At 35.9% G+C, this 72089-nt stretch overlaps 3 protein-coding genes across 3 annotated transcripts; 1 reads left to right on the forward strand and 2 right to left on the reverse strand.

Annotated features, from left to right (window-relative positions):
- Positions 1–22529: 22529 nt before the first annotated feature.
- Positions 22530–30535, forward strand: LOC110621392 (cysteine proteinase inhibitor A). The gene is made up of 3 exons (XM_021765672.2): positions 22530–22885; positions 23380–23599; positions 30237–30535. The coding sequence occupies exons 1-3, from the start codon at positions 22682–22684 to the stop codon at positions 30242–30244; spliced, it is 432 nt and encodes a 143-aa protein (XP_021621364.1). The 5' UTR covers positions 22530–22681; the 3' UTR covers positions 30245–30535.
- A 1637-nt stretch (positions 30536–32172) lies between these two features.
- Positions 32173–35240, reverse strand: LOC110621178 (cytochrome P450 98A2). Its single transcript, XM_021765324.2, has 3 exons — positions 34650–35240; positions 33137–33534; positions 32173–33050 (listed from the first exon to the last, which is right to left on the reverse strand). The coding sequence occupies exons 1-3, from the start codon at positions 35131–35133 to the stop codon at positions 32406–32408; spliced, it is 1527 nt and encodes a 508-aa protein (XP_021621016.1). The 5' UTR covers positions 35134–35240; the 3' UTR covers positions 32173–32405.
- A 12336-nt stretch (positions 35241–47576) lies between these two features.
- Positions 47577–53789, reverse strand: LOC110620570 (70 kDa peptidyl-prolyl isomerase). Its single transcript, XM_021764358.2, has 12 exons — positions 53564–53789; positions 53238–53324; positions 52757–53017; positions 52338–52415; positions 52122–52202; positions 51609–51803; positions 51167–51253; positions 49759–49922; positions 49137–49259; positions 48622–48768; positions 47887–48014; positions 47577–47783 (listed from the first exon to the last, which is right to left on the reverse strand). The coding sequence occupies exons 1-12, from the start codon at positions 53718–53720 to the stop codon at positions 47684–47686; spliced, it is 1608 nt and encodes a 535-aa protein (XP_021620050.1). The 5' UTR covers positions 53721–53789; the 3' UTR covers positions 47577–47683.
- Positions 53790–72089: the final 18300 nt, after the last annotated feature.

Consider the following 72089-nt stretch of genomic DNA (forward strand, 5'->3'; position numbering starts at 1 on the left):
AATTTTAGCTACAATGATTAAATATAAAGCTTTACCTTTTATGTCGAATAAATCTAAATTTAATTATTAAAGTTTTAAAATTAAATTTATTTATTTAATAAGAATTTAAATGACTATTTTAGTTTCTTTTTTAATTGTGTAGATTTCAATATTTTAATTCACTATCATAAATTTATAGGGCTGATCACTCGGTGGGTTTGGTTCAAAATTAAATCGAACCGAATAAATTGAAAATTAAAATTTTAATATTTATGAAAATTGAACCGAATCGATTTTAGTCAGAAATCGAACTGAACCGAATCGGTCTGATTCGGTTCGATTCGATTGAGTTTGATCGGTTTTGATTTTTAATAATTTTTTATTTTTTACACTTTATTTTTAGTTTTTTAAAATTTAATTAAAATATTTTAATTTTAATATAATTTAATTTCTCTATATTATTATAAATAATATATTATTATCACTAATCGGTTCGATTCGGTTTTTTCAATTTTTTCTGATCAAAACCGAACCGAACTGAAATAACTGAAATTTCTGAAATTAAAAATCGAACCGAATTGAATTGAATAAAAAATCAAGCTGAATTCTAAAATTAATTCAACTCGATCGATTTTTTCAATTTGAATCGAATAATGCTCACCTGCAAATTTAGTTGTACTATAATTTTGAATTTAAGTGGTTATTTCGAAGCATAGCATAATAACCTTACCACTGGCCACGGGCTAGTTCAAGTTCGAATTCTCGTTTTATCGAGTTTCACAATTTGGGCTGATTCAATTTAAAAATGTTACAATTTAAAATCTCTGATTTTTAAAATGTTTTTGGTTCCGATTTTAAAATTTTTTAAAACTATAATAATATTAATGTTTTATACACTATATATTATAATTTTTTTTATATTAAAAAATTAAAAAGAACCAAATCAAGATCATATAAATATTTTTAAAAAAGATAAAATATATTTTTTTAATCAAATCAGTTTTTATTTGAAAGGAAAAATTACTTTTTAATGCCTGAGGTTTAACGTAATTAACACTTCTGTCCCTCTATTTTGGCGACCCAACACTTAAGTCCCTCACTTTCTCTTCCATCCAAATTCGTAGTCCTTCCGTCCAAATTCGTAGTCCTTCCGTCCATTTAAACCGTTTGGTCAAAGAGTCAAAGGTGAAATGTGATAATTTTTTTCAAAAATACCCTTTTTTCAATGTGAAATTTCAAAAGAAGAAGAAAAAAAAGAAGAAGAAGTAGTAGTTGCAGAGTAGGAAGAAGAAGAAGAAGAAGAGGAGGATTAATTTTGTCAATTCACTTGTCCCAAACGGCTATTTTGGACGGAAAGACTATGAATTTGGACAGAAAAAAAAGTGAGAGACTTAAGTGTTGAATCGCCAAAATAAAAGGACAAAAGTGTTAATTACGTTAAATCTCAGGAATTATAAAATAATTTTCTCTATTTGAAATAGACAGCTCAAACCTATAGATTATGGGCTGATTTCATCTTGGTTTAATGGTGGAACGCCCATATAATAATAATAATAATAACAATAATAATGGCTGTGGCAATGGAGTCTGACAATTATCCATTCATTCATGGGATGAATAAGACATGCACCAATTCCAAGTGTTTTCCACTTGCACACTGTTTTGATGATTTGAGGAAGACAAGAGAAGAGAAGAGAAATGATTGATATATGCATATTGTACTTGCAGTTTTACTGGTGAGAGCAGTGTTGACTTTTCATCTTCTCAGGTAGTGATGGTAGTGTTAGTACAAAAGTTAAAAATCATGAGATTAGATGGATACTGTTGTTTGAGTTTTGGAGTTTTGTAGGTATTTACTCGATTTAAACTGAATTAAATAAATTAAAAATTAAATTTTTAGTGTTTATAAAAATTAAATTGAATTAATTTTAATTAAAAATAAATCATATCAAAATAATTTGATTCGATTCGATTTAATTAATTTTAATTTTTAATAAATTTTTTATTTTTATATTCTAATTTTAATATTTTAAAATTTAATTAAAATATTTTGACCTTAATATAATCTAATCTCTTTATATTATTAAAAATAATATATTATTATCACTAATCGATTCGATTTAATTTTTTTATTTTTTTTATCAAAATTAAACTGAACCGAAATAATCGAAATTTTTAAAATTAAAAAATAAATTGTATCAAACCAAAATAAATAAAAAATTAAATTAAAATTTTAAATTATTTCAATTCAATTAAATTATTTTTTTCAATTTCAACAGAATATTTATGGCATTTCTGTCCGCAAGGCATGAAATCCTGTTGTGTTTTCAAGGTTTTTTTTGATATTTTTTGATATTTTAAGGGCTTAATGGGCTTAAAATACTAAAAGAGTTGTTAAAGTGCAAAGCAAATAAGCCCTCTTAGCTAGGCCCATTTGCCCATGGAAAAGCACATGGGTTATTTTTATAATTTTCAAAAGATGAGGTTGGTAGATTTGAATCTTACAAATATTAAAAGAGGGAAAGATCTCTCAGTAAAGGAAAGATGGCAGCCAATAGGAAAAGAGGGAGAGATTAAGCTTTTCCTTTTTTTAACTAGGTAAAATCTTCCTCCCACATATATATTCTTCCTTTTTTTCAGCAGCCACACAACTTGAACACACCCAAGAGAACCTCTTTTCTTTCTAGTAGCCTCTTTCATTCTAAGGCTATAATTCCTTTTAACTTTGCTCACGTTGATTTAAGGTTCTTACAATGTTAATCAATTTACAAGCAAATAGATGAGAGCAACCCCTTGCATACAACCCATATTCCTTCTTATTTGGAAATCAACCAACTTTGCTCTCTCTTCTATCTTACTCTCCTTGCTTCTTTTTTTCCATGGATGCTTATCTAAAGCCATTCCCACTTACCATATATCTATTTGGGTAATCACTGTATATTTCAAGTGATCAATGCCCTATGTTCTTATTCACCAAAATTAAAGTGCGTGCACAGATATGTTCAGTAAAAGGCAAAAAGAATAAAATTTTAGTGGGATGTTCAGTAAAACTTGTACTTTTATTTGATAACACTTGTTAAATGATATAAAATATACTTGATCCTAGTAAATTCAGTGGGAGTAGAGATAAATACAAGGGTATGACAAGGTATATATAAAAATTCGCTCTACTGCTATCATTTATTTAGCATAGATTTAGGGGTATAGCGAGATATCCTTCTGGTTTGAATTTTGAGCGTTATCATCATTTACATAATCAGCTTATAAGCTTTCTATTCTGCACTCTTTGCCTACTGCTGAAACTATCTTGTCTACCAAATTGATTCTATTATGTGTTTATAAGGGCTAAGTTTTAAATGAAGAATTATAGAAATTCTATGAATTTGCATATATACTCACATAGATACCATTTAAGTATTTGAATATTGGAATGTGACACTGATCTTGAAATATAGGCTCTGCAATATGATAAGGATCTTGATCCAAGGGCCATAATCAACTCTTACTCAAACTCATTAAAATTATACACATTTAACCATAACTCTTTTTAATCTTTAAAAATTTATTCTATTATCCTTTTATTTTCACAAATCTCCATCTTACATCTTTTATTAATTTTGATCAAATTCAACTTTACCGTTGCTTAAGACATTACTTATCTCTTACAAAAATATCAATTAAGTCCATAGTTTGGTTTTATCTTAGTTTTTTAGTTGATATATTAACTCATTTTGACCCTAAATTTAGTATTCAAATATTTATTGAATAATACTATTCACGGATAGGTAAAGCATTGATTATCTCTCAAGTAGTACTATTCAATGTCCATGAATGGTACAACTTATGACCGAGGATTTTGGAGCATTACAGGGAAATTACCTAAGTGGCTAATTCTTTTGTACTCTACACATAAGACCATCAAGGGGTAAGTAGTGACAGATTTCTTATTAGAAAATCCAATCGAAATGCTCGAAGAAGTTGAAGTAGGGTTCTGGATAAGAATTTAGGTTTGATATATTTGTTCAAGGTTGAAAAATGAGCTTCAATTGCATAGTTAATAAGGAGTAGATCAGGAATCAAAGTAGTATTAGTCGTATCCAGTGGAACTATTTGTTAATGTCTAAGAGATTATCTTTACTACAACAAATAATGTTATAGGGTATAAGACTTGTATTTATGGGTTAGACGGACTCATAATAGTAGGGGCTAATAAGGCAAAGATTGATCTTTAGAGACTCTATATTTCAAGGTGATTAGTCAACAAGAAAAAGTTGAGGCCTTATTTTGAGTCAACTAAGAAATTGCGGTAAAATTTTGAGAATGTCAACTTAAGGCATACACCTCGATTGTAAAATCAAGCTAACTGATGATTTAGCAACTCTTTCATTTTTATGGAGAAGCATTAAGAAGAAGACTATACAGCTAGTAGTTCTTATGAAGAATAGGATCCTGTATACGAAGGATCTATGATAGCTCACTTAGAGCTGAAAGATGATAGATGATTTGAAAATTTCATAAGGTACTTCAAGTCTAAGGAATACTTAGTAGGAAATGAAAAAAAGTATAAAGCAACCATCAGATTATGGGCAAGATAGTCTATGTTACCCAGAGGGCGATTTTGTAATAAATTCTATGAGGGTTTATTATTGATATGTGTAAATTGAGAAATAAACTTAGCAAATTATGGAAGAAGTGCATATAAGAATCCATCATTCGTGCATGAACGGTAGGGTTCTAGCAGGGAATTTTTTAAGGTTAGGGTATTTTTGATCCACCATAGAGGCAGATTATGCCAAGCTTTTTAGGAAGTACCATGAGTGCCAAGTTCATGGGAACTTGAATCAATTACGGCCAAGTGAGTTGCATAACATGATTTCTCCTTAGCCTTTCACTGTATGAGTGTTGACATCATTGGGAAATTCTCTCCAACTAAATCTAGTGGGCACAAGTTTATAGTTATTTCCATAGATTATTTTGCTATGTGGGTGGAGGCAAAGTCCTTGTTAGTAGCTTGCTATGGAGCTAAAGATTGACCTAAACCCTCTTCCGCTGACCTCTCTATTTGTTACTTTGCTCATCATCTCCAATTTTCTCAATACTCAGAGTTGAACTCATTAAAGTGAGAACTCTTTAATAGGTCAAGCTATAAGGTGAATTCAGATCTTATTATGGAGATCTTGCTCAAACTTGTTACATCTAGCATCCTTATTAGGGATCATCTATCATGCATATCTACTGAGTCAGATAAAATCTCTTTCATACTTCATGCGGCTAGAAATCAGAGCTGTACTGTGATTGGCTAGACCTACAAGAGAGAGAACGTGAGGTGATGGATACCCACGGTAGCCACTTCAACGCTCAATTCAGTAATTTGAAGAATACAGTGAATATAGAACTTGAAAGTAATTGTGTACCTTTGCCTTTGTGATCGTTCTCCTTTCATATTGTAAAAAGATGGGGATAAATATAGCATTTTCTAACAATCCGGCAATGATTTAGCCGACTGTTTGATAAGAGATCCTGCTGAATAAACTGATCGTGATCCCGTGATTACAGGTGTAATGGAAGCCCGCTAGATTTTGCATGCTAATGGTAACTTTATGCTGAGACTCGACCTATCCAGGAGAGGGCGAGTCTTGATGATGAGCCCAATGTTAAGGTGTCCTGGTCTTCCTTTCCTCAGGTGGGACCACGTTAACCACTTATCAAATCCTTGCCATGTGGACCTGTTATGTGGTGACAACTCATGACTTACTTTGGGTGATTGTTGCGTAACATCAGAGGTCCCCCACTGGTTTTCGATTCTTCACATTCGAAGGTGACAGTTGTTGTAACAACCCGGAAACCGGACCGCTACCGGCGCTAGGATTCAGGTCGACTTAAGGTCGCCGGAACCCGTACCAAGCCTACTATGCACTCTGTGTACCTGTTAAATCCCATATATGATCATACATTTTCATAAAAATTGTGAACTTTTGTATTTACCAAGCTTGACCTGTGCGTGCACTAACTCTGTGAACATAAAACCACATACTAGAGTTCTCATCATATGCTCTAGATGGGTCATCATCAAATAACAAGCTTGGTTCTCATCATAAAATATCATAAGACATAAGGAAATGATCATGCACACAAGGGATAACATACTCTAGGAACAAGCACAATACTATCTCCATATACATTACATCAACTCTATACATTACATTATTTCTGCATACAATACATCTTGTCCACTACTCTATACTATTACAAACACCTTTACCCTTGCTGCTATTCTGTCTTCTCTCAGGCCCTGAAAACATGGGGGTAGAGAGAGGGGTGAGCTACTAGAGCCCAATGAGCAGAACAATAAAAACATTTAACAAAACATGCTATCATGAAATGCGTCATAGCACAAGTAAAGCACATCATAGATGGACTGACCCAAAAATCCCTCTGCTTTGTGCCCGGCCCTCAAAGGAGCTCCTCAGGACTTCTGTTACATACAATATACACTATGTCCGGCTCTCAAAGAGCTCCTCAGGACTTCTATTGCATACAATCACTATGCCCAGCTCTCAAGGAGCTCCGCAGGACTTCTACTCAGAGGGCTAAAGGGTCTCCATATTGTCCATCCCCATCAACAATAAATAATGCAATGCGTCACCTTCGTGAACACTAATGCAATACACCCTAATACAACATGGCATTTATGATGCATGAATCATGCTCAAAACTTTGCATTTATGTAAAAATACCGTTCAGTTCCACTCACCTCTAGTCACTGTGGGACAATCTCTGTATCTCTAACTCTATGGCCACTTGGGTTCCTCGGGTCCGTACCTACACAGGTGGACTCAAATGAGGGACCGAACATACTCTAACATAGCTATAAACATCTCCCCCAAAATCCCCTAAAACATCATATACATGCATGGAAAAATGGGTAAAGGAAGGCTGGATAGGGGACTTTCGGCAGCACCTTCGGCGGCTGAAAGTCCCTTCCAGATCCGAAAGTCTAAACATTCGGGGGCAAGGTTCGGGGGCTGAAGGAATTTTCAGAGCCGAAAGTCACCCACCTTCGGCGGCATGTTCGGTGGCCGAAACTCCCCTCTAGAGCCGAAAGTCCAAACTTTCGGGGGCGAGTTTAGGCGGCCAAAACAGCCTCCTCAAGGGTTCGGCGGCCAAACCTTTCTTCGGCGGCCGAACCTGAGTTTGCCAAGAAGGCAGAACTCGGGTCAAACATGCATACTCAGCCTCCAAAACCAAACCAACCACTCTCAACAAGCAACCAACCTCTCATAACCATACATATACCCTTATCCATGCATATAGGAGCTTAAAAACTAGTTTAAACTCTACAAACATCATCAAAGCATCAAATATGGCATATGAGCAATATACCCTTTAAACCTCTAGATCCACTTAAACCATACCATAAAACTCCCTTAAACTCTTAAAACATGCTTAAAACATAAGGGGAGGTGAGGATCCATGCTTACTTCTTGAAGATCGAGAGGATCGATGGTCCTAACTCGGAGATGTGGAGAAAAACGATCCAAAATCTCCAAAACTCTCAACTTTGTCTTCTTTTGCTCAAAACTTCAAAAACACAAGTTAAAAACTCATTAAAGCTTGCATGATTTGAAGAACATGGTGAAAACAGCCAAAGGAGATCACAAACTCACCTTTGCACGAAAAGAGGGTGAAAACACACCCCATTTCTGGTCAAAGGAGCTTTTATAGGTGGCCAGCTGACTCCCCTTCGGCGGCCAAAGCTGCATGCGAAACCATGCAACGTTCGGCAGCCGAACTTATCTTTCGGCGGCCGAACTTGCAATTTGCCTCCTTGGTCTTTTTCTTTTCAAAACTCAATTTTCTTTATTAAAAACATAAAAACCTATAAAAACATTTTGAAAAACCTCTGTTTTACCCCTCTGGAAGGCTCCGACTTCCGGAGATTCCGCCGGACGTAGGAATTCCGGTGCCGGTGTCTAGCCAGGTATTACAGTTGTTCTCACGATCTGAGGCATGTGGCCCCTTGAAATTAGTCTTTCCCTGCTCACACCGTTTTGCCTACCTAGCCCTTCAATGATGCCTGCCCCGTTTCTTAAGCAGCATTTAAAGCCTGCTGTCAAAACTATCTTATAAGAGTTCCTTCTTCTTCTCTAAGTATCACTTTTGCTCATAACTGTAACTTTTGCTTCTAAAAAGACTCGATCGCTCATTCTCTCTCGCTTATACTCCCTCATTTTCATAGTAATTTTTATTTTCCATTTCCTTTTAAGATGAATAGGAATACTTCTTTTTCTTCTCTCGGCGGAAGCCCTACTTCAAGCTCTTTCTCCGACAGCCCCATTCATGCTGTAACAGCCCGGGACCGATACCCCTCTGTAACGGCCCGAACCGCCACCGGCGCTAGGATCCAGATCGGCTTAAGGCCGCCGGGACCCGTAGCAAGCCAAACATACCTCCTATCACCTGGTCAAATCCCATACATGATCAAAACTTTAACATAAAAACTGGAACATCTGATGTAATTACCGAGCTCGACTTGTATGCAACATAACTGAAAACATAAAAGGATCCCCTACTAGAGCCCTCATCAAAACTCTAGCTGGGTCAACATAACATACATCAAGCTGGGATTACATTCAAGGAACTAGAACCTAACCTGTGCATGCATCAAACCACAAACATAAGACCTCCTGCAGGGCCCTCATCAATCTCTAAAGTGGTAAACAACACATGCCACAAGTTCAGTTCAACACAACTCAACATCTAGCATAACATACATCATGTATTAAACAGGGACTAACCAAGTCTCAGGGCCAAGCACGGTTCTAAACCATAAACATAACTCTACTATACCTTACATTACATTCTCTTACAAATTTATAATACATGTCCACACTAAAAGTACTAAACTAATACTATTACAAAAGCAAAACCTCTGCTCTTGAGACTTCCCGATCAACCTCAAACCTGCAACACTGGGGTTAGGGGGAAGGGGTGAGCTAAAAAGCCCAGTGAGTAGAAACAAGGAAAACAGTTCATTAATTACATGCTTTCATGAAATGCGTCATAACACAAGTAAATCAATAATCTTGTCTGTCTCGGGGCTTATGCAATATTTATTCCCCACGGACCCTGGTTTCTGAGAGTCTGTCTTTTTGCATGCATCTTTCCTCTCAGAGGATGGACATGACATCAAAAATCCCTCTGTCGGTGCCCGGCTCCCCCATAGGAGCTCACAAAGGCCTGTAACATACATGACATGGTGTCTGGTCCACAGAGAGCTCACATGGACTTTCCTACATGTACTTGTCCGGCTCTCAAAGGACTAAGACAAGACTCGTGACAGATATGGGCTATTGAAGTCGCCTCGGTCCACCCTTCCTCCATCAACATCAAATAATGCAATGCGTCACATTCGTGAAACTAGTGCAATCATCCTATTACATATAATCATGATGAATGAGCATGCTTTAGGCATTAGATTTTGTGCATAAAAGATTAAGTTTAGTTCTACTCACCTCCTAGCAGACGCTGACTGACTCTGCAACTGCTAACACCGATGGCCTCCTCGGTCTCTCAGGTCCGATCCTACACAGGTGGACTCGAATGAGGTGCCAAACACATTCTAACAACTCATAAGCATACCCCCTAAAACCCCTCTAAACATCACTTAAACATGCATGGAAAACATCCAAGAAACGGCTGGACAGGGCACTTTCGGCGGCACCTTCGGCGGCCGAAAGTCTCTTCCAGAGACGAAACTCGGGTAGGTTCGGCGGCAGGTTCGGCGGCCGAAACCCTAGGACAGAAACGAAAGTCCCTCCTTCGGGGGCACATTCGGCAGCCTAAAGACTGCCTCCCATGCAGGTTCGGCGGCCGAAACTCCTTTCGGCGGCCGAACCTGGTCCCCTCTGGACGACAGGTCCGATTCTGCCAAGCCAAAAACCAAACTCAAATATACCCAAATCCTCACATACTCTCTCCCAATCATGCATACTCACTCCCACAAGCATAAAGGAGCATAAACTAACATAAACTCCTCAACACAAACGTCACATAACATACATTGGGTATAAAACCCACATAAACCTTAAACATGCATTTCTACCCAAACTCAACCATCAAACTCTATAAAACTTACTTAAAACTTTATTAAACATAAGGAAAAGCAAGGATCTACACTAACCTCTTGGAGATCGAGGGTTGGTGTAACCCGAACCTTGGAGATGTGGAGGAAACTAGCTCTGGGGTCTCCAAGCTCCAAATCTTAGATCCAAGCTTAAAACTCTTCAAAACCAAGAATGAAACTCATAAAAACCATAGAAGATTGAAGGAAAACGTGAAATCGACCAAGGGAGGACATGAACTCACCTGGGCACGAGAATGGGGAGAAAACTCGCCCATTTTCGGTCTGAGGCCTTTTATAGGCGACCGGCTGAGCCACATTCGGCGGCCAAACCAGCACCCTAAAGTCCCCCATGTTCGGCGGCCGAACTTGAGGTTCGGCAGCCGAACCTGGTTTCTGCCCAACTCAACTTTCGGAAGCCAAAAGTCCATCCGAAACCTTCTCATGTTCGGCGGCCGAACATCACCTTCGGCGGCCGAACCTGGGTTCTTCCTCCTTGGCCTTCTTCTCTTCAAAACTCAATTCATTTTCATTTAAAATCATGAAATCATGTGAAAACATTTTAGAAAACACATTTTACCCCTTCTAGAGAGATCCAACACCCTAGATTCCGCCGGAAGGCAGGAATCCCGATGCCGGATTCTAGCCGGGTATTACATTCTACCCCCCTTACAAAAACATTCGTCCCCGAATGTTAAAACAACAAACACAAGCATGCAAGCAAGCAAGCGAATCCTAAAGCTTCTCTCCAAAGAGAGACACCAAACGCTGGAGTAAGAACTCCCAGGTTCCTAAACTCCACAAGCTTCTGCTGCGCTACTCTGATCCTTCTCTATCTTCCTCCTTCTCTGCTCTTACTCTTCTCTTCTCATCTTTACTAACTGGCTTCTTCTCACTACTAACCCAAAACTAACTCTAACTCTCACAGGTAGTACCCGAATTTCAGATCTATCTTGGAAAAACAAACAGCTCCTACTAGCTGTCCCAATAGATCATCCATCCTACATGGGAATACCTGCCCTTGGTAGTGACCTTGTTTAACCGCTTACAGTCGTTACAAAGTCTCAAGGATTCATCCTTCGTTTCCCACAACCATACTGGAGCAATCCAGAGTGAGGTACTAGGTCGGACAAAACCCCTTGTCTACCAAGTCTCGCCTCTACTCTACTGCTACCTCTCTCTATGCAGGCGCCATCCTATAGGCAAGGGTAGAAATGGTTCTGCGTCCAGACACCACTCCTATACCAAACTCTAACTCCCTGACAGATGGTAAACCTGACAACTCGCCTGGGAAGACATCTAAGAACTCTCTAACAACTGGCACTGAGGCTGGTTCCCCGACCTGACTGCTGAACTCTCAAACAAGAGCTAGAACCCTCTGACAACCCCTCCTATGCACCCTACGAACCTTACAGGCTGACATCAAACCTCTAGGCATCCCTACTGTGTCCCCTCCGAAGAAAATCTTTGACCCATCCTGTCCTCTGAACCAGACTACCTTGTCTTTGCAGGCCAAGATAGCACCACGAGTAGAAAAACCAGTCCAACCCTAAACTGACGTCCAGACAGTCGAGTCTAGGACCTCAATGTCGGGTGGAAGGCATCTACTCTCAACTGCCATAGAACTGGACCGGCAGACTGACTCTGCCACAGATGAATCACACGAGAGTCTACTGACCAAAGAGAACACTCTAGCCCAGAAGCTATCAACTCAACCTCTCGACGGCTCCTAGAGCAACTAAAGAAAGAGAAAAACACTAGGGTTCACAAAACATACACATCAGAACATTTAAAAGTGAGCATACCTGACACCACCATGTTCGATGTGTCTGCCTCTTGCTGAGCTTGGGTGAAGATCCGAGCTGAAGTTGACGGACCTTCTCCACGGAAACCTGAGGAATGAGGGGCTGACCCTCTTCCTCTGCCTCGACCACCAACCTGAGACATGGTTGGAGCTACTGGCTGAGCTGTTCTACCTGAAGCTGCTTGCTGGGACGGAGCCAACCTGGGCGCAGTGGGACACTCACGTGCTATGTGCCCCTCCTGTCCGCACCTAAAACAAGCTGTTGTCCCATAACGGCAGACTCCTCTATGCGGCCTTCCGCACCTCAAGCACTTTGAACTACCTGAGCCAGAGCTTGAGCCACCAAAACCCAAACTAGCCTTCAAATTCTGCCAAAACTTCTTCTTCTTACCCCTAAGGGTTCTGCCCCACTTCACTCTTCTAGTGGTGGCTGTACTCAGAATGGAGGGATCAATCCCTCCTGAACCTGAGATTCTGGAATCCTGAGTCTGAGCATCCTCCTGAGAATCTCCCATACCTTCTTCTGGCACTCTGATTCTCAAACTAACATCTCTTCTCTGAACATCCATCTCTACTTCCCTCATACTAGCTGACATCCTTCTTGGAGCCATTGCTTCTCTGCTTACATCAAAAGACCTTCCAGGGTCCCTTGATGTTCCCCATCTGCTGACTCCCCACGACTGCGCTCTTGGCAGAGCAGGGGGAAAGGTGTCCAAACCTTCCCTCTCAGATGGAACTCCAGTCGATTCCACAGATCGACGAGCACCTCGCATTCTGGCTCCTCTGAAGAACAACACACAAGCATACAATCAATCATTAGCATCATATGGTTCATATGAAAACACATGAACCTGCAACATACATAGCATACATAACATATCATACATAACATTAATGCACATGCATAAACTCATGGCATTCCACATCATTATCATACAAGACAGGACTCTACATCCTATCCTAGTGGACATGATTTCTCCTATTGTGCTTGCCCTTCTATGACCTCTAAGCTAACCTCTTTCCGATGTGGGATCTCTCTAATCCTTGAGTATCTTTGCTCAACACACCGTACTAACGAGGCCCAAAGCTCTGATACCATTCTGTAACAGCCCGGGACCGATACCCCTCTGTAACGGCCCGAACCGCCACCGGCGCTAGGATCCAGATCGGCTTAAGGCCGCCGGGACCCGTAGCAAGCCAAACATACCTCCTATCACCTGGTCAAATCCCATACATGATCAAAACTTTAACATAAAAACTGGAACATCTAATGTAATTACCGAGCTCGACCTGTATGCAACATAACTGAAAACATAAAAGGATCCCCTACTAGAGCCCTCATCAAAACTCTAGCTGGGTCAACATAACATACATCAAGCTGGGATTACATTCAAGGAACTAGAACCTAACCTGTGCATGCATCAAACCACAAACATAAGACCTCCTGCAGGGCCCTCATCAATCTCTAAAGTGGTAAACAACACATGCCACAAGTTCAGTTCAACACAACTCAACATCTAGCATAACATACATCATGTATTAAACAGGGACTAACCAAGTCTCAGGGCCAAGCATGGTTCTAAACCATAAACATAACTCTACTATACCTTACATTACATTCTCTTACAAATTTATAATACATGTCCACACTAAAAGTACTAAACTAATACTATTACAAAAGCAAAACCTCTGCTCTTGAGACTTCCCGATCAACCTCAAACCTGCAACACTGGGGTTAGGGGGAAGGGGTGAGCTAAAAAGCCCAGTGAGTAGAAACAAGGAAAACAGTTCATTAATTACATGCTTTCATGAAATGCGTCATAACACAAGTAAATCACATAATCTTGTCCGTCTCGGGGCTTATGCAATATTTATTCCCCACGGACCCTGGTTTCTGAGAGTCTGTCTTTTTGCATGCATCTTTCCTCTCAGAGGATGGACATGACATCAAAAATCCCTCTGTCGGTGCCCGGCTCCCCCATAGGAGCTCAAAAAGGCCTGTAACATACATGACATGGTGTCTGGTCCACAGAGAGCTCACATGGACTTTCCTACATGTACTTGTCCGGCTCTCAAAGGACTAAGACAAGACTCGTGACAGATATGGGCTATTGAAGTCGCCTCGGTCCACCCTTCCTCCATCAACATCAAATAATGCAATGCGTCACATTCGTGAAACTAGTGCAATCATCCTATTACATATAATCATGATGCATGAGCATGCTTTAGGCATTAGATTTTGTGCATAAAAGATTAAGTTTAGTTCTACTCACCTCCTAGCAGACGCTGACTGACTCTGCAACTGCTAACACCGATGGCCTCCTCGGTCTCTCGGGTCCGATCCTACACAGGTGGACTCGAATGAGGTGCCAAACACATTCTAACAACTCATAAGCATACCCCCTAAAACCCCTCTAAACATCACTTAAACATGCATGGAAAACATCCAAGAAACGGCTGGACAGGGCACTTTCGGCGGCACCTTCGGCGGCCGAAAGTCTCTTCCAGAGACGAAACTCGGGTAGGTTCGGCGGCAGGTTCGGCGGCCGAAACCCTAGGACAGAAACGAAAGTCCCTCCTTCGGGGGCACATTCGGCAGCCTAAAGACTGCCTCCCATGCAGGTTCGGCGGCCGAAACTCCTTTCGGCGGCCGAACCTGGTCCCCTCTGGACGACAGGTCCGATTCTGCCAAGCCAAAAACCAAACTCAAATATACCCAAATCCTCACATACTCTCTCCCAATCATGCATACTCACTCCCACAAGCATAAAGGAGCATAAACTAACATAAACTCCTCAACACAAACGTCACATAACATACATTGGGTATAAAACCCACATAAACCTTAAACATGCATTTCTACCCAAACTCAACCATCAAACTCTATAAAACTTACTTAAAACTTTATTAAACATAAGGAAAAGCAAGGATCTACACTAACCTCTTGGAGATCGAGGGTTGGTGTAACCCGAACCTTGGAGATGTGGAGGAAACTAGCTCTGGGGTCTCCAAGCTCCAAATCTTAGATCCAAGCTTAAAACTCTTCAAAACCAAGAATGAAACTCATAAAAACCATAGAAGATTGAAGGAAAACGTGAAATCGACCAAGGGAGGACATGAACTCACCTGGGCACGAGAATGGGGAGAAAACTCGCCCATTTTCGGTCTGAGGCCTTTTATAGGCGACCGGCTGAGCCACATTCGGCGGCCAAACCAGCACCCTAAAGTCCCCCATGTTCGGCGGCCGAACTTGAGGTTCGGCAGCCGAACCTGGTTTCTGCCCAACTCAACTTTCGGAAGCCAAAAGTCCATCCGAAACCTTCTCATGTTCGGCGGCCGAACATCACCTTCGGCGGCCGAACCTGGGTTCTTCCTCCTTGGCCTTCTTCTCTTCAAAACTCAATTCATTTTCATTTAAAATCATGAAATCATGTGAAAACATTTTAGAAAACACATTTTACCCCTTCTAGAGAGATCCAACACCCTAGATTCCGCCGGAAGGCAGGAATCCCGATGCCGGATTCTAGCCGGGTATTACACATGCCCTAGCCCTGATCGTTCCATTGGGGGCGGCTCACGAAGACGAAGGCAGCCTGGTTAGCTATCAGAGCAAGATGTAGATTGTCTTCACGACCAGTACCAAATTTCTCGAGAGACTTTTTGTGTTTTTTCTCCTTCTTTGAGCGTTCGCGTGATTGACCAGATCCTTATAAAGGACACCCTTATTGTCTATGAAGCATAACTAAATATGGGTCTTCTATTCTCCATGGACCCATTTTTTGTTTAAGTGCTTCGATTTCACAGACTTGCAGTCACCTAGCTGCATCCCAAGGTATGACAAAGGTTTAGCTCAGCCTACCACCCCCCAGTCTAATGGTATGACAAAGGTCACAAACAGGACCATATTACAAGGGTTGAAGAAAAGACTTGACCAAGCCAAAGGCAATTGGCCCGAGGAGTTACCTCACATACTATGGGCATATAGGACCACTCCTAAAACAGCTACTGGGAAAACACCCTTTTCCCTTGTATATGTGGCCAAAGCAGTCATCCCACAGAAATACAAGTGAGTAGGTTCAGGACACAATAACCTAAAATTTCTGGACATCCCGAAGAGATGCAATTCAATTTGGACTAGGCCGAATTCTTATAAGAAAAGGCCATAATCAGAATAGAGATTTACAGGAATAAAATGTCTAGAATATTCAACAAGAAAGTCAGGCCGCAAACCTTCAAATTAGAAGACTTAGTTCTCAAAAGAACAGATATGACAAGTGGAAATGCCGAACCCGGTAAGCTGAGCGAGAATTGGAAAGAGCCGTTTAAGGTCTCAAAGGTTATTCGCCAGGGTCCTATAAGCTAGCCAAACTAAATAGTCAAGTTATTTCCCATGCATGAAATATTTGTAATTTGAGAAAACTTTATCAATAATATTAACAAAGTTAGTTTCATATATTGTGTACTCCAGTAACAAGGAACGATGCATTGCCATCCCCCAAAGAAAGAGAGACTAAAGAAACAAGAATAGGCTACAAGGCAGTTTTCGCCAGGCCAGATCACATGGTGGTTCCTGCGAGACCATTTGAGCATTGATACCAATAATCAAGGCCACAACACAGTTTCTGTTAGGCCAGGTCACAAGACAGTTCCCACCAGACCATTCGGACATTAGTCCCACTAATCAAGGCTACAATGCAGTTTTCGCTAAGCCAAGTCACAAGGTGGTTCCCGCCAGACCATTCAGATGTTGGTCCCACTAATAAAGACCATAAGTCAGTTTTAGCCAGGTTAGGTCACAAAGCGATCCCCGTCAGACCATTTGGGCATTTGTTCCATTAAGTCAAGGCCATAAGGCAATTTTTGCTAGGCCATAAGGCAATTTTTGCTAGGCCATGTCACAAAGCGGTTGCTGCCAGACCATTCGACGTTAGTCCCGCTAATCAAGGCCACAAGGCAATTTTTACCAAGCCATAATATAGTTCCCGCCAGACCATTCGGATGATTGATCCCTGTAAACAGGCCACCCACACTAAGAGAACTGAGAAGGGGGTATACTAATCCCCAATGGATAAAGGAGAAGCCAACTAAAGATCAAAGGATAGTTTAAAGAATAAGCCGGACCTTATAGCTAAGAGCCAAGATGAATAAAGACCACTTATTATGAAAACACACATGGCATCATATGGGGTCCACATTTTTAGGTATTCATTCTATTCTACTAAAGTTTTATAAAAAATATTCGCTAAACCAGAAGTTAAAATCCACAAATAGATGTCTCTATTGCCAAATGAGATAGGCAAAATAAATATTTTTTCATTACAAAAGATTACAAGGAGATAAAAGGGACTCGAGTAAAGTCCCTATTACATCAGGACCTTCAAAAATCTATTAATAGAAACTTTATCTCATCCTATGGGAAGACACCGTTTGAAAGGCCACGCGAAGAACTGTCTCTCCAACAATCTTTTTAGCCTTACCCTTAGAATCAACCTTGTATAATCCAACCCCTCACCTTAGAGTTGCAATACAGAAAAGGCGTTATAGTCGGGCTGATTGCAGCCCTCAACGCTAAATAGTAAGACTACACCTTCATGAAGGCTCAAGGATCACGACACTGAAGAGGCATTATAGTCAGACCAAATGCAACCTTCAGCAGTATGCCCGCACCTTCACAAAAACTCACCTTCAGCTGTTCTTCATAAATCATGATGATATCCTCTACACAAATCTGGCTTAAAAATAAGAAAGAAAGTGCCCCATTCCATGAATCCCAGAGATGATAGTTGCAAACATAAAAGAGAAAGAGGGCGCAAAGTCTTTAATATGGACCAAAGAAAAAGGCCGCCATTATGACCAAGGGAAGGCAAAACGATACAAACAAACAAATCGTGCCATGTGATCGAGAAGGCAAAATATCACATTCAGATTTGAAGAATCAAAGACCAGCGAAGGGCCTTTGATGATACACAACAATCGCCCAAAGTAAGCCATGAGCTATCATCACGAGATAGGTCCACATGGAAAGGATCAGGTAAGTGAGAAGTGAAGTTTATCACAAGGAAAGGAAGATCCGGACACCATAACACCCAGTACATCATCAAGACTCGCCCTTTCCTCGAACGGGCGAGTCTCGGCATGAAGTTACCAATAACATATATGGTTCAACCTATATCCATTATACTTATAATCGCGGGATTGCCAACTTGTTAGATGACAATATCCCTTTATCAAGCAGCCAACCACATTATTATTGGATTATCGAAAAATTCTATATTCATCACTGCCTTCTTACAATATAAAAAGAGAAAGATCACAGAGGTAAAGGTACGTTATTCTCTGATACAAACACTCTAAGCAATTTATTATATTCATTCTCTTCTCCAGTATTCTAACTTGAGCGTCCATCTCATATTCTCTTCTTTGTAGGTTCTAACTAATCACATTACAGCTCTATTCCAGCCACGTTATCAATCTAATTGCTGCAACATCAAGAATATAAATTATTAAAATCAATTATATATATATATATGTATATGTACTTATCATTATTATATATATATATATATAATTGTTAACTAGATTATATATTAATAAAATATAATTTGATAAAATTAAAAATAAATTAAATTAAAATAAATATAATTATTTTTAAAAAATCTATTAAGCTAAACTATATAATTTTAGATATTACGTAATTTATATAAAATAATGTAATTTTGCTATAACAAAATAAAAAAAAAACTAAATACATTTGTAATATATCAAAGGAATGATAAAAACTCATTTAGTTAGAGTTTATTACAGTAACATTTTTAAAAGTTTTATTGGAAATTTTTGTCATTTTTTTCTTCTTCTACTTTTAAGAGTTTGAAAATTATAATAGGAAGACTATATAAATGTGAGACCTATTAGTTTGATATAAATAATATTGGTATTTGATGTTACAAAACAATCGCCCAAAATAAGTCATGAGCTGCACCAAAAGATAGAGTTACATGGTAAGGGTCTGATAAACTGATACGTGGTCCCACCCAAGAAAAGGAAGACCTGATCCCAGCCAAGAAAGTACCCCATTCCATGAATCCCAAAGATGGTAGTCATAAATACAAAAGAGAAAGAGAGTTCTTATATAGCGGCGTAGCCGGCAAAGTCTTTAATATGGATCAAAGAATAAGGCCACCATTATGACCAAGGGAAGACAAAATGATAGAAACAGACAAATCGTGCCACGTGATCAAAAAGGCAAAACATCACCTTCAAATTTGAAGAATCAAAGGTTAGCTGGGGGCTGCTGATGATACATAACAACCGCCCAAAATAAGTTATGAGCTATCATCACAAGATAGGTCCACGTGGCAAGGATTAGGTAAGTAAAAAGTGCAGTATCCCGAGGGAGGAAATATTCAGATGATATAACACCCGATGCATCATCAAGACTCGCCCTTTTCTCGAATGGGTAAGTCTCGGCATGAAGTTACCAATAATAAACATAGAACAACATATATCTATTACACTTATAATCGTGGGATTGCTAACTTATTAACTGTTAATATCCCTTATTAAACAGCCAACCATATCATCGCTAGATTATCGAAAAATTCTAGATCATACAGGCAAAGATACGTTATTCTCTCACACAAACACTCTAAGCAATTCATTATATTCATTCTCTTCTCCAGTATTCTGACTTGAGTGTCCACCTCTTATTCTCTTCTTTGCAGGTTCTAACCAATTATAGCGCAGTTATATTCTGGCCACATCATCAATCTAATTGCTGCAAAATCAAGAATATAAATTATTAAAATCAATTACACATATATGTGTCTATGTACTTTCATATATATATATATATATATATATATATATATATATATAATTGTTAACTAGATTATATATTAATAAAATATAATTTGATAAAATTAAAAATAAAATAAAATAAATTAATTGTAAATATTTTTAAAAAATACTATTAAGTTAAACTACATCATCTTAAACTACGTCATCTTAGATACTACATAATTTATATAAAATTACGTAATTTTGCTATAACAAAATAAAAAAAAACTAAATACATTTGTAATATATAAAAAAAATGATAAAAACCCGTTTAGTCGGAGTTTATTACAATAAAATTTTTAGAAGTTTTATTGAAAATTTATCTTTTTTTTCTTCAACTTCTTTTAAGAGTTTGAAAATTGTAATAGAAAAGCTATATTATATTTAGTTATTTAGTGTCTTGATATATTTTAGATGAAAATATTATATAATATTATGGATATTTGATATTATTTTGATTTTGAAATGTGAGACTTGTTAGTTTAATATAAATAATATTAGTATTTGATATTACAAAACAATCGTTCAAAATAAGCCATAAGCTGTCACCAAAAGATAAAGTTACATGGCAAAAGTATGATAAACCAATACGCGGTCCCACTCGAGAAAAGGAAGACCCGGTCCCACCCAAGAAAGTGCTCTATTCCATGAATCCTAAAGATTATAGTCGCAAACACAAAAGAGAAAGAGGGTTTTTATACAGTGGCGTAGTCGACAAAGTCTTTAATATGAACTAAAAAATAAGGTCACCATTATGTTCAAGGGAAGGCAAAACGATACAAACAAATAAATCGTACCACGTAATCAAGAAAACAAAACGCCACCTTCGAATTTGAAGAATCAAAGACCAGCGAGGTCTCTGATGATATATAACAATCACCTAAAGTAAGTCATGACCTATTATCACGAGATAGGTCTATGTGGTAAGGATCAGGTAAACAGGAAGTGCAGTCTATCCCGAAGGAAGGAAAATCCAAACTTCATAACACCCGATGCATCATCAAGACTCGCCCTTTCCTCGAATGGGCGAGTCTCGGCATAAAGTTGCCAATAATATGCATGGTTTAGCCTATATCCATTACACCTATAATTGCGGGATTGCCAACTTGTTAGCTGACAATATCTCTTATCAAACAGCCGACCACATAATTGCTGGATTATTGAAAAATTTTATATTCATCACCACATTCTTACAATATACAAAGAGAAGGATTACCGAGGCAAATGTATGTTATTCTCTCACACAAACACTCTAAACAATTCATTATATTCATTCTCTTCTCTAATATTTTGATTTGAGCGTCCACCTCATATTCTCTTATTTGTAGATTCTAACCAATCACAACGTAGTTCTATTATGACCACTTCATTAATCTAATCGTTGCAACATCAAGAATATAAATTATTAAAATCAATTATATATATGTGTATATGTATTTGTAATTATTATATATATATATTTGTTACCTAGATTATATATTACTAAAATATAATTTGATAAAATTAAAAATAAAATAAAATAAAATAATTATAATTATTTTAAAAAAATACTATTAATCTAAATTACATAATTTTAGATACTACGTAATTTATATAAAATTATGTAATTTTACTATAATAAAATAAAAAGAATTAAATACATTTGTAATACATCAAGGAAATAATAAAAACTCGTTTAGTTTGGAGTTTATTACAATAAAATTTTTAAAAGTTTTATTTGAAATTTGTCTTTCTTTTTTGTTCTTCTTTTAAGAGTTTAAAAATTATAATAGAAAGATTATATTATATTAAGTTATTTAATTTATATTAAGTTATTTAATGACATGATATGTTTTAGTTAGAAATATTATATAATATTATGGATATTTGATATTATTTTGATTTTGGAATGTGATATTTGTTAATTTGATATAAATAATATTAGTATTTGATGTTACAAAACAATCGTCTCAAATAAGTTATGGACAGTCACAAAAAATTAGAGTTACGTGGCAATAGTCTGATAAACTGATATAGGGTCCTACCCGAGAAAAGTAAGATCCAAACATCGTTGCACCTAGTTCTTCGTCAAGACTTGCTCTCGCTTGAAGAGGTCGAATCTTCACATAAAGTTACCGTTAGCAGATGTAATCCAACAGTTTCCCATTACGCATGGAATCACGAGATCTCTGACCGATTAGTCAGTGAGATCTCTTATCAATTAATCGGTCACATTATTACCGTATTTATAGAAAATATTATAATTAATTCAATCTTGTTAAAATATAAAAGCTAACAATCAGATCATTGAGATAAATGTATGTAATTCTTATATAACTACTCTTGAATTTTAAGCTATTATTTACATTTGTATTATTTTTTAGTTTACTAATTTGAGCGTCGAAATGGCTACTGCATACGCCAATTACCTTTTTTTTTTTTTATAAAATTGACCAATCATAATATAATTTTATTTCGGTACATCAGTATTAAAAATATTTAATTATTTTATTTAATTTTATATTTTATTATAAAAACCGAATATTATAGCAAAATTAAAATAAAAAAAAATCGATATTAAAATCGATATTAGGGTCAAAACGAAATAAAAAACACATGAAACCTTACCAAAATCAATTTTAAAATTTAATTTTAATTCTGATTTTAAAAATCGACTTTCCATTCCAATTTTGATTTTGAAACCATAGGCCAATCAAAATCGCACACCCCTAAAAACATTGTAACATAAAACAAACAGTCATTACAGGTCTGACTGAAAATTTCCTGATCCACCATAAAACAAACCTACTTTTGTTTATTTGATTTTTCGTGGACCAGATCTGACTGACAATTTCCTTCAAATCAAGTCATTACACCAACCGGTCACCAACGGAAAAACCAAACAAATACCTTTCGAAGCAAACTTTTTAAGCAGAGAGAGAGAGAGAGAAGCAGCAAAGATGGTGATGGATAGGGTTTCCGCATTATTGTTGAGTGTCTTGGTTCTGGGTTGTGGGTATTGTTTTGATTTGGGTCATGGCAGACAGTTGAATTTACTAAGGATGAGGATTCCTGGAGACCCTAGCGATTGCAAGGGCTTTCAAAACAGCGTGGAGATTGAAAGCCTCGCGAGATTTGCTGTTCAAGAACACAATAAGAAACAGGTTTTTTTTTTTTGGATCAGTTTTACTGGTTTTGGAGATCAACTGTGATGGTGATTTCAGGAGAATCCATAGGAATTAATTGCAAATTTTCTTTTCTTTTGAACAAAAGTCTCCAATACTGTACTTGGTGTATATTTTCTTAGCTGCTTAATCTCAATTACACAATAAAATCATGTTCACATGGCTTTAGCTGTTTCTTTGACATCTCTTTTGCTGACAATTACTGGGTTTATTCACTAATAAAAGATTTTAAGAAAATGAACAATGGGACTGGCAGAGTTCTTGAACCTTTGTCTTCTTGCAATCTTAAATTTTCTTCCCTTTCAGTTGTGTGTGTGCGTGTATATATGTGTAGAGAGAGAAGGTGACTTCTCTGCAACCTCTCTGCAATGCAGGGAATATTGCTAATCTCATCCCTCCCTTCTATATAGATATATATATATATATATTTCCTGCAATGTCCTGATATTTCTGTTGATGCTGGATCACTGCAGAATGCTCTTCTTGAGTTTGTGAGGGTGCTGAAGGTCAAAGAACAAGTAGTTGCTGGTAAGTTATACTATCTTACTCTGGAAGCAATTGATGTTGGTCATAAGAAGTGGTATGAAGCTAAAGTATGGGTGAAGCCATGGACGAACTTCAAACAGTTGGAGGAATTCAAACATGCTGAAAGTGATCTTTCCTTTACACCTTCAGACCTTGGTGTGATACAAGGTAATGGGCTAACCTTAGTGCATCTGCATCATACAATTATGCTGAATAGTTTGTATATATGGTACTTCCATATTGGTGTTACCTTTACTATAGGCGACCCTAGTTCTTTGCATTAAGAACTGTGATGAACATAATAAACTTCTTATTTATGTTGAGAGGATTTTTTTTGTTCTTGATAGTAATTTATTCATTATTTTAATGAAATGCACTCTTAATTAACATAGATATGGGTAAGCATTGCTTTTCCATATTTTTAATGCCAAGATGTGCCTGTTATAATAAGTAGAACATATTCCCTGAGTTTGCTGGTCATTTTGCTGTTTACTTAATGAAATCCTTTATTTGAGCTTACTTAATGAAATCCTTTATTTGAGCTATTATAAGAAATGCTTGTCTCCTACCCATTTAAAATTCATGGTAAATTATAATGGATATGGCATGCCTGTATCCAAATTTGAGCCTTTTTTTGAAGGATTTTCCCAGCAGATGATTATGTTTTCTGAAATGCCTTGATTCATGTTTGTAATTGTTTTGTGATTGTTTTTGGATTGATTATTGAATGTAACCATCTCTTTGCTGTTCAATTATTATATCAGTAGATCATTTATGCTTCTAATTTTGGTACCAATGAATATGGACTCTGAGAAATTTAAAAAGCATAAGGAGTCTTGATTTGATAAGTGAAAAGAAATGTTTTATTATCTTAGGTAATATAAATTGCTATTTGTAATTCACCTTCTGTCTTCTTCCTTTTGATGTTATTTCATCAAATTTCTTATTGTGATGGATTATAGTTGATGGCACAAGATGCTTTATTAAAATTTGATATTCTCTAATTCTCTTTTTAGTGAATGGCATAATCGTCTGAGAAAATAATAAAATCTTGAGGAAAGCTTTAGCTGCTTAAATTTCTTTATAAACTTTGCAAATTCTCTTATTTTATTCAAAGTGAAAGAATGCAAATTAAAATATGATGTTGGTAAATAGTTGCAAATTGGTTATTTGAGTTTCTTTTTTTCTCATATGACACAACATGTTAGTTGTTCATGTAATGAGATGCATTATGGGGCTTTTGATTTCCATGAAATATTTATGGTTTGTTTTTCTATTTCTTTTTCTTTTTTTTTTTTTCCAAATATGTCTTAGATATTCAATGAGAAAAAGACAAAGAAGAAAATAAACTAAAAGCTCATTTCTAGCAGACAAAATCTATAGAACAAAAACCAATATGGATGAAAACTATGGTATCTTGACTTCACTTGAACAAAGCCAATTCGACTTATTTGTTATATAATCCACCTTTAGTTCTTAATTATGTAATTAACATTAATCTATTACTACTATTTGAAAGCTAGAATTATGGGCACTATTACTGCTTCCATTTTTTAGTTTTTCATAGATAGGATAATGTTTTAAGTTTTGTTTTAGTATAGATTTTGACCACTTTTAAACATGACTAAGCTGCCAAGCCCAGTGTTGACACGTTAGATACTAGGCTTATTAGTCACTGTAGTGAATAGGCATTGAAAATTGTAGTGGATCTGGTCCCACTTTATTTTTTGTGTGGGCATTGCTTACTCCAAAGATTTGGTATATAGTGGAAGGAAACTAACTGGAGTAGGAAAGAGATACTTTTAGTTTTGTGATGAAATTAATTTGAGAGCCGCAAATTGCACATATTAAATAGGGGCAAATTTTATTTATTTCATGAGGTTTGTCAATGTTTACTAGTTAGTCCTTTTATTTTCAAACCAAACTAGTGACTCCCTGCATTTTAATTTTGTTAACAAATTCATCTCTTTGTTAAAAATTCACTGTTGTGTTGTAATGTTGGTGTTAAATTTAGCTCAAAGGGGAGAATTTTCTATGACCCATGTAAGGAGTACATCACCTCTTTTCCAAACCGATGTGGGATTCATCACCCCCTTTAGCAAACCGACACCCCCTCACACTCAGGACCACAGACCACATTGGAGCGTAATACATTTATGGGAGGCTCTGATACCATATTAAATTTGAGTAAGGTGTAACTCACCCCAAAAGCTAGTTCAAAGGGAATGATTGCCTATAACCCATATAAGAGGCACATCATCTCTTTCTCAAACCGATGTGGAATTCAACAGTTAGAAAATGGGTTAGGTCTGACTCACCCCAAAAGCTAGCTCAAAGAAGGATTACCTATAACCCATATAAGGGGACACGTCACCTCTTTCTCAAACTGACGTGGGATTCAACAGTTGGAAAAAAAGAACTATAGTACCCTCCCTATTGCCTCCCTTGGCTCACTTGTCCTTTTCCAGTGTATTCTCTCTAACGTTGTTCTCTCCCTTTTGTTCTCTTTCTGATTATTCTATCTTCCTCTCTTCTTTGTTCCTTGTTCCCCTCTTATTCCTCTAGTTTTACTATAGTTATTGAAGGAGTAAGGTGCACTTAGGCGCAAAGCAATCCTGACTGAGGCCTATGCATAGGTGCTCGTTTGGATGAGGTTAAGTGCAAAAAATTGAAATTTAATATATAGAAAGTTTACCAATTTGTATAGTTCTATTTAACTAAGCTTGTCAAAATTACTAATATCCAAAATATTAATAAGTATGGAGAAGTACATAATTAGCTATGAAATTAGCACATACAAAATACAAGAGTAGGTAGCATGTTTAAAAAGTCTGAAGTCATGTACATCTTGCTCACCTATTCAACAAATAAGACTATCAAATTGATCTAATAGCAGGTTACCATATGCTGCACAAGTAAGTTAAAACTTATTGTTTTTATTAGTTATTTATTTTAATTCGAATTATATATATATATATTTATTTATTTTACCTTTTTTATGTCATTGTAGCAGCTTCATAATAGGAGTTAGTAGCAACCATATGCATGCTTGTAAAAGCAAATAAAAGAGATAATTACTATAAGATCCCTAGATTTTTTAGAAAATTTATTTGCTCGTTTTTATTTCAAAGTCACTCAATTAAAATATTGTAAAATTAAACTCTTTAGTTTTTCTGCCAAAGAAACTAAAAAATTTGATTTTATAAAATATAAGGATGTTTTAATCAAGTGATTTTGAAATAGGGATGAACTAGTGAAGTTTCTAAAATTTCAAGGACCTAATAGTAATTCTTCCCAAATAAAAAGATAATGTTAAAAGAAGTTGCCAAAGTGGAAAAGGCCAAAGAATTTTTTATTTTAATTTTTAAATTCCAAATTATTAAGGAAGTCATTGGACAAATTAGAAAATAAAAACGATAACTGTCTGGGTGGGTTTGGGAAGGGGGAGAGGGAGGAGGATTTTTAACTTGAAAAAACCTAAGTGAATGAGAGAGAGAGAAGAGAAGTAAAGCACAAGAAAAAGAGTGGGAAAGAAAAAGTACCTAGAGACGAAAAACAGTAATAGGAGGTATTGAGGAAGAAACACAAACAATTGCAAATTTTAATCTTTTCATCTTTTTCTCTTTTCCTTCAATGACAACCATTTTGATTGGAAAAATTATATTTGGTCAAAATAAAAAATAAAAAAAAATAAAAAAAAATAAAAAAATAAAAACATAAATTTACATAGTCGATGCACCCCTAAGGATCACACTTTAGGACTCCTCAGTGATGTTGTTGCTTGCCTTTTGCCTTGAGAGGCATTGAGTTTTGTGCCTAGCCCTCCTTATGCCTTAACCACTTTTAACAACAATAGGTAATACTCACAATCCTTACTCTATTATGATCTCGTCACGGATTGCATCATTGGATGATTAATAAAGTATGAGCTAATTGGAGGGAGCTCTTAACACTACAGATTCATTAATAAGACAAAGTTTTAAATCTCAATGTGGTTACAATTAATTTACTTGTTTTATTGAATAAGAGATACTCTCCTTATATACTAGACGTTCATATAATTATAATACTTCTAATTAGAGAAAAGTCTAATTCAAACAATTATTATATAAGAAACTATTAAGATAACATAAATCTAATAACAAACTATCAAGATAAGATAATGGAAATAAAATTGCAAATTATTTATTGCGAATAAAATAGTCTTAGATGATTGACTTATTCAAAATTTAAATTGTGTTGAAAAATGGAATTGATCTATCAATTATCCATAATATCATTTCCTGCTGCTCGAAAAAGAGTTTGTCCTTAAGCTCAAAGCTCAAAGGTAGGATATACAATTTGAAAATAATTGATTCCCATGTGACTCCAGATTTAGAACAACTTTGCCAATTGATTAATACTTTCCAAACCTAGGTGTTTGGATCAAAGGCAATAACTCTATGCCCCTTATCATGATACTCTTTCATGCTACTTGTGGTTGCTGCAAGTGTATCTACATTTTACTTGAAACTAAATAACATTCTTTTAATTCATTTACTACTTCCACCCTTCTAGATCTTGAAATGTACGATAACAATTGGTCATCTATGGAAAGTCGAGTTTGAGATATCGAGGCACCACGTCATTCTGTCTCTCAATAGCTTGTTGATAAAATGTTTGTTGACTACTATTCATTCTATCTTGGTTTTGGTCGTCCCCTATTTAAGGGTCGAACTATTTTAGAAATTTATTGATCTAAGTTCCAAATTGCATCGAATCATTGCTTAAAAGAATTCAACTTTTCTTCTAAATTTGTTAAATCACTCATGACTACTAGCTTTGTTACCAAATGGTTATGATCCTAGGTCAAGGATCATATTACGGGACCACTAATGGAGAATGAGCTCATCAGAAGAAGCGCTTAATATCTGAGAGTCTTAAATTTCAATGTGATTATAATTAACCTGTATATTTTATTGAATAAATTAGTGGAGGTTCATTCAATCATAGTACTAAGAAATTACAAGAAATTATTAGATAAATAAAACTACTAAAATAAGATAATAGAGATAAGAAATTACAAGATAAATGTAATCTTATCGTTGCATATAAAATATAATCTTAGTTGATAGGCTTCTTCAAAATTTGGGCTCTATCAAAGAATGGATTTGGTCTATTCGTTATTTAAGACACTCTCACCTCTCTCTCTCTCTCTTCCCCACGCATTACCACTTTCTTCCTTTGGCTATGTCCTTCCTCTTTATTCTCTATAATTCTACTTTATTGCTAACGGAGTAATAACTAATATTTTATATGTTAAATCCAAAAGGCAGAAGCAATTTACATAATGCATGCTTATTCACATAGATTCCTTTTCCTCACGAGTCAAAATTAAAATCATAGAACAAAAAATGCTAAAATTTTAGATAGACAACGATTCCAAAATTTATTTCAAAATCAACAAACTCAAAATCTGAAAAACAAATCCAATTTGAAGAGAAGACATACACTCCCTCGCATATCTCCTTCTCCACCCTCCAAAATTCAGCATTTCCTTTGGCCCCACCCCTGCGGCTGCGAAAAAAGGTGAAGAATACAAAATCCTTCACCCCCTTTGCCTTTCCACGTGTTACCACTCACCATTCAAGTCTCTGACTTTTACTCTAGAACTGAAAAAATGGCCCAACAGTGTTTCGATGAACTGTGACAGAAGATTGGGTTTTAGTATATATAGTGTTTATTGTTCTTATAAGTAAGAGCTTTTTTCTTTTTCTCCACAACATATGCATAGAAAGATTTTAATGTGTCAGGCAAAGCTAGAATGCAAGAAAGAAATGGTGATATTTTTTTTTTAGATAAAGTTTAAATGCGTGTTAATTTACAATCATGAGGTCACCTTCCTTTTTTTACCCCATTTTGAGTTGAAGCTTTTTGCGCATCATCTCTTTCTGAAGAAGAGGAAATAGTTGACTTCCTAGCTTAATGTTACATATAGAAGGAGGAAATATATAAATAAGGGGGAAGAATGGTATCTCAACAATAAATTTGGAATAGAGGGAAAAATAGTTGAGATGTGTGGAAGGAAATGAGTTTGATTTGTTAGAGCTGTTCATAGTTAGTTTGTGAAATGGGGGGAAAAGTTGTTGAGAGCAGTTACTGTTTTGGAGGGAATTGTTATAAAGGGGCTGTATGCTGTAGAGTCTATTGAAGGGATCATTCAGCAATTTTAATGAAATATCCCATCTATTCTTCTCTCAACTCTATCTTTCTACTCTGTTTCTCTTCTCTTCTACTTGTTCTATTATTCCTTTCTCTATCTCTCTTTCTCTAGTACTATAACTGCTCTGTTAGGGTTTCATATCCTCATACTTTATCTGCAGTGTTCGGTGAGCATAGGCCTAAAAATATTTGTTTGTGTCCTAATAGGCCAATGTTGTAATCATCATTCCTCTGGAAACATGGTCAAAACTACTTGTTACATAGGCCCATTGATAATTTTGACTTTGAATATAACATTTAGCTTTAAGGGTATTTGAAAGATTAGTAGCCATAAGTTAGGCACTTCAGCAACCAGACGATCATGGACAAGGATGGCAAGTAATGCCAACAAAAGATACTGAGGTCCGAGATGCAGCAAATCATGCTGTTAAGTTTATCCAACTTGTCACCATACGAACTCATACAGATCCTTATAGCAAAAGCCAAGATTGGCATTTCGTAGTTTGCAAAGCGCTATAATTCTCACATGGGATGATACTTGTCATTGATCAGTATCCAAATTTGGAAGGCTTTTCTAATGAGCTTGCTTGATATGGTTATGCAGGTAACTAAAGACACTGCTAAAATTTGATCTGCTTCTGAAAGTGAGGAGAGGAATTAAAGAAGAAAATTTGGGGGTTGAAGTAACTAGATGCTATAGTATGTTATAAAGGTGTGGCTTGCTCTTCCTACCTGGTACATTATATTTGTCATATAGAACAGATAAAGACATGACTTGATTATGCTTGCTTTGATGTTTTGATCTGTAAATATTGATGCCCGAGGGGTATTTCTCATATGAATTGCCATATAAATCACATGTATATATGTCATTGACTGTAATAAAAGTAACTTGTGTTGTTATGTTTGTTGGCTCGGTGTTTTCGGAGTTTGGTTTAGAATGGTTTATGAGAATTTTCAAACTAAAGTAAATGTTAAATTTAGGCCTTGTTTGGTTTAAAATCTCCTACTTTCTGGAATTTACTTATTGGGAAGAATGGTATAATTATGTTTGGTAAACAAATTAATTTTTTAGAAATTAAAATTATTTTTGAATGATAAAAGTCAATAAGATCCGTAATATGATTTTAAATGTAATAAATTAAGAGGTGAATTGGTAAATTCAATATAATTTAAATAGGAATTGCAACTTACGAGAGAAATAATTATTAGAAAGTTAATTTAAAATGTGAATCAAATAAGAGAAATTTTTAAACTTCCTTGATTTACTTACTTCAGACTAAACAATTAAACTAAAATTTTATTAGTTTAATTATAAAATTAAATTAACTAAACTAAAATAATATGGGTTTGTTTGATTATTAAAATAGTGGTACTAAATAATCAGATTTATTTAAAATATCTACTGAAATTGTCAAAACATGTTTGTTTGCACTAAATAATGAAGACCCCCATGCCTTGTTCAGTAGTTCATGCGTGGTGCACCAGAAATTATGTCTTGTTATTTGATGAATACAATTCCACTTGCTATAAGCATGGTTTTCTCAGTTTTATACCCAATTTCTAAATTTAAGTTTCTATTTTTCTAAATCTGAAAATTGTATAAAAGTTTGTTTATGAAAAATATTTTTTTCAAAAAATATTTTTTATATTTTTTTGCTATTTGAAATATTTAAAAAAATTAGTTAATAAAAAATATTTTTTCAGGAGAAATTTTAAATTATTTTAAAGAAAATAATTTTTTATTTTAAAAAATTATTTTTCACATTTTAAAAATATTATTAAAATTTTTATATATAAATTTAGTAATACATTTCATTTTTAAAATTAAAATTAAAATTAAATAATAAATATTTTTTTTAAAAAAAATTTTAATAGATATTTTTCGCAAATAAATACAGGTTGAGTTTGTTGTTGGTCTTCCAAATTCAGGAATTGCAGTACCGACTCTTCCGTAACCCATCTGCTGGCCTTTAGGTGTGTCCTCTTCCCTTTACAATTCATAACAAGTTTCTCATAAGCCACAAGCCATCACATTCTCACTATCCAGAAGTTCCCTTCCACAAGCTGCTCTTTTTTAATTTATTTTTTTTATAAATTATTTTTACATTTAACTCCATTAGGCTATTATCTAATTTTCTATTAAATATATGTTTAAACTGATCAGCATAAATTCCTTAAATATATATTATTTTTTAATCCTTAAATTTTATCAAAATTAACACTTGTTTCTCATTACTTAAAAATAAATTAACCTTTACATTTTAACTTTATCAAATTATATATATATATATATATATATATATATATATATATATATATATTGTTTTCATGAAAATACTTTAATTTGATGGAGTTAAAATATAAAATTTAAAATATTAAATTTTAAAAATAAAAGGATATGTGTGTTAATTTTAACATAAATGTAAAAGTAATATTACAATTTTTTTCTTATAAAAAAAACATCATTTTAGCGAAGCAGTTTTGTTTGATAATTAGAGTTAGTCAAAGATTGGAACAAAGATATGAAAACATGTCAATTTCACGTGTATACCCGAAGGCTGCAAATTTACTGCAATCAACAGAAGTATTACAAATAAGAGATTTGTTCACTAGAAATTTTTTTTAAAAAAAAAATCCATATCACATTAGTAAATTTGTCCTCTTTATTTGGGTTTTGGCTAGTAGGTTCAACTCTTTTAAGTTCCAAAATGCAAAGTGGTAACCAAAATGCAAAGCCTACCACAACTGGAGTAACACAAGCATTACCAAATTACATATCTACAGCCACTCGTTTGTACAAATCTGAAGGCAGCCGAGGTGTGGCCACAGCTTGTAATGGGGTTCTCATGTATGTGACCAATCCTGGATTTTCTGACATATCAATTTCCTCTGGCTTCACGCCATCAGCTGGTGTCCAACGAAAATGGTGCAACAAGTGACCTAACATAGATGTGACCAAATTGATACCAAGCTGTGCACCAGGGCACACCCTCCTTCCAGCACCAAATGGAAGCAGCCGGAAATCATGACCCTTCATGTCAACATCCTCCTCGAGGAACCTCTCCGGTCGGAACTCTTCTGGGTTCTTCCAGGCTGCCGGATCACGAGCTACGGCCCATACGTTTACATGGACATTTGATCCCTTAGGTATGTCATAGCCACCAAGCTTGACATTAGCATTGGCACGGTGAGGAAGCATTAATGGTGTTGGAGGGTGCAACCTTAGTCCTTCTTTAGCCACACATTGTAGGTAAGGTAGATTTGAGAAATCAGCCTCGGTCATCACACGTTCAAACCCAACGACACGGTCTAGCTCCTCTTGAGCCTTCTGTTGCACTCTTGGGTTCTTAATTAGCTCAGCCATTGTCCATTCTACTGTTATTGCAGTTGTGTCCATTCCTGCAGTAATCATGTCCTACACAAGAGATATAAGCACATAAACTCACAATCCAAACTTCATGTAATTTGATTATTGATAGAATAGGGAAGTTAATAACTTACCCAAAGGAGTCCAATGATTGTATCCTCACTAAGGTCATATTTCTCCTGCAAAGTAAGCAATGCATCAACAAAATGTTGCTTGGCACCTCCACTCTTCTGACGAGCAAGTGTATGTTCTTCCATAATAGCTCGAGTGAGGCGGTCCCTTCGAGCTCCATGCTTGGCAAAAGCCTCTTCCTCTAGTGGGAACATCCAGCGAAGCCATGGAATGTGCTCTGCCATGGCAAGTGATGCACCTAGCTTAAGACCATTGGACACAACTGCCTTAAATTCTTTGCCTTGTTCGTCCATTATACCCTCCGAGTTCACGAACCGCTTGCCAAATGCAAGCCTTGTTATGTTGTTGAATGCAACTGCTCCCAAATACTTCTTCACTAGCAAACTTTTGCCATTGTTTTCTATATGTACATTGTATTATAGAATCATTTAGATGCATATTCATTGCAAAAACACACCAGAAAACAACCACAAATTAAAGAATCTGCAATTCAGCATAGGTCCATTCTCAGGCCCAATCAACCACAAGATCTATTTTAATAATACCCTAACAGTGAATACCAGAAAATAGAAAAAAAAAAGGATAAAATGTCAGACTATTTCAAAAACAAAATTAAAAAATGATAAATTCCTTTTCAATATTAAAATCAATATCAACAAATAATAAATAAAATTATGTTACATGAAATCTGTAATCGAACACATTCAATTATAATAAATATGTTTAAAAAATTATGAAAATAATTAAAAAAAGGTGCCAGAAAAACATTAATAATTGTTATGAAAAACTGGTGGATGGGGCCAGCATCACCTAAATTTGGCAGCCCATCTACTTCGATCAGTGATGTACTTTAAGACTCATCCATACGACAACCTGTCAAATTTATTATCAAATCTAAATCCTGAAGTGCGCTTTAAGACGGCAAAAGGGGCCCAAATTTGCACATATATATGCTCAACTTAATATTAAAATAAATTTATTAATTATTGAAATTAAACATTGATAAAATATAAATAAATATATCAATTAAATAGAATTAGTTTATCTAAATGTATACTAGAGCAAGGATCGGCAGATCTCTAAGTTTTTTTTACAATATGGTTACATTTTGCCAAGGTCATATTAAATAAATAAATTACACCACAAATTTTTTATTATTAAACTGGAAAACCGAGCAGTCATCCGAAATTATCCGGATGACTCTTAAGCCACTCGACAAAGGAGTGGCTAGTGATGTCTAGGGTTTTGTTCTGCAAACAGATCAGGAAAAGATAACGCGTGTCAAAAACAGCCTCCAATTTGGACTGAATGTGTCGCCGTGAAAAAGCGAGTAGGTGTTGTGCGTGTAGAATGCGGTTTTTGTGTCTTCTATTTAATTTAAAACTATAATATTATTAATAAATTTAATTTAATAATACTAATCAGAATTAATTGTAATAAAAAAATCACACAATTAATTGTTTTAGAATGTTTAAAATGATTATATTCCAAATATAAGAGGAAAAGGAAAATTACCTAAATTGGTGCAGTCCATGAAAATAGATTCAACCATGGCAGTGACCTCATCTTCTCTAATTGGTCTCAAAGCCTCGAGTCTCTTGGGCGTGAAAAGCTCAAGAGTACACACTTTTCTCACCTTTACATAGTGAGGTCCATAGTCAGCCCATATAAGATCTTTTCCATCTCTGCTAAACTTTGCAGCTGACCGACTCCGATGTCGATCAGCCAACTGCTGATCATTCTCCTTCAGCACTTCTCTAGCCAATTCTGTATTCGAAACGATCACATTCAAAGTTGAACCGAACCAAACAGAAATTATCGGACCATAAGACTTAGCCCACTCGGCGTAGCATCGGAATCTAACCGGCTTGACGTCGTAGAGGTTGCCGACGATCGGCCAGGGGCGTGGGCCGGGGGGAAGCTTGAAGCGGAGGCTTAGGTAGAGCTTGTATACCAAGAGGAGGAGGAGAAATGAGATTGGAATTAGAAGGAGAGACATGATGAAAGAGAGAAAAATGGAGAGATGTGGTTGGAATCGTTTTTAGCAATACAAGGGGTAGGAGCGGAGTTGATATATAAGAGATGAGGAGTTGGTGAATGGATTTGTTTAGAGTTTAGAGAGAGAGAGAGAGAGAGAGAGAGAGAAGGGAAGTGAGATAGGTCAAAAATGGCTAAAGCGGGCCACTAGCACGTAGGCTAATAGAGATGGCGAGTGTGGATTACGCGTGTGTGGGAGCGAGTGAATTAGGTATTTTGATAGTTGTTGGTGGTTGGTGAAGTGCGACGCTTTAACAATTAACCGTGTGTAAAGGAATCAAAAGTTGGTGAGACTGCAAAACCGTTCTGCTCCCTTAGCACCCAGATTCGCTGAGCAGAAATTTATTACTATTTTTTTAAAAAAAAAATAAAATCAATTAATTTTAATTTTCAATTTAGTTTTTATAATTAGGTGGCAATGTTAATTTTTTCAGGTTTTATCTGAGTCATTGTTTGTTTAGTAAATTTCTATATAATTATAAATATTATCTATCATAATTGATAATATAATTATGTATTTTTTATAATAAATTGAAATGCTAATAAAATAGAATAAATTTTGTTTTGATTTAAAATCTCATTTACTTTATTCCCGTTATATGAATTGTCAAATAACTTATAATTATACATTAAAAAATAATTTAATTTTAAAATATTTAAAAAATATAGTTTGTGATAATTTTTGCTCTGTTTATATCTATATAGGATATGGGCTAACGGGTTCAAAAGTCAATTTAAAAATAGAAAATTAAATTATTGGTAAATGGAATTGTTTCTATTACTAGAAAGAATGGTATTGGAAGAAAACTTGTTCATAATACTTACAATTTTAGAAGAGCAAGGGTGATAAGCCTTATGATGATAATGTTTGGAAGTTATTATTGAAATTAAGTACACATAGTTTATGGAAAATATTTTGCATACAAATTCCTTTTAATAAAAGTCTAATACTGCTTTTAAAAACATCATTTATACATCAAGTTAGACTTATAATAGATATAATGATTTATAGATAATCTATACGTTTACTTATTTTATTTTTTTCACTTCTTCTTTTATGAGTTGAAAATTGTAATAAAAATATTATATTATGTTTAATTATTTATTATTTTAACATATTTTAAATGAAAATATTATATAATATTGTGGATAGTTGATATTATTTTGAAGTTAAAATGTGAGAACCGTTAATTTGATATAAATAATATTAATATTATATAAAAAATTCTTTAATTATCTCGTTTAATTTTAAATTTTATTATAAAAATTAAAAATTATATTGAAAGTAGAATCGAGAACATATAAAATTATATCGAAATTTAGTTCCGATTTCAATTCTAAAAAATTCAAGGACTTTTGGTTCCAATTCCTCCAAGAAATAGCCTGGAACTGAAACTCCATTCCCCTACTTTAATAATTATCTTTATTGTGTGGATGATAATGACAAAAATAGTTCCAAGTAAATAAATTGAGATTAACACTATTCTCAAAACAAATTCTAACTATAGCTTTTATGATTATTCCAAATTATAGAGAATGAGATGACGAGGTTAAGAAAGATGAAAACTTGGTTTTCGTTGGCCAAGCCTACTTTAATTAACGAGTCTTATTCTCAAGTCAAAATAATAAAAACATCCTGAAATAATCTCAATTTTTCTTTCTTTTTCTCATTTTAAATCGTGAAATGAAATATTATCATTTTAAAAGACTCGAATTCAAATTTTGAATATATAACATTCGAATTTTGAATACATAATATTTAAATTTTGAAAATGAATTTTTTTTAGTGAGAATGTTCGGTATGAATTTATATTAATTAAATTAATAAATTTTGAATATTAAATAATATATACTAAAAAAATAAAAGGAAGCGGAGCTTTTAATTATCTATTAAATCAAACGAATCTTATTTCAATTACTGTGTTTATTGAATTTAACTATTTTTATAAAATTTTATAAATTAACTTAAAAATTTTCAATTAAAGTTGAACTATGTCTAGAAGTAAAAAAATTAATAAATTGAACTTCTTGATTTTGAGACAAATTAAGAAATTTAGTACATAAATTTTGGGTTTTAAGCTAAATGGGATTTAAAATGGAACTTATTAGTTAATTTAGATAAAAAAGTTGAAATAGATAAATTGAATATTTGAAATAAGCATATGGGTGAAATTTTGAAAATATTTTCATTAAGTTTGTATAATATAATTATATATGAAAATTAAAAAAACTTATAATATTAGTTTTTTTTAAGAAAAAATTACTTTTTAATCCCTGAGGTTTAACGTAATTAATACTTCTGTCCCTCTATTTTGGCGACCCAACACTTAAGTCCCTCACTTTCTCTTCCGTCCAAATTCGTAGTCCTTCCGTCCATTTAAACTGTTTGGTCAAAGAGTCAAATGTGAGAGATGATAATTTTTTCTAAAAATACCCTTCTCTCAATGTGAAATTTTTATTTTTTTCTCTTTCATGTTTTCTCTAGTTACAGAAAGAGTAGGAAGAAGAAGAAGAGGCATTTGGGTTTGGGTTTAGTGAGGGTTAATTTTGTCAATTCACGTATCCCAAACGGCTATTTTGGACGGAAGGACTATAAATTTTGACAGAAAATAAAGTGAGGGACTTAAGTGTTGGGTCGCCAAAATAGAGGGACAGAAGTGTTAATTACGTTAAATCTTAGAAATTAAAAAGTAATTTTCTTTTTTTTTATCTAAATATGATTATAGACATGTAATATAAAAACAAAATTTGAATAATTGTAAGTTTGTTGCATATTCCATGACTTTACCTATTACTTCATATTACAGTTAAAATAAGTAAAAGAATTATCTAATTATGGAAAGAAAACTTTAGATTGGTAAACTCATGGGCTTGGAGACAAATGTCCAATTCATAATAAAAATAAATTTATTAATATAAAACCTAAAAATAATAAGTAAAATTTTTCATTTTAAATAAAGATATTAAATAAAAAAATTTAAAGTTAATGTAACTTTAAATTTTAAATGATATAATCAAACTTTTTCAATTTAATATAATTATAATAAAAAAATTAAATTAAATTTTAAAAAATTAATTTCATTAAAATATTTCATTGAATATTTATATTCAATATTATAAATTATATTTATATTTTTTATACTTAAAAAATTTTACTGTCTATTAATAATATTTTAAATAAAATAAAATATTATATTTTTTAAATGGTAAAATTTTATTTTTTTCTATATTTTAAGTTTTTAGAAATAATATATAATATTATAAAAAAATAAAGAGTAAATAAGGAAATTAATAAAAATAATATTATTATAATAGAAATATGTATTTAATGACTATTTTATTAGTTAAATATAGCTTTAGATATTATATTATAATTTACTATTAATTTTTTTAAATTTAATTAGTTCTCTTAATTATAATTATAATAAATTTTAAAAAATTGATTTTATTATTTAAAATACAAAATATTATATATAAATATAAATTATCGTAAATGTTTAAATTTTTTTTTAATAATTTTATTGCATAAGGTGATTTTTTAAATAATAATTTCATTAATAAATTTTTTAAAAATCTTAACAAATCACATGAAAACTACAATCAATACCACCGTAAACCCTAATAAACGTTTTTTTAGTAGACGATCCTAATAAACTTAAAGTAAAATTATTTTTTAATTTCTGAAATTTAACGTAATTAACACTTCTGTCTCTCTATTTTGATAACTCAATATTTAAATTCCTTACTTTCTCATCTATCTAAATTTATAGTCTTTTCATTCAAAATAGCTAGTCAAAGAGTTGAAGGTAAGAGATGATAATTTTTTCTAAAAATATTTTTAATAAACTTGTTAAATTTTTATACTGAAATTGAATTAGGGGAAAAAAGGAGTGAAAATAAAATTTAAAATAAAAATAATTTTTTCAAATTTTATTTTTCACTTACTTTTATTTAGATGGAAGGAAAATACAGAGGAGGAAAATATTGGAAGGAAACTAAATTTTATAATTCACTCCTTTTTTCTCTCTAAATTGGAGGGTAATGGGATGGAAAGTTTAATATTACAAATATATCTCTAAATTTATCATATTATTTTAAATATCTAGGATTAAAATTTTAATTTTAATATTTGAAAAATAACTTTTCCTTTTATTTTTTCCTTCACACGTCTAAATACACTAATAAAAATTTATTTTCTTGTATAGCCATTATTTTTTATTTTTTTTCATTTATTTTTCTTTCTCTATTTAAATAAAATACCTTTAAAATTAAAAAAAAAAATTTCTTCCTTAACGAAACTTGTTTCTCGAATCTTGAATTCAAATTAGTGAAGTCAAATACATCATGGTTAATATATATAAACTTTAGTATTATAATAAGGAAAAAATGTATGAGCTAAAATTTGGAGACGCAAATGGTAATTGACTTGGACAAGCGTGACAGTCAAACAAGATCTCCACTCTTACGAGAAATATTTCGCCATCTCACCAACCACCACCAACCCTAGTGGTCCCTTTATTCCGCAAGCAATGATCGTTCATTACTCACCAAACCCAAACTACTCCCAATGCTAAAACCATAATGCTTTAACTTCAGCTATAATTATTGAAAAGCTCAATTTAATACCTACTGAACTATTTTATTTAAATTAATTAAAAAATTTTAGTGCAAAATTAATTTAAGTTAAAAATAAAAAAAATGAAAAATAAAACTTATCGATTTTATCTAACTTAAAAATTATAATTTTTTTTTTCAAAATTAAAAAAATTGATGTACGTAATTCAATAAATCAAGAATTTTATCTCTTTTTTTTTCATATTAAATTTACATATCTAAAACTTTGAGTTATTTTTAATAAAAATAAATAAAAACAAACATTCCGTTAAATATGAAAGATAAAATTAAAAAAAATAAAATTTCCAGTTATTTTATTGCTGGGAAAAAGACACTAATTAGATTCGCGACCAGGTATTATGTCCTATTAGCGAGCTTATTTTTTTTTACAAAGACAATGATTATTAGGTTCTGTTGGACCTAAATATTCTAATCCTTATTTTTATGATTAATAAACAATTGGTGTGCTACTAATTATTTTCAAAAGTATTTGTGTTGAGTTTGTAGGTTTTTTACTAAAATGAATGAAATTACTTCGGTCTCAAAAAAGAAAACACCAATTTTGGAAGCATACCACAAGAAACGGATCAGAAAGTATTTTTTTTTTATGCATTGTCATTTTATGCATTGTGAATTTCAATTAATTAATTGTGATGGCTCAAGGTTTCTTTCACTTCTAAAAGTTTCACAAATATAGCCAAGTCTTAAGTAATTGTCTTTGAGGGACCAAAATGAAATTTTTTAAAAGGAGTGATTTCAAAATTATTTTTTATCAAAACAAAAGATCCAAAAATATAGGTAGCAAAAGTTTAAACGGATTGAAAATTGGAGTTTTATAACCTAAGTTATAATTTTTCAAAATTTTAAAGAATTATTTTTGTGCCCCCTAAAGATAAACTTTCGGCTTCCGAAAGTGAAGGGCAGAGGCAAAAGTCCTACATGTTCGGCCGCCCAACATTGACTTTAGGCCGCCAAAAGTCTGTTTTTAACTTGCCCCCTAAAGTGTAACTTTCGGCTTCCGAAAGTGAGGGACAGAGACGAAAGTCTCATATATTCAGCCACCGAACATTGACTTTAGGTCGCCGAAGGTGAGATGCCCCCTAAGCTAAATGTTTGGCTTTCAAAAGTGAGGGACAAAGACAGAAGTCCTATATGTTCGACCGCCGAATATTGACTTTCGACCCCCGAAAGTGAGTTTTCAATATTTCTCCAAATCAAAACTTCGGCTTCCAAAAGTGAGGGACAGAGACGAAAGTCTCATATGTTCGGCCGCTCGAACATTGACTTTCGGCCACCAAAAGTGTTTTTATAAGGAGGATGTTCTTCACCTCAAATGGTTCGGCTGCCGAACTTTAAGCTTAGGCCGCCGAACCTGAGTTTTTCTGAGCACAATATAACGGTTATTTCTGTACACAAACGGCTCTATTTGCATTTAATGCATCCCCAACGGCCATATTTATGACTGAACTATAAATATAATGTGTTTTTGATATGAAAATATTACAACAACCATCTAAGCAAATACTTATTGAGATTAAAGCATTTTTCACTCTCTCTCTCTCAAAATCTTGAGCCAAAGCATTAATTTCTTCAAAGTCTGTCTTGAGTTGTAATTGATTGATTTTTCAAGAGTGAGTGAAGGTTGTTGATTGTTTCTATTGTAGTGGGTGTGGCATTGAGCAAATGATTGCTCTTGAGTGAAAAAGATAATTGTTAAGAGCAAAAGATTGCTTTAAGATTGTAAGGGGTTTTAATCTTCACCCAAAGAAGATTTGATAGTGGAGTTGAACTCTCAAGGAGGGCCTTAAGGATAGGACGTAGGCTTGAGATAGCTGAACCTCTATAAATCCTTGTGTTGATTATCTTTTTCCTTATTGCCTTCTAATTTGTCTTTTTGCCTTAAATTTTTTATAAACCCAATTCACTCCCCTCTTGGGTTGCTTCAAGGGACAACAGGTTCTTTGGTTGGATGTTGATCTTTTAGTAATTTTTTAAGAAATTATTTAAGTCTTATTTGACGATAATATTCAATGAAAATAATGGCAAAATATGAGAAAATATTTTCATTAAAGTTATAAAAAATTATATAGGAGGAAGGATACTTTCAGGTTCCTCCTCCTGAGTCTCTATTACAATAGTATTCTTTATATCTATTATATTATCTGTAGAGATTCGGTCGTTGGGATTGTCCTCAACTTGTCCCTCCCCCTCTTCAATCTCATCTTCCTTCTTCTTCGGAAAGATGTCGTCTATCTAAGTAAAGTCTTTAGAAGGAAATCGTTTTACCAGCTCATTCTCAACTGATTCTTGGCCTTATATGAACATCTCCTCACCTTGGGCCACCATCTCCTGAAACTCTACTTCAAACTCAGCAATTATGGAAGAGGCGGTCGGGGCCTCCTCAGCTTGAGCTTGTAGTTCCAGGACTTGGCGATGCAGCAGGGCCACTTGGTCCTCGCCGGCCTTTTCCCGACTCTCAAAGGTCAACTTGGAAGCATTAGCCTCACTTAGCTTAGCCTGGAGCTTGTTCACAAACTCCATAGTCTCTTTCATTGTGTCTTTCACCTCATTGACTCAAGCCTTCAGCCTTGAGCACTCCTCTGCCAAGAGCCTCTTCTTTGTTTTCTAAGCACCAAACTCCCGCCTCAGGACTTTGTTATGCTATTTGGCCACATAAACACAGAGGGAACTCTCCAAGACAGAGTGCATGGCATTGTCAAAAAGATCGTCCATCTCAAGATCATTCAGGCGGCGACAGTCCTTGGGCCTTAAGGCATTCTTGGTTAACAAGACAGTCAGGGTAGGATCATAAAGGAGAGAAGGCGTTCGGATGCAGGTATGATTGAGCCCATCAATGTGCATGCATCATATACTAGTAAAAGAGGACAACAAGCCAACTTCTAGATGCAGGTATGATTTACCCGATTTCTAATAATCGGAGGGTCAACCCAATACATGTGGTGCCTAAAAAGACTGAAATTACAATTGTGAAGAATGATGATGGTGAGATGGTGCCATCCATGTTCAGAATGGGTGACGAGCTTGTATCAATTACAAAAATTGAATGCCTCTGCAAGAAAAGACCATTCCCTTCTTTCATTCATCGACATAGGACAGACATTTAAGGTTAATGGATACCGGCTTAAACTCTTCTATAAAGGTTTCTGAGCTCAAATAGATGAAGATGTAAGCTTGGTCGAGCATTCTGATACAGTGAACGAGCATTAAGCTTGGTCGAGCATTCTGATACAGTGAACGAGCATTAAGCTTGGTCGAGCATTCTGATACAGTGAACGAGCATTCTGATGCAGTTTAACACCACCACTACTTGCTTAACCTAAGACGTTAAAGCAACACGCTCATGGGAGGCAACCCATTTAATAAGGTGTGCCCATGCCTTACCTTTACTTTTATTTTGAGACTTTATTTTATTTCTCAGAATAATTATCTTTCTGATCATTTTCAACTTTGGGATTACTAATGAATGGTCTAGAGTCCGGTTCTTTCCCTTTCATATGTACAGGTTGCAAAAATGAGAGGAATGGGGATGACCACCCATTAAAGTGCTGATGATTGGATTCCAACCTCAATAGGCGGCAAGTTCCTTCCCACACCTAGCGCTTCTGACTTCAATGACTATCTCACGAGCCCAATGCCTCGGAAGGTTACAAGAACATCAGTTGGCTCCCAATTGTCCCACGCCACCTTCAGGTCTGCCTCTGATCATTAGGTCCGCACGTGCTGAGCAACTGACCAATTGGATTTTCGACTAGCACCCTCAATATCGCCTAGATACTATCAGCTCCCACCCTTTCCAAATGGATCCGACCATCATTGTCCTCTACCACGCACTTGGAATTAAGCATTCGCTACCCTATGACTCTAAGGAAGTTCTCTTCCTTCCTCTGTCGTTTTCTTTTCCTCCTTGTTTTTCAGTTTTGATGGTGCATTTTTCACTTTAGGGACCAAGTGAGCTAAGTGTGGGGGGGCGGGTTACATCGAGTATAATTTCACATGTTTCTTCCCTCTTGTTAAGCCATTTTCAATGTCTTTAGACCCCTATTTATATGAAAGGCTAGCCACTTGAGATTTGGGAGGTTAAGTCAGTTTGCAATGTCTAGGTAGCTTTTATAGAGTCTCTCTTTTGCTCACACTGATAGACTCTTAAATACATATTGAGAGTGCCTTATAATGAATAATTGACTGAAAAGATTGCTTGCTATTAATTTAATTGTCAACTCAGTTAAAGTATGTGCCGGAACTTCAGGCATGGTAATTGTTTGGAACATTGTACTCAAAATAAAAGTGCTAAGAGATGGATGGGCCATTTCATCTTTAAGAAAGTAAAATGAATCCTAAGAAGCATAAAACCTACTCCTCTGTCCGGTAATAGATAAAAAGTAGACCTAGTAGCCACTTGAGGATTGTGACACAAGTAGCCAAGGATGAGTATCACCAATATGTGCCCTCGCGCCGAAAATAATTAACACCACAAGCAAGAAAAAGTGCTCAACTACATACAATATGGAGAAGATTTTTAAGCTGGAATAGTTCATTGGCACTTAGCATTAACATAAAATAAAAATATGAAGTGTTGTGTGCTTTATAGCCCGGCTAGTTTTGGCATTTAACTTGATTTGAGTTGACTTAATAACTTGAAAATCTCTATTGTGTGCTTAAATATGGAGGCTCTACTTTGTGTATCTTTGATGCATGTGTTTTGGGCTTGATAGGGGTATACTATTGCTGCCTATCTTTTCATTGCTCCCTGGGTTGGTCTCCTGAAACTTGTTGGCTCAAGTTTTATTTAAATAGGAAAGGCTGAGTTAGGGAATCACATGTGCGACATGAATTTTTACATATATCTCATACTTGAGGGCAAGCATGAACTAAGTATGGGAGAATTTGATAGGGTGTATATTTTTTCTATTTAGTGCAAATTCTTTCTTATAAAATTAGAGTTGATTATGCTGAATTATGGATATTTCTTTTCTTTTTGCAATATTGACCAACTCTGTACTCTTTGGAAAGAAAAGCTCCTAATTGGAAGAATATGGCAGATCTCGTGCAAAATAAACCTCGGACAAGGTAGACCTCGTGCAAGACAAACCTCGTGCAAAACAGACCTTGGACAAGGCAGACCTAGAACAAAATAGACCTCGGACAAGGCAAAGTTTATGCAAAGCAGACAATGGACATGACTTATGAAATATCACGGGATTTCCAGATATGATTGAAGAAGACCAATTTAGAAAGAAATGATTTCAGAAAGATCAAGAAATTAGGGATTGTCACTTTTCCCTTTAAAGGAATATTTTATTTTCTTCCTCTTTAGTTTAGAATCACCCCTTTAAAAAGGGAAAGGTTATTTGTATTGAGCATTCATATATTCAAAATTTTTCAGAGTTTTTGAGTTAGAATTTTGGGAGTTACATCATGAGTTTCAGTAGCTAAACTCTTTTATCTAGTTAGAGAATTTTCAAGGTATAATTCACAAGGATTGTGACATAAAATCAAGTTCAATTTTCCTTCTCATTTCTGGTTTCTATATTATTTCTTTTATTTATGAGATTATTATTTGTTTAATTGATGCAGATTGGCCAATTGTTTAATTGAATGAACAGTATACAGTCATTCAGATTCATTAATTCTGTAATAACTTGTGACAAATAATACTTTATTGTGGAATAACGTATTTTGATTTCATAGCCGCGCTGAGTGAACTTCTTGGTCGGAGTCAGCTCTTTCTAGTTTTTAATGTTGCTATCAAATTAAATCTCATTGAACTGATCATGTAGTTGTTTATTGATTAGGAGTTGATTAGAGAGCTTATCCTTTTCAGTCTTTTATCTAAGGGAAAATTAGGTTGTTAGATCGTGTATACAGCTATAACTGGCTGACTAAAATTTGAGGGTGAACATCCTCGCATCTATGATCAATTCATAGATTTAACACAGAGATATTGTCGAAGCTAGATATTTTCTTACTAGTTATTTTCTTTTATTAGTTTACTTTTGCTTCTGGTTAAATCTACTCAACTCAAACCCCCTTTTTTATTTTCGCAATTTTATTTTGCTTAGTTGTGAAGTCAGTCACAAGTCGGTCATCAAGTCGTGTGCTCAATAGGTCATCACGTTGTTCATCAAGGTAGTCACCAAGTGGTCAGTCATAAGGTCAAGAAGTCGGTCAAGCCGGTTGACAAGCCGTTAAGTCATAAGACTGATCGCAAGTTGGTCATCAAGTCGATAAGTCGATAGGTCGGTTATTAGATAGGTCGTGAGAGCGTCATTCACCTTCTTCCACATCTGTTCTCACAAAACAAAAATACAGTGATTAATCCGTTCTCTGTGGATTCGACCCTGCTCACCATATCTACAATTTATAATTGTTGGAAAGAGCATGATTTAATCTTATTGAATTCGTCACATGTGGCTTCTATTTATAGGATTTCCACCATAAATGTAAATACAAGAGTTACAAAGTATAAATGGCCAATTAATTCTCATAATAATATAATTAATTTAAGAGTTATAAAATTGATTTGAATGATAAATATTTGGAGTTATAGAATTGAATTGTATATTGAATTTTTGGGGATTATGGACATCCACTAATTATGAATATATTTAACAATATTAATTATGTATAATAAATATTAATATTTTATAATATTAGCCTTAATACAACCCTTTTAGATATTAAGTATGATGGGCAGCGAAAATGGAAAATCAATTATAGTTGTATGGTGACTCATAGTATAATTCTATTAGTTTTATTGTATTTATATAAATTGGTTTTTGTATAAACGAGTAGACATTATTTGTGTTACTTGTATTGTTTGATTATTTTCATTTTGCAGGTAAAGAAGTTAGATAACCCTTAGAAAATGTGGTACAAATCATAGAAAGAAATCGGGTCAAAATAAATAAATAAAAAAGTTAAAAAGATGTGAGTGCTGATGCGAAAGGAGGCAAAATAAAAGACTATATTCATATTAAAGAATAAAAAAAAATAGAACATCGCCATGATTATGGTGTTTATGTGCTGTTATTTTTAGATATTAGTTGCTACGGATGTCTTCTAAACTTTGAAATTTATATATATTATTAAGCACTTTTTTGTGTGTATAATAAACGTGAATTATAATGTGATATGGATCAAAATTTAATTTATATTAAATATGTTTTTTAATTATGAAATATTTAGATTATATAGAACATATCAAAATAAAAATAATTTTTTTATTATATTAATTTGCAATAAATATTGCTAAAAATTTATTAAATTTTTCAATGATTTTATAATAGATTTATGAGAAATATTGTTGAAAAATATATTAAAATTTTTTATGAATATAACTCATCACTAATTTTTTTCAATGGATTTTCAACAAAATTATGATTGAAAATATTTTATTTTTTTTTGACAAAATTACCAAAGCACAATGTTTTTGCTGATGGAGAAGTCATTCGAAAATTCGTCGCTAAGGCGTCAAAAATTTGTATCAAATAATTAGTGATAAAACTTTAAACGATGAATTTTAGTCTGTTAAAAAATCATTATTGAAAATATTAGCAATAGAGTTTTCCATCGCTAATAATATGTATTTTTGTAGTGGTTATAATTATAAAAAAATAAAAAAGTTTGGATATAAAATTAAAGATTTTTACTTGTGGTGATTAAACATGAAGTTTTAAATTCATGTCTAATTGAACAAATTATTTTAGAGATTGGCTATAATTATAATAAATTTAAAAGTTGAAACTTTATTATCTCAAATTTAAATTTTGATTATAATCATGATTAAACTCAAATTTTTACTTTTTATGTCCAATAGAATTTATAGTAATTAAAGTTAAAATATTATAACAATTCTTATCTCTAGCAAAACATACAAATTAACTCATCCTTGAAATCATGGTGCCAAAAATCTCAGCTTGATATTTGGTATATTCTCTTTGCTTATCTTTTAGCTCTTTATAAATAAGTTTTAAATCTCTGCCAAAAACAAATGGAAAAATAATTAGAATAAATTTTAGAAGTTGTAAATAACAAAAACAAATTAAGCCATTTGATGAAATTTTCTGACTAAGTTAATTACCTGTTATTTGGATCAACGATTAGAGCCTTCTTTATATCATCTTCAGCTTTTTCAAGTTCTGATATAGTCAAGTATGCTTGGGATCGTCTGAATAAAGCTTTGACATTCAAGGGTTCTTGTTCCAATACCTATCATGAATAAAACATAACTAAGTTGAAGTGCTCAACGTATACTTGAGCCAAATAACAATGATATTTATCTCAACTACTTTTTTAAATGCATGAAAAATATGGAAGCCAATTGGTTATATTCCACGTTGAAATTTAACATGGTATTAGAGTCTCAACACTAATATTAGGCCTCACATAAATATGTCACGCTCCAGTATAGTTCTGAGTGGCCGAGTGTCTGAGTGTAAGGGGTGTGTTAAATCCTACATCAGTTTGGGATAGAGGTAATTGTTCTTATAAGAGTTTTAAGCACTTCTCCCCCTAGTTAAATCTGACCTAAATTTAACATAATATCATCTGATATTAGATCTCCTATAAATATATCACATTCCAGTAATTCTAAACGTGAGGGGTGTGTTAAATCCCATGTCGGTTGCCCCTTATGAGGATTTGAGACATTTCCCTCCCTTAAACTAATTTTTATTTTTGAGTGAGTTAGACCTGATCTTATCAAACTTTCTTTTTCTTAAAAAAGCAAATAATGACTTGTTTCATGTACAATTTCCATTTAGCTTTTAAGATGTATATAGATATATGTTATGAAAGACAAGGAAAATGAATAAACCTTTGTGCATAATCTTGACGCTTCAAGGTACTCCCCTAGTTTGAGCTTGCAGGCTGCATTGTTCAAAAGACATGATAATCGCAACTCTTTGACAAGGCACTTTTGATCATCAGTGAAAGAGTGGGAAAACTCGGTATAATTTGATGCCTGAAGTTTATAAAGCAAAAGTTGCGATTAAAATAAAAGACATATTACATGTATTGAATATTAAAATTTTATATCTGAATTTTATACGATTAACAAGTTAGTCCTTATATTTTAAAAAAAATTATTAAAATATTTTTAAATTTTAATTTCATAATATATTTAAGTCATTCTAGCTATTCTTCAAGTATATTCCATCATATTTTGTAAGTTACAGTTGGAATAAATAATTATTTAATTAATAAATTTGTTATTATTAATATTTTCATCCATCTATTTCAAAAAAAAAAAAAAAAATCAAATATCCTTATATTTGCTAGCTTTGATTTGGGTATTTTAGTCTTCTAATTAAGTATTAATTTGCTTAATACCTTTTCATATTTCTTAGAAGCAAGCCAGAATTTCTGAGCTTTGAAAAACACATTTCCTTCAAGCTTCTTCTTTTCACATGCTTCTAATTTCTCCAGTGCATCCATTTTCCAGAATGGTTTCTCCTGATAGTGTCAAAATATTTGAAAAAGAAAAATTAGAGTAAAGTTTAAAAAAATTGCTAAAGACAGTTTTTTTAAGATTTATGTGGTTAGGAAACAATGTGAAAAACTAGGTAAAAGTAAGGAAAGATGTACATTCAACTACCTTTTAAAATTTGATAATAAAAAAATTACCTTTTAAAAGAGCATGAGCTTTTTTAAAAAAAAATTAAAAAAAAAAAAAACATAATATAATACGATGTAAGTGGGACATCAACCATGTTAGCACATGTCAATACATGCATGCCACATGAGCATGACATCAACCATGTTGTGATGTCGTTAGCCACTTTGTCCTTAGGAGCTAACAACGTTAAACAACAAGTCTTTTAAGTGCAACAAAAAATCTCATACTCTTTTTAATAAAATGTCTAAACTATAGAGTATTTAAGTGTGTTTTTTTCTAACAAACTAAGAAATAAAAATAATTTAACTATTAACTAAGGAAGAGGTAAATAATAACCTTGATAAAGTCAATCAGCTCAACTTCATAGCCAAGTACAGAATTTGCTTGAAACTTTCCTGAAATCTCGTGGTCAGAAAAGCAATCTGCACTGATTGTGATAAGAGCATGTTCTCCTTTCTTCATTGTCATTATTGCTCTGTCCAAACCGTTATTTATTTGATCTACAGCAGTACGTATTAGAAAAAAGTTTAGTAAAAAATAAATAGGATTGGTATTTATTCTTGTATAAATTGGATTGGTAGTATATATTAGACTCATCAATTTTTAAGTTAGGTTAATAAATTAAGAAAAAAAATTTCACAAATTAAGAAATTGAGCTTAATTTAAACTTTATGGGTTAATTTTAAGAAAAAGATTAATAATGGAGTAAATTGGTGAAATTGCACATTTAGCCAAAGTAAATGTCAATATTACATTAAATATTATAAATTTTTCATAAAATTCAAACACTTAGCTGCTTCCGTAGTTTTTTATTTTTCGTTTTTTATTTAATAAAAAATATGTAAATTATACGATTGTTAGTTTTATGTTTTTATCCTTACTATTTATTAGAAAATATTTTTAAAATCAAAAAATTCAAAACTGAAAACGGTAAATATTTTTTTTACATATTTTACTAAACCATTGTTTTTCTCTATAAATTTTATCATATTATCATTAATTATCAAATTTATTTATTTCTTTAAATACATATTTATTTAATTAATTTATAAAAAATATTTTTATTTTATTATTATAAAAAAAATTAATATTTAATTCATATAATATAAAAAAAAAATTCTAATCTCTCAATTTTAAAAAATATATTAAACAATTTATTAAGTTCTTCCGTTAGTTTTAGTTAGTTATTAATTAAGTATTTTATTATTTAATTCTTATAATATAAAAAAATTTATTAATTAATCTCCGTTTTATAAAAACACCTATTAAGTAGTCACACAGTATCAATTGTTGATCATTTAAATTATTAGATAGATTAACTAATAAAATTTTTAAAATTTCAAAAATATTTTAATATTTTTTTTAAATTAAATTATTAATTAATAAATTTTCTTATATTACATGAATAGTAATTTTTTATTATAATATCACATATTTTGTAAAAATAATTTATTATTTATTTTTATGTAAAACTATTTATAAAATTATTTATATTTTTATTTTATTATTAATATCATATTTAAAAAAATAATTTATTACTTATTTTTATATATAAATTTATAAATTTATTTTTATACAAACAGTTTTTAAAAATAAATATTTTTTTTAATTTAAAAAAAAATAAAAAACAGACTCAAGTATTTATGATGGGACCAAAATTTAAAACTATAAGATGCAAAATGATCAAAACATAGGTGAATGTATGCATTAGGCCTAAAAGAATCACACGACTGGTACAACATACCTTCCAAAGTTGTATATTCAAACGGTTCTTCAGCAGTTCCCTTCTTCTCAAAAACTGTTCCATCTTCCATTTTGCCAGTATATGCCACTGAATATATATTATCACACCATTTAATTCATGGTTTTGATTTTTGGTAAATTTACTATTTATTTTTATTTCAAAATCACTCAATTAAAATATTTTTATATTTCATATAATTTAATTTTTTTATTTTTTTATTAAAAAAAGTTAGCTGTATTAAATATTTATATCGTTTATTTTCTGTAACTTTAAATTCATACTATTTTCTCTAATCATGCTTAAAACAAGTTGACAGACTTTTTTTTTTTTTAACAGATAAATTTAAAAATTCAATTTTATAAAATATAAAATATTTTAATTAAATGATTTTGATATAAAAATAAATTAATAAAACTAAAAGTATAATCTCGTTATATTTTACCTTTCACCTGGGATCCTTCATTAGGACGTTCAAAGCCTTCACCGGCTTTTATTATTGTTTTAAGCACTTGCTTATTTCCTGTGATATCAATTACACTTCTCCATGATACAAGCTCAAGTTGGACGGTTAAATTAGAATTGAGATGAATGCTTCTGCCAATCTCTCCAGGAATATTTCCATTTTGGCTAAACCCATCTGACAATGCATTATCTCAGATCGATTAACGTCCAAAATTGGGGAAAAGTAAATATACAATAAAATACCCAATTCAACTCTGGCAGATTTTGGTTCAAGGTATTCTAGATATCTAATTTCATAAATAAATAGGGTCATTTTGAGTCGAAAATTTATTTAGATTTCTCATTTAGAAGATTTTGCCTATATTAGATTTATATATCTCCGAAAGGTTTACGTAATTTTACATTTTAGACAAAATTTTCACTTAAAGCAATGAATTTGAATTAGATCAAAGTATTCTACTGCCTCAAACTAGAGGGAGTATCAACAACTTACAGGAGCACTTTACTGATAGATCTGCCTTTTCGCCCCTTCTCATCGTCTTCACAGCTATGCCAAGGGCAGGGCATAGATAACCTAGTCAAAAGTAGCTACAAGAATTAAACTGCATCACATATCAAGCCTCTGCATTTCTTGCATGAAATTAACACAATAACTCATTGCAATAATAATAATAATAATAAATAAATAAATAAAAAGAAGAAAACTCACCGTCACCTATATGAAACTCTGCCCCTTCTTCAGATTTGGAAGCAAGCAGTCCATTCTCAAGCCTAGCCTCATACTTCACTAAAAGGATAGAAAATGCATTACTCTTAATAATATTAGGAGAGAATGGCATATATATTTGTATCAAACAAAAAGGATATTATTACAAGTAGAGACGTTCATACCTAATAGATTTTCTAATCAAAATATGAGCAGTTCTTGTATAAAGATTAATTAATAAAATTTTTAAAAACTCATAGATATATTAATATATTTTTTTAAAATAAAAAATTAATTAATGACTTTTTCTATATAACATAGACTAATTAATAATTTTTATTAAAATTTAATAAAATTTGCAAGGCACATTCTAATTTGTTCTTCATCATTTACAATTTTCAAAGTAGAATTACTAGCATTACCTAAAACTTGATCTCCATCTCTTGGTGTGGCCCATCCATCACCCTCCTTTGTTATCTTCTTCAATATTCCACCATCACCTGTTAGATCCCTGATGCTGCTCCATGATAGCATCTCAACATCAAAAACCAGAGTTGCATTGGAAGGAATCAGTGGTGGAGAACCAGCTTCCCCATATGCCAAATTTGGGGGTACTTTGAAAATTGCTCTCTCACCTTTCTTCATTGTGGCAACTCCATCATCTAATCCTTTTATTACTTCACCTAAAATCCAAATGCGATACAAGATTCCAGAACATTTCATAGGCTTACAGATATACATATCATATATTTTACATGCAAAACAATTTTTATATGCCAAATTATTTTTTGCAAATAAATGCAGCATTACAATTTTAGATTTGCTAAGCTTTTTTTTCTTTTCTGAAAAAAAAAAAAAAAAAAAAAAAAAAAAAAAAAAACCAATGGGTGGTTTCACTCTTACCTTGGCCTAATTTGAATACGAAGGGAACCCCTTTCTTACGAGTTGAATCAAGACATTCCCCGCCTTCAACATGCCCGCTGAAATGAACTGAAATGAATAGTTTTTCCATTAACGATCAAATTTCAATCAATTTCAAATTGTATTTACACATTTTCATTTTCAAAAACCATTTCTTCTGTCCTTTTCAATTACCAAGAACTGAAACTTGAAGCTTAAGCTCTACCAAAGGCTTGTGTATAATTGTGGATTGCCAGTTATTCTCTTAACTGTTGCTAAAGAAAACCAAAGACAAAATATAGAAAACAATTGGTGGGTTTGTTCAGTACCTTCCACCTCATCTCCAGGAAATGGAGATTTCCAGGAAATTCCTTTCTTGAGAATCTTTTTCAGGAGACCCTGCTTTCCGATTTTCTTCTCTGAAAATTTTGTAGTTTGGAGTCGAATGTCAGCTTCCGTGGAGGAGTTAGTGGATGCGAGTGCCATTTGAATGCAGGGAAGCTTTCAGAGAGGAAGAGACTGTGTTTGGGAGTTTGAGTTGAAGATAAGCCGTTGTTGATTTCCCTCCTTTTGTTGCCTTTCCGTTTAGATTTTTTTTTTTTTTTTCCGTTGGATGATAATTAAAGGCATTAAAGCTGGAAAAAAAAAAGAAATAATTATAGAGAAAAAGAAACTAAAAATATTATTTTGAGAAATTAAGATGTTTTATAATATATTAATTCAAAGATTAAATTTTTCATAAAATTAAAAATGGAAATTTATATAATTTAAGAGATAAGGAAACGAAAGTGTGGCAAAAAATTATTATTTTATAATAAAATGAGAGCATTGTATATCCCCTTCTTTGAATTAATAAAATGTAAAAATTTAATTCAATTAATTTTTTTATTAATTTTAATATTTAAAATAAAAATTAAATTTCATTTATTTTATAATTTTTTTTCATTTTTAGAAGGAATAAAATCATACATAATATTTAAGAATTCAATTAAATGTTTTTTTTTTCAAATTAATGATCTCTAGGATAATGTTTTTTTCATTTTTAGAAGGAATAAAATCATACTAATTATATTTCTTTTTGATATATTGGACTGTATGCCACCTCATTATGACATTTTAGTGAGACCAAATTGTTGGAAAAAAATAGTAATTTAATTTTAATTATAAAAGAATTAGTTTAATTTAAACAACTGATAGAATTAAGATTATAAAATTATGAAATTTCAAATGGATAATGGCCATGATTTACACGTCAAAATTTTCTATCGTTTACCGTTAAATCTATCAGAAAAACCAAGTTATCCTTATCGTGAACACTCTAAATTAATATTTAATATAATTTTAAAAAATAATTATAGAATAAATTAAACTTTATCAATTTAAACGATTATATTTTAATTTTATTTTATTAATAAAATATAACTTAATCGGATTTTTCAATTCAATAAAAGTTTTTAATTTAATTGTTTTATAACGTTAGATAACACAATTTTAAAATTCGATAACTCATTTCTTAATTTTTTTTATCGATAAATATAATATTTTGTATCATTATAAGTTATAAATATTGTTATGACGACACTATTTTTAAAAAATTAAGAATCACAACTCTCTCTATTAAAAAAATTAATCATACTTATTATATCTATACTGATCGAGTTGAAAGTAAATAATTAGTGTAATTAATCCAAAATGATTGAGTTCATTAATCTAAAATGATGACCGCCGGATTTCTCCACCTCGGACTGGGGCCAGGCCCATATCGTGAGCCCATCATTTGGGGGGGTCCAAGGCCTTCCCCGTGAGACTGGTCCAGCCCGTTCCCCTCCAGATCGGACTCCAACCAATTTCCTCAATCAGGCCGGCTTAACCTCTTAGGCCCGATGAATAGATCCTTCTTGGGCTCGGCCCGTGACTTATCTTTCAGTCCAGTCCAAAATCAGGAGGGAGACCCACCTGTCCGTCATGTGGGTCCATATGCATGCGCGCCCGGGGAGAATCAGGGGCCGTTACGCATGGGACAGAGATCTGATTCCCTCGTACGTCCGTATCAATGTAGCAGGGACAGGTGGTCCAATGATATACATTCTGTTAACACGTCACTAGCAGACAAAAGAAAACATATAAAAGGAGAAATACTCTCCTCTAGGGAGAAGGCTTTTCCCAGTTTTACAGAACCCATTGTAAAACCCTATTTTTTGGATCTCAGATCATCAAATGGCGCCGTCTGTGGGAAACGAAGGAGATCTTTTCATCACCGGAGTTCCACTCTTAACAAAACCCACTGAGATCCACGATGGCTAATCACAACGAAAGCAACTTTAACACCCCAAATGACCTGAGCTCTGCCCAAGAGGGGTAGCAGTTCTCCTTTTCTAGTCCTACAACACCAAACAACCAAACACCTATTCCTCTCAATCCCTCGCCAAGCTTGGCAGGGAATGCTCCCACCACTACCTTATCTAACTAGGACCTTCAAACCATGGCCCTCCAACTACAGAGCACCGCCCACTGGTTGGGGCAGATAATGCAGCAAAGGGGCCTCAGCACTCCAATGAGTACACTCCTAGTGGTAGAAGAACCCCAAACCAATGAGCCCCAACCTGCCCTTGACCGCCTTCAAACCAACACCCGAGGTATTGGGGAAAGGGGGAGAAGAGCCGGGGAAGAGGAAGAACCGGAGGCCCGAGTCCATGGAAGGAGGGTGAGGGAGATGATAGAGAATGATGAGGCTGAAAACTATTCTGCTGGGACAACCAAGTGGACGAGAAGTGAAGCAGAGGAGGAGGAATACCGCCTGGAGAAGAAACCCAGGCAGGAAGATGAGAATGTGGACCAAAAGCTGCAGAAGTTAAGAGAGCAGCTCTTGGCCGAGCCGGGAAAGAAGGATCAGAGCCAAACCCTCCTGCCCACTTCTTCACCCTTCTCGAAGTGGGTGCAGCAGGAGACTGTTCCTAAAAAGTTTATGATGCCATCGATGGCGGCTTACGACGGAGCTGGAAACCCCCGAGAGCATGTCCTCAACTACAAGACTTTTATGGAGCTGCAGACTCTGTCAGATGCCTTGATGTGCAAGGCATTCCCAATAACGCTCTCGGGGCCAGCAAGGGCATGGTTTAATAACCTTGAGGCTGGAAGTATCAGCAATTTTGGAGATCTGGCCACTCGCTTCATCAGCCGGTTTATCGCCGGGGTGCCCGCAGATAGGAAGACGAGCTATTTGGAGACAGTCAGGCAGAGAAGAGACGAATCGCTTAGAGAGTATGTCGCTCGTTTCAATACGGAGGCCCTGCAGATTCCTGAACTAGATGAGGGAAGGGCGGTGGAGGCCATGCAGAAGGGGACGACCTCTGCCGAGTTCTTCGGCTCATTAAGCAGGAAGCCTCCGACCTCACTAGCCGATTCGCCAAGGGAGCGGCAGGTAAGGAGAAAGCCCCGGAGGAAAGGAGGCCGGAGAAGCACGAGAAGAAACATGGCAAAAGGCTTGAGCCTTACAAACAGCCCTGGGAGTGAAGGGACCAAAGACCTCTCCCTCCTCGGGTCTTAGAACAGAGGCCACTCCCTTCGTGGGTTCCAGAGAAGCCGACCCCACTTAATGCCTCTAGAGCCGAAGTGCTCATGGCCGTCCAAGACAAGGAATTCTTACAATGGCCCAAACCCCTGAGAACAGAAGCCGACCAACGAAATCCTGACAAATACTGCCAGTTCCATCGCACTCATGGCCATGACACCAATAACTGCTTCCAGTTGATCACAGAAATCGAGAGGCTGATAAAAAGAGGGCACCTAAAGAACTTCGTGAAGAAACCAGAAGGATAGAGACCCCAGCCCAATCCAGCAACCCAAGCGCCGAGGAGAGTGGGAGCAGTGAATGATGGGTCTAGTGGGACCATTAACATGATTGTGGGGGGAACAAGAGGTCGGATGAGCCGTAGAGGAAAGAAGAGGAGTTGAAAGGGGGAAGGCAATGGCGCCGAGGTCATGCAGGTCATCGAGCACTCTCCAGTGGCCATCACTTTCTCTCCGGAGGATGCTCAAGGTGTTCAAATGCCCCATGACGACGCCCTTGTCATTGAAGCCGTCATCCACAACTATCGGGTGAAAAAGATCCTAGTGGATGACGGGAGTAAGGTCAACCTGCTGCCCTACCAGGTCTTCCGGCAGATGGGAATCCCTGAAGAGCAGTTGGTCCGGGATCAAGGAATCGAAGGAGTCCCAGTACCTGTGGAAGGGAAGGTGAAGCTGGCTCTCACCCTAGGAGAAGCGCCGAGGACTCGCACTCATTATGCGGTGTTCTTGGTGGTCAAACTTCCTCTGAGCTACAACGCGATATTGGGAAGACCTGCACTATTTGACTTCGAGGCGGTCACCAGCATTAGATACTTGGCCATGAAATTCCCAACAGAAGCAGGAGTGGGTGTAGTCAGGGGCAGCCAGGAAGAGGCAAGGGCGGTATACTTGGCTACCGTGGCAGAACCGAGTTCGGCCGGAGAAAAGCTAGGCCCAGAGGTACTAGAGGTCAGGGATGAAGAGAAAGAGACCTCAGAGGTAGAAGACCAGGATCCCCAAGATCTCCCGAAAATACAAGTCCAGGATCCCCAAGATCTCTTGGCAATGAAGACCCTGAGACATAGAGACCTCAGAGGTAGAAGACCGGGATCCCCAAGATCTCCCGGAAATACAAGTCCAGGATCCCCAAGATCTCCTGGCAATGAAGACCCTAAGACATAGAGACCTCAGAGGTAGAAGACCGGGATCCCCAAGATCTCCCGGAAATACAAGTCCAGGATCCCCAAGATCTCCTGGCAATGAAGACCCTGAGACATAGAGACCTCAGAGGTAGAAGACCGGGATCCCCAAGATCTCCCGGAAATACAAGTCTAGGATCCTCAAGATCTCCTGGCAATGAAGACCCTGAGACATAGAGACCTCAGAGGTAGAAGACGGGGATCCCTAAGATCTCCCGGAAATGCAAGTCCAAGATCCCCAAGATCTCCTGGCAATGAAGACCCTGAGACATAGAGACCCCAGAGGTAGAAGACAGGGATCCCTAAGATCTCCCGAAAATACAAGTCCAGGATCCCCAAGATCTCCTGGCAATAAAGACCCTGATATATAGAGACCTCAGAGGTACATGGCCGAAGATCCCAAAGATCTCCCGGAGCCAAAAAGGCCGGCAAAGATCTCAAAGATCTTCCGGAGCAACAAAGACCGGAATCCCCAAAGATCCGCCGGTGTCACATGCTCACAGCAAACATCGATATGCAATGACAACACGCAAAAACAACTCATAAGAATATAGTTCCGACCTCACACAAAAGATCGGGGCAATCATAAGAGGCACCGACCTCGAGTTAGGCAGCCTGGAAAACATTCAGGGGTAAAAAAGAAAGGTTAAAACTGAACAAACAAGCAGTCAGACGGAAACATAGCCCATATAAGGCTCGACAAGAAAATAAAAAATTAAGTCTGACCTCACAAACGAGCTCGGGACACCAAAGCAAAAAAAAAAAAAAGCGAAATTCCGAACTCCCGAGCTCGCGATACAAGAAGCGTCACAGGCTGTAGGCATAAAAGCCTAAGCAAGGGGCAAGGAACCGAGCTCCCAACTCGGATAAACTCCCGACATGAAACATTCAGGTAGAATAAAGCTAAGTATAGTGGAAATAACAGAGAACCGAGCTCCCTCTATGAAAAGGCCCATAAATGCATAAACACATAAGAGGATAAACGAAGGCAAAGGATCGTGCTCACAGCTCGGGTTAGTTTGCAATAAACAAACATTTAGCAAGAATAACCCAAGAAGAAGGGAACGACAAAAAGCCGAGCTCTCCATCCCAGTGGAGCACACAGCCCAAGATGACGAATGAAGTCTAGAGATTTACCCCCTCACCACTCATGTAATGAACTCTGAGGAGGTAAAGGGGCAACCCGGGGTCAACCCGGGGAGAAATCCAATGGCGTGAGCAAATGAGACATGAGATCCCAGCTTCAGTTCCTGTCAAACCAGAACTAAAAGCAAAAAGGCCAGCCACGCTCGTCACCTTAAAAGGTACACGATCTGACTTATTGTTATTAAGCAAAGGCTATGTGCCCGAGCTCATAGTAACGAAGTAATAAGAGAAAAAATGAGAATGTCCTTACCAAAATCATAAAACTCGTGAGTCGAGAGTTCAGCCCACTGTTAAAAACAGAACTCGTGAGTGCGGCTAACCCAGCTCGGAAAGAGCTTACGGATAAAAAATGCCTTGTAAAATTAGAAAAGTTTATGAGTCAGAGACTAAATCCCTGGTTAAAATTTTCAGCCTTGATTAGCTGAGAGACAAGGAATGAAAAACGATGTAGTCAATTCCTTACAAAGTTTATTAAGCACAGCTTAAGTGTTTCTTGTCAAATCTTTAAAAATTTAAACAAGTTAGACTGTTTAACAGAATAAGTAGTCCGATGAAGCTGAAACAGCAAGCAAAATAAATGAAAATGAAATTTCATTAAAGGAAAATGAAGATTTACAGCCTAATCATCTACAACTATTGGAGGAAAAATTATCTCTAAGGGGTCCACATTCCTAGGAGTTTCGCTATTTACATTATCATCATTTACATCGCTATCTTCTACACTGCCATCTGCATTCCTGCTTACGGGAGGTCTGGCACCCTCCTGCTCAGAACCTCCAGCACCCACAAAGGGTATGATCTCCAGCCCCTGAGGCCCAACATCTTCGGGGGCCTTATCATCCTCCTCTCCTAGCTCGGTATCCTCGTTAGGGGGCCCAGCTGAAGTGTGAGAAGTTCCTTTGGGCAAAGGCAGATCATCCTACCCATATAGCACGTCTTCGCCATCGGAGTCCACCTCAGCAGCTCGGAGTTTTGCTAGAGGAGTAGAAAGAGCAAGTCTGGAATCTCTTAAACCCCTATTGAAACCGGACACAAACATGCGGAAGCCTTTGTGCCAAATAGCGAGCTTCATCTCATCAGAGGCTTTGTACTCCGCAAGTCGTGCCTGGCAAGCCTCAGCTATTTCTGTCTTATACTCAGAAGAATCTTTGTAAGCTTGAAGGCGAGTTTCACAGGCCTGCTCAATCTCCTTCTTCAACTCCGCTGACTCCTTGAATTCCCGCAGGCGCTCCTCACACTCTAGCTGAATCCTATCTTCAGCCAGCTTAGCATCCTCAAGCAGGGCTGAGCACCTCTTCTTCAGAGCCTCGACCTCTTGACAGAGATATTAATGTTGGAGTTTTGTTGCCTCAGCCTCCAAGGTCAGATCTTTAAAATTTTCAGCCTGCTTGGCCAGCTCCTGCTCAAGGACCACCACCCGAGCTAGGGCTTCCTCTCTCTAAGCCATCACGACCCCATGTTGGGACTGGGCTGCCTCAGAATCCGCCTTCAAGGCCTCATACTGGTGGCGGACTTCATCTCTCTCCCTCTGGACCTCTTCCAGAGAAGACAGCTGTTTCAGGGCTTCTTTACAATGAATATCTGCTTCAGCTGCCCTCTCATCCGCCCTTTTGACAGCATCCAGGGCGTACGTCAGCTCTGCCTGTAAGGACCTGGAATGCTCCCGAGCTGCGGCTAGATTGCTTCGGGCGTCACTGGTGGCAGACAGGTTTTCTTCCAAATGTGCCTCCTCGACCCGGCGATCCACTGACTCCCGAAGAGCATGGTCGCGAGCATCTACCTCCATAAAGAGGCCCATCACCTAACAAAGAGAGAAAGTTGTCAGAATAAAGAAACGAAGAAAACTAAAGTAGGGACAGAAGTCGAAAAGGACGACTTACCATAAGAAGCATCTCCCTGATAGTATCTCCTAGCTCCCCCCGGGAACGAGATCGGAACGCTGCCTGCTCTCGAGTGGAGCTGGCCAGAAGGCCAGTGAGAGCCAACAGGCGAGGGTTTGAGGCCTCCGTGACCCCACCGAACATCCGCTCCTGGATTAACTCAGCTACCACGCTTGTCGGGGACTGATGAGTGATGTCCTCTGCATTCAGGATGTCGTTATCCGGTGCAGACAGCAGAGGCACCACAGAAGCCTTCTCTTTTCTAATAGCAGGCAGGGCAGGAGCTGGACCCTGGGAAGCACGAGATCTCTTAGGACCGGGGGCAGGTGCTCTAGAAGGAGGAGGGCGTTTACTCCCGACCTCCTCCACTGTGGCCTCTTCATCAACCGGACTGGGCCCTACTCCCTCGATAACAGGGGAGTCTTCAGTAACGGCCCCATGAATATCTCCCCCAGCCAGTCTAGTCTCTTTCTCGCCTACATGGACGTTGACGTCGGTAGGGTGCACCCCAGGCACCTCCTCAGAAATACCCCCGGAAGGCACAACTAACTCCTTCCTCACCATCTCGACGTCCTCAACAGGCCCGACGGCGATCTGGGGAGTCCCATCCGTCCTCGAAATTACAATTTGCATAGATTCTGGAGCCTGGGAAGATTGAATGGCCGAGCTCGGCTTGCTACGGCTGGATGGCCTTGAAGATTTGGTACCTCGGGAGCTAGGCTTAGAAGCTCAGGAAGAAGCTCGGGCAGGAGGTCGGCTAACCGTCCTGGAAGAAATAACCCGGGCCACCTCAGCAGTAGCCTTTGAGATGCGTTGCCCAGCTCGGAGGGCATCCAGCGCGGCGTTCATGCTCTCTCTAGACATAATTAAGTTCTTCGGAGGCTTAATCTGGTCCATCTCGGAGTCAGAAGCTGCAAAAAATATAAAATCAAAACAGGTTAGCATAATCCCAATAGAAATCACAAAGAAAAGGTAAACGGCTGGGCAAGGTACGATACCCGCATCTTGGATATCCTTAAGACTACAGGCAAACATACACTTCTCTACGTCGTACTTCTTGTCAACAGAAGTCAATCGAAGGTACCCGACCTGTTCGGTGAGGCTCAGCTGGGGCAGGTCGTTGCAACCCAGAGCGACATCCTTCCAGTCGAGCTCCACCCCTCACGACGAACCAGAGTCTATCTTCAGCTCCGCAACTACAAAACCCTCTACCCAGCCCTTTATGGAATCTGTTGGACCTAAATGTCCTAATCCTTGTTTTGATGATTAATAAACAATTGGTGTGCTACTAATTATTTCCAAGAGTGTTTGTATTGAGCTTGCAGGTCCCTTATTGAAACAAATGATATTGCTTCAGTCACAAAAGTGAAAAGTGCCAATTTTGGAAGCATACTACAAGAAAGGGATCAAAAAGTATTTTTATTTATTATGCTTGTCATTTTATTCATTGTGAATTTCAAGTAATTAAGTGTGATGGCTCAAGGGTTCTTTCATTTCTAAAAGTTCTTTTAGATATGGCCACTTTTTTGAAGTACTTGACTTTCAGGGACCAAAATGAAATTTTCCAAAAGAAGTGATTTTGAAAATATTTTCATCAAAATGAAAGATCTAAAAATATAGGTTACAAATATTCAAACGGATTGAAAAATGAACTTTTATAGCCTAATAAGTTATGATTTTTCAAAGTTTTAAAGAAGGGATTTTGTGCCCCCTAAACACAACTTTCGACTTCCGAAAGTCAGGGACAGAAACGAAAGTCCCATATGTTCGGCCGTCGAACATTGACTTTCGGCCGCCGAAAGTGGGTTTTCAACCAGCCCCCTAAGTGTAACCTTCGGCTTCCGAAAGTGAGGGACAGAGATGAAAGTCCCACACTTTCGGCCGCCGAACATTTAACCTTCGGCCGCCGAAAGTGTGTTTTGGGTCTGCCTCCGAAGCCTAAAGTTTGGCTTCCGAAAGTGAGGAACAGAAACGAAAGTCCACCATGTTCGGCCGCCGAACATTGAGTTTAGGCCGCCGAAAGTTCAGTTTTAAAGGAATAGTTTCTTCGCCCCAAATGGTTCGGCCGCCGAACTCTAAGCTTAGGCCGCCGAACCTGAGTTTTTCTGAACGCGATGTAACGGTTATTTCTGAACATAAACGGCTCTATTTGCATTTAATGCACCCCCAACGGCCATATTTATGAATGAACTATAAATACAACTTGTTTTTGTTGTTGTGAGGTTACAATAACCATCTAAGCAAATATTTATTGAGATTACAACATTTTTTATTCTCTCTCTCTCAAAACCTTGAGCCAAAGCATTGATTTCTTGAAAGCTTGTTTTGAGTTGTAATTGATTGGCTTTTCTGAGTGAGTAAAGGTTGATTGAGAGATTCTGTTGTTGTGAGTGTGGCATTGAGCAAAGAATTACTCTTGAGTGGAAAAAGAGATTTGTAAAGAGCAAAGGCTTGCTCTAAGATTGTAAGGGTTTTGATCTTCACCCAAAGAAGATTTGATAGTGGAGTTGAACTCTCAAGTGGACCTTGAGGAGAGGACGTAGGCTTGGATAGCTGAACCTCTATAAATCTTTGTGTTGATTTTTCTCTTCCTTATTCTCTTCTAATTTTTTGTCTTTGCCATTAAATTTTTTATAAACCCAATTCACCCCCCCTCTTGGGTTGCCTCAAGGGACAACAAGTGGTATCAGAGCTAAGTCTCCTTTTCTTGAAGATATAATTATCTTGGAGTAAAGATCAAATGGCAGCCCTCAATTCTCAAGAAGGTCAATCGGTTGTGAGACCACCTTTCTTTGATGGAAATGACTTTCTATATTGGAAAAATAGAATGTATTATTTCCTTAAATCGGAAGGAGTTGATTTGTGGGACATTGTAGAGAATGGGCCTTTCTTTCCCACAAGATTCATTGATGGAAACCAAGAGCAAAAACCTAAGAGTGAATGGAGTGAGCTAGAGAAGAGAAGGGTAGCCCTCAATGACAAAGCCATTCACATCTTGTTTTGTGCTCTTAGTAGAAGTGAGTACAACAAAGTATGCATGAAGTCCACCGCCAAGGAAATTTGGGATGCTTTGGTTGTCACTCATGAAGGTACCAATCAAGTCAAGGAAAACAAGATGGAATCCCTCATCTATCAATATGAGTTGTTCAAGATGAAATCCGATGAAACTATTAGCCAAATGTATGATAGGTTCATTGAGATCATTGGAGGGATGAAATCTCTTGGGAAGACATTCACAAATGAAGAGTTGGTGAAGAAAATCCTTAGATGTCTACCTAAAGAATGGCTACCAAAGGTAACTTTCTTAAAGGATGCCAAAGACTTGACCAAAGTGCAATTGGATGAACTCTTGGGGAATCTCATTGACTATGAGATGACTCTAAAGAGAGAGCAAGTGGAGGAACCTAGCAAGATGAAAAAGAACATTGCTCTAAGGGTAGCCTCCGAAGATACTAGTGAGGAAGAAGAAGAGATAAGTGAGGAAGAATTGGCTTTGGTAACTAGGAGAATAAGGAAGTTGCTTCTCCAAAATAAAAGGTTCATCCCAAGGAAGAATTTTAGAAAGGAAAATGGTGAATCAAGCAAAAAGGAAGTAGTCATTTGCTATGAATGTAATAAGCCGGGTCACTACAAAGTGGATTGTCCCAAGTTGAAGAAACCTATCAAGAAGTTCAAGAAGAAGGCCTTCAAAGCAACATGGGATGAGTCAAGTGATTCCGAAGAAGAGGAGGTTGGTGATGAAATTGCCAACATGTGCTTCATGGCTCTAGAGGAAAGCTCCGATGAGGTAACTACTCTTGATGACTTTACTTCAAATGATGATGATGTTGAGTTTTCATATGATGAACTTGTAGGTGCTTTAAAATTGATGAATGATGAGCTTGAAAAGAGTCATAGGAAAAATAAAATTTTGAAATGTGAGTTAGCTAGCTTTAAAAAGGAAAGTGAGAACTCACCTAAGGAACATTTACCCTCAAATGATTCTTTACAAAAATCCTTAGATGAGCTCTCACTAGAAAATAAAAATTTGAAAAATGAAATCCTTGAGTTGAAAAATTCCCTTTCAAAATTTTTAAAAGGCAAGGACAAACTTGATGAGATTTTAGACTCTCAAAGGTCTCCTAGCATCAAGTATGGCCTTGGCTATGATAAATCAACTCAAGCAAATTTTTCTAAAACCGTTTTTGTTAAAGCTACAAACTCACATGAACCTAAGGTTTCTAGCTCAAATGGAAATATGCCTAAAGATTCTAGTAGTGATTTGTCTATGAGGAATGCACCTACAAGGAATGCACATGTACACCAATCCACTAGTTACAACACTCATATAAGACACACACCTAGGCAAGTTGCATATAAGAGAAATGATCATTATAGAACACACACTTATAGTTCACAAAATCACCACTCTAATCATATCTCTTGCTCACATGCTTTCAATAAACAAAGGAGAAATGGCCACATGAGAACTCAAACACACTCACTCACCTATGGACCTAGAGTAAGAAGGTTCAATGGTCATTGTCACTATTGTGGCAAGTTTGGTCATACCAATTATAAGTGTACTATTAGAAAATTGCATCTTGGATATGGTAGCATATGGAAATTGGATAGTGGAATGACTAACCCCCAAGGACCCAAGTACATTTGGGTACCTAAAAGTGTTTGAATTTTTTTTTAGGTGTGCCTGAAATCCTCAAAAATTGAAAGCAAATGGTATTTAGATAGTGGATGTTCAAGGCACATGACCGGAAATTCAAGTCACTTCATCTCTCTTGAAAAGAAAGACGGAAGTGGACAAGTAACCTTTGGAGATAATGGAAAAGGTAAAATTGTTGGTATAGGTAAAGTCGGTAAGGAAAACTCTCCTATTCTTGATAAAGTTCTCTTAGTTGATGGTTTGAAGCATAATTTATTAAGTGTAAGTCAATTATGTGATAAAGGTTGTAGAGTTATCTTTGAATCAAAATCATGTTTTGTTTCTAGAATGTCGGATAACAAAATTTTGTTTGTTGGTGAAAGAGTTGAGAATATTTATCTTATTGACTTACAAGCTATGACTAACCAAGATATGAAGTGCTTTGTGTCTATTAGTGATAACTCTTGGATTTGGCATAGAAGGCTTTCTCATGCTAGCATGGATCTCCTCAAAAATTTGAGCAAAGATGAGCTAGTTGATGGTCTTCCAAAGATCAAATATGAAAAGGACAAAGTATGTGATGCATGTCAAATGGGTAAGCAAGTTAAGAGTTCCTTTAAAGCTATTAATAAGGTAATCTCTTCTAGAACTTTGCAACTCTTGCATATGGATTTATTTGGTCCAACTAGAGTAGCTAGTCTTGGTGGCATGCATTATGGGTTTGTTATAGTTGATGACTACTCTAGGTATACTTGGGTTGTGTTCCTTGCTCATAAGGATGATTGTTTTGATGCTTTTAAAAGTTTTACAAAGAAAGTTCAAAATGAAAAGGGTTTTCAAATTTCTTCTATAAGGAGTGATCATGGTAGAGAATTTGAAAATGAAAAATTTGAAACTTTTTGCAATAAGTTAGGGATCACTCATAATTTTTCATCTCCTAGGACTCCCAACAAAATGGTGTTGTTGAAAGAAAAAATAGAACTCTTTTAGATATGGGGAGAACTATGTTAAGAGAGTATAATTTACCTACTTATTTTTGGGCGGAAGCCATAAATACGGCTTGTTATGTTTCAAATAGAGTTTTAATTAGACCTCTCCTAAATAAAACTCCTTATGAGCTTTGGAATGGAAGGAAACCTAGAGTTAGTTATTTTAGAGTTTTTGGTTGTAAATGCTTCATATTAAACAATAAGGATAATCTAGGCAAATTTGACTCCAAAACCGATGAAGGTATCTTCTTAGGATACTCTATATCTAGTAAATCATATAGAGTATTCAATAAAAGAACCTTGATAGTTGAAGAGTCAATGCATGTTGTTTTTGATGAATCTAATCCCTTTGCTCCTAGAAAGGAGGTATCTTGTGATGATGATCTTGTAGGTAACCTTGATGAGTTGACCATTGAAGATCCTCAACCTCATGGAGATCAAAATCAACCCAAGGAGGTTTCAATAGAGGCAAAGGAAGATGAAGTTGGACTTCAAGAGCAACAAATGCAAATTACACAAAGTCAAGGAGTCCAACATGACTTGCCAAAGGATTGGGCATACAAGAAGGATCACCCCAAGGATCAAATAATTGGTGATACATCACAAGGGGTAACTACTAGATCCTCTCTTAGACATGTATGTAATAATATTGTATTCATATCTCATATAGAGCCTAAATCTATAGATGAGGCTATTGGTGATGAGAGTTGGGTTCTTGCTATGCAAGAAGAACTCAACCAATTTGAAAGGAACAAGGTTTAGACCTTAGTGTCTAGACCAAAACATCACCCCACCATAGGCACCAAATGGGTGTTTAGAAATAAGCTTGATGAAGATGGCAATATCATTAGAAACAAAGCTAGGTTGGTAGCTAAAGGCTATAACCAAGAGGAGGGCATAGACTATGATGAAACTTTTGCCCCCGTAGCTAGATTAGAAGCCATTAGAATCTTGCTTGCATATGCATCATACATGAATTTTAATCTCTTTCAAATGGATGTGAAAAGTGCCTTTTTAAATGGTTTTATTGAGGAGGAGGTTTATGTTGAGCAACCTCCGGGGTTTGAAAATCATGCCTTTCCAAATCATGTTTTTAAATTGTCTAAAGCTTTATATGGTTTAAAACAAGCTCCTAGAGCTTGGTATGAAAGACTAAGTAATTTTCTTTTGCAAAATGGTTTTTCAAAAGGCAAAGTGGATACAACTCTTTTTGTCAAAAATCATGGAAATGACATCCTTGTAGTGCAAATATATGTTGATGATATTATATTTGGTGCTACTAATGTGTGTTTGTGTGAAGAGTTTTCAAAAGTTATGAAAAGTGAGTTTGAGATGAGCATGATGGGAGAACTCAAATTCTTCCTTGGGCTTCAAATCAAACAAGCTGAGGATGGCATCTTCATCAACCAAGCCAAATACACAAAGGAGCTAATCAAAAGGTTTGGAATGGAGAGTAGCAAGCCAAGTAGAACTCCAATGAGCACAAACACCAAGCTTGACAAGGATGAAAAGGGTAAGCCTATTGATGAAAAGCTCTATAGAGGTATGATCGGAAGCCTTTTATATCTCACCGCATCTAGACCGGATGTAATACCCGGCTAGACTCCGGTATCGGAATTCCTACCGTCCGGTGGAATCTCGGATGTCGGAAACCTCTAGAAGGGTAAAAGCATGTTTTCATGAAATGTTTTCAGGTTTTAATGATTTTAAATACGATTTTTTAAAAAGAGTTTTTGCATGAAAAGTCTTTGGAGGAAAACTCAGGTTCGGCCGCCGAAAGTCAAGTTCGGCCGCCGAACATGCATGCGTTTTGGAGGCACGTTAGGCCCCCGAAAGCATGAGTGAGGGAAGTCCAGGTTCGGCCGCTGAAAGTCAAGTTCGGCCGCCGAAAGTCAAGTTCGGCCGCCGAACATTGCATGGATTCGGAGGCACATTCGGCCCCCGAACGTGGCCTGGCCAGCCACCTATAAAAAGGGGACTTAGCCGAAATGGGTGAGTTTTCTCCCATTTTCGGCCACAGCTAGCTTCCAACCTCCCTCTCCCAAATCTTTTGTTCTTCCTCCAAATTCCCACCATTTTTCTTAAGTCTTGAGCTTGCATTGAAGGTTTTGAGCTTTTAAAACAAGTTTTGGAGCTTGGGAGACTCAGGAGCCCATTTGCTTGGATCTCCGAGTTTAGGTCGTCTCTCTCTCGATCTTCAAGAGGTAAGAGCCGATCTTGAGCTCAATGTATGTTTTTAACAAGTTTTAAGTAGATTTATGGGGTAGAAATGCATGTTAGGGTTATTTGAATATTTGGGTTTATGTTATGATTTTGAACAATGTATGTTGGTTTTTGTGTGTTTGAAGTGTTGTAGTTGGGGTATATGCTAGTTTGAGACCCCTAGGTGTAATGTATGATATGTATGCATGTTTTAGAACTAGTTTTTTTGCATGATTTGAGCTTGGGAGGCGAAATGTGCATAGAGGAGCTGAGTTTCTGCCCTTCGGGAGAAGCTCAGGTTCGGCCGCCGAAGTGACTTTCGGCCGCCGAACCCCCTTTGTGGAGGCAGCATTCGGCCGCCGAAGTTGCCCCCAAAAAGAGACTTTCGTCTCTGTCTGGGACTTTTGGCCGCCGAAGGTGCCGCCGAAAGTGCCTGACTTTCGGATCTGTCCAGGACTTTCGGCCGCCGAAGGTGCCGCCGAAAGTGCTCTGTTCAGCCATTTCATGCATGTATTTCTATGATTATTTCAGGATGTTTTAGGGGGTTTTTGGGGAGTAGATTAGAGTTATGTTCATAATGTTAGGTCCCTCATTTGAGTCCACCTGTGTAGGTTCGGACCCGAGGAACCGAGGACCCCAGCAGTGAGATAGCTGCTCCAGAGTCTGTAGAGCTTCAGCCAGAGGTGAGTGGAATGAACCTTGAGTTTTTAAATAAATGAAATATAACTTTTTGGAGCATGTTCATGCATCATATATGCCATGTGATATCTTAGGTTGTTTGCATTAGTATTCACGAATATGTTGCATTGCATATTATGTTTGATGATGTGGATGGATGTTGAATGATCCATTAGTCCCCCTATGCTATGATGATGATGATACGGTACGGAAGACCAGTGAGGCCCATTCTACGCCCCTGGCACTATGTAAGAGAAAGACCAGTGAGGCCCATTCTACGCCCCTGGCACAGTTGGACCATGTTATGTTATGTTATGTAAGAGAAAGACCAGTGAGGCCCATTCTACGCCCCTGGCACAGTTGGTCCATGTAGGGGACTATTGGTGACAACTTCATCCTTGATGTGATTAGCTGTGATGTGATGCATTTCATGTTATCATATACTTTAAATGTTTTATTATTCTGCTCACTGGGCTTTGTAGCTCACCCCTCTCCCCTAACCCTAGATGTGCAGGTGCAGGGTAGATCTGGAGGTTAGCCAGAGTATCGAAGATATGTTTATGTAATAATTAGACTGTGGACATGACAATTGTATTATGATGTAATGTAAAGTGTTTTAAAGTTATGTTATGTAAGTTGAATATTGAGGATAGAGTTGTGCTTGACCAATACAGATTGTTAATCCCACTTGTATGTACATGGTCTTTATGATATGAGATATGAGGTTATGTTTCAGCCAAGCTTATGTATGATGAGATACCCCATTGGAGCATTTTGATGAGGGCTCCAGTGGAGGTTTATGTTATGTTTATGTTTATGTACAGGTTGAGCTTGGTTGTTATATGAGTATTGTTGATCATGTATGGGATTAAACAGGATTACAGGTTATGTTAGGCTTGCTACGAGTCCCGGCGGCCTTACGCCGATCTGGGTCCTAGCGCTGGTAACGGTCCGGATTTCCGGGCTGTTACAGAATGGTATCAGAGCCCTAGGTTCATATGGTCGGACCTAGAGTATCGGGCTCATAGATGTTATAACAGGTCAAGCACAATAGGAAAGGTCATGTCCACTAGGATAGGATGTGGAGTCCTGTCTTGCATGATGATGTGAAATGCCATGACTTTATGCATGTGCATTAATGATATGCTATGCTATGTGATGTATGTGATGAGGGTTCATGTGTGCCCACATGAACCATATGATGCTGATGTTCTATGTGTTATGTGCTGTTTTTAGAAAACAGGATGAGAGGAACTCGTCGATCCGCACGATTGACTGGAGTACCACCTGAGGATGAGGGCATGAGCGCCCGTCCTCCAGCATTGCCTAGGGCAATGTCAAGTAGGTCCAACAGGGACCGAGCTGTGAGAGACCCTAGAAGGTCTTTAGATCTGGGAAGAAGCAGATCAGTACGAGGAACAGTTCAAGGTGGTATGTCAGAAGGTGTGGGAGATGACATGGATGTGGACTAGAGGAGGGATGGCAGTTTGGGGATGAGTATGTCAGAGGAAGGCATGGGAGAGTCCCAAGGAGGCACTCAGGCCTCGGGTTTTGTTCAGCCACCTCATTACCCACCTTTCTCACAGAATCCCGGGTATTCGATGGGAGGTACATCGGATTACCCTAGTTTTAACCCTTACCCCACACAGATGCCATACCCACCATATTACCCACCATACCCACAGTATCCTATGTATCCACCACCACCCTATCACCCAAATCCAGCAAACCCTACCACAGAAAATGTTGCACCTCCTCCACCACCACCAGCACCTACTGTCCCAGAAGCCCAAATACCTCAACCTAGCTCATCTGGAGGGAGCAAGGTCAGAATGACTGATTATATGAAGTTGGGTGCTCCCCAGTTTGAAACCGGTGATGACCCGTTTGTGTACCTTGAGAGGGTCAAGGCGATAACAGATGAGATAGGGGCGGATGACAGTAGAGCCATTCAGATGGCTGGGTTCACACTAAAATGCAAGAAGGCCCGTGAGTGGTTTAAGGGCTATGTGAAACCGAGGGTGGATAGTCTATCATGGGAGGAGTTTGCTAATGAATTTGCAGGATGGGCTTTCCCTGATAGTTCAAGGGAATTGAAGATGATAGAATTCGAGCAGTTGAGACAAACTGATGACATGAGTGTAGACGAATATACTGACAGGTTTATGGAGTTGCTGCCATTTGCTGGGCAGGATCTTAGTACAGACCAGAAGAAGTCAAGGAGGTATATCATGAAGCTCCATTCCAGGTATTCCTCCTTGATACAATCAGCAGATAGAGAGAGTTTTCATGCCATAGTCGACATGGCTAGGAGGATGGAGGCTAGTGCTATCATCGAGGGAAAAGTCAAACAGTCAGCAGCACAGCCTTCTGGTTCCAAAACCCCAGGTAAGGGAAAAGTGGATCCTTCTTCCTTAAGCTCAGGCAGTAAGAGGTGGAGCAGTACCACCAAGAAGTTTAAGAAGAACAAGTTCTGGAACAAGATCAAGTCAGATCTAGGATTAGGAAGTGGCTCGAGCTCAGGTGCAGAGAATGCAGTATGCAAGAAATATGGGAGACCACACAGAGGAGTA

This window comes from Manihot esculenta, chromosome 8, assembly GCF_001659605.2.
Source record: "Manihot esculenta cultivar AM560-2 chromosome 8, M.esculenta_v8, whole genome shotgun sequence".
Lineage (NCBI taxonomy): Eukaryota > Viridiplantae > Streptophyta > Magnoliopsida > Malpighiales > Euphorbiaceae > Manihot > Manihot esculenta.

Coding starts and splice junctions, on each gene's coding strand:
- LOC110621178 (XM_021765324.2), bottom strand. CDS start 35,133: ATGTCTCTCCTTCTAATTCCAATCTCATTTCTCCTCCTCCTCTTGGTA. Junction 33,535..34,649: donor CATGGACTGCACCAATTTAG/GTAATTTTCCTT, acceptor ATGTACATATAG/AAAACAATGGCAAAAGTTTG. Junction 33,051..33,136: donor CAATCATTGGACTCCTTTGG/GTAAGTTATTAA, acceptor TCTCTTGTGTAG/GACATGATTACTGCAGGAAT.
- LOC110621392 (XM_021765672.2), top strand. CDS start 22,682: ATGGTGATGGATAGGGTTTCCGCATTATTGTTGAGTGTCTTGGTTCTG. Junction 22,886..23,379: donor AAGAACACAATAAGAAACAG/GTTTTTTTTTTT, acceptor GGATCACTGCAG/AATGCTCTTCTTGAGTTTGT.
- LOC110620570 (XM_021764358.2), bottom strand. CDS start 53,720: ATGGCACTCGCATCCACTAACTCCTCCACGGAAGCTGACATTCGACTC. Junction 52,416..52,756: donor AGATGGAGATCAAGTTTTAG/GTAATGCTAGTA, acceptor CTATCCTTTTAG/TGAAGTATGAGGCTAGGCTT. Junction 47,784..47,886: donor ATCGTTGATCCAAATAACAG/GTAATTAACTTA, acceptor TGTTTTTGGCAG/AGATTTAAAACTTATTTATA.